This window comes from Anas platyrhynchos, chromosome 20 (assembly GCF_047663525.1).
Source record: "Anas platyrhynchos isolate ZD024472 breed Pekin duck chromosome 20, IASCAAS_PekinDuck_T2T, whole genome shotgun sequence".
Classification (NCBI taxonomy): domain Eukaryota; kingdom Metazoa; phylum Chordata; class Aves; order Anseriformes; family Anatidae; genus Anas; species Anas platyrhynchos.
In genome coordinates, this window is record NC_092606.1 from 5,380,835 (window position 1) to 5,439,238 (window position 58,404).

Below are 58,404 nucleotides of genomic sequence, written 5' to 3' on the forward strand. Positions count from 1 at the left end.
TTTTTTTTTTTTTATTTTTTTTTTTATTTTGGGGGGGGGTCGTGGCAGCGTGCGGCCCTGCGCAGCGGCGGCTGCTGCTGTCAATGACAACGCCGCTGTTGCCGTGGCGACCGCTATGATGCTCCGCCAGAGCACAGTGAGGTCAGAAGGCTCCGGCAGGAATCGGGGGGGGGGCAGGGGGACGGGATAAAGAAGGGGGGGGCCCCGTCCTGGGGAGCCACCGGGGAAAAGTCCTACACACCCCAAAACCGCCCCACCGTGTCCCCACCCGGCTGTAGGCTCAGCCTGGGGGAAGTTTAGGACGTGTGTGGGGTGTGTGGGGGGGTGGAATTGGGGATGTGAAGCCCCAGCCTGTCCAATCGTGGCCCCCCCCTCAAAAAATAAAATGTTTTTGGGGTGTTCAGCCCCGTTGGGAACGTGCACCGTGCTCCCTGCGAGGCTGGTGAAGGGGGGGGTCAGGGTAACAGCGTGCTGCAGTGGGGCAGCTTTTGGGGGGGTAGGGAAATCTAAACGACCCCCCCCAAAAAAAAACAAACCACAAACACTTTGTGCTGCCCCAGCCTCCTGCAGGGCATGGGACTGGCACCCATGGGTGCTCACAGCCCCCCCCCCCAGGCCCTGCGGGGGGCTCACGGTGGGGGCAGCCGGGACAGTGGGGTGGGTGCTGCCAGGGCTTTATTTTGGGTGGGTTTGGGCACCCCCCTCCAAGACCCTCCGGGGGGGGGTGGGCACCCCTGGGCCTTGTGCACCCCCCCTTTACCCCAAACGGCAGCCCCACACATCGCCAGCAGCAGGGCTGGGGGGGGGGCACCATTGGAGGGGGGGGGCTGAGAGATGGGGTCGGGGAGGGGGGGGTGACACCCATTGGGGTGCTGGACCCCCCCGGAGGGGCGCACAGCCCCCCCCAGGCTGCAGGAGGAGGGATGGGGAAGATGGATGGGGGGGGTCCCTATAGGACCCAATCCCCCCCCTTCTCCCCAAACCCACCTGCGGGCTGCTACCTTCCTCCTCCTCCTCCTCCTCCTCGCCCCCCCCAGCCCCCTGCCCCCCCCCCTGCCCCCCCCGGGCCGATATAAATAGTAGCGTCTTCCCGTTCCCTAAATTTCCTCGCTGACGTAGCGCTCACGTCATTGTGTAGGTTGCTGCTTTTCTATGAATGAGCCCGAGATCCCCGTTACTACGAGCCCGACCCTATAAAAGCCCCGCGCTCTGCGGACAGCGCAGCACCGCCACCGCCACCGGGCCGGGATGCTCCGGGACCAGGGGGGGGGGTTTTAGGGAGGGGGGGGGGGTGAGGTAAGGAAGAGGCAGGGATGGACCCCCCCAAACCCCCCCCAACACCCTCCAGGTAAGCAGGGACCGAGCCCGGGGGGGGTTTGGGGGGGGGAGCGCAGGGAAAAGGGGGGCGCAGGGAGCTGCACCTGCCCGTCGGGGGGTTGTGGGGTGGGGATGGGGGGGGTAAAAGGGATAAGGGGGGTGTAGGGGGGGTGTCAGGGTCCTGGGGGGGGGGTGTCCGGTGCTGGGGGGGGGCTCTGCGGCTGGCGGGGGGGGGCGCGGGGCCGCCTGGCGCAGCCCCACGTGCGGCGGGGGCGGGGCGCGGGGGCGGGCGCTGTGCGCGGAGCCGCCCCGGGGGGGCGCACGGAGAGGAGGAGGGGAGGGAGGGGGGGGGACCCGGCCGCTTCTTTCCCCCCCCCTCCATTAAACCCCCGTCCAGCTTTGCAGTGTGTGTGTGTGTGTGTGTGTGTGTGTGTCCTCCCCCCCCCGCCTCGTGCTGCGGGTGCCCCCCCATTTTTTCCCCACCCCCTCCCCCTCTCTCCGCAGCGCGCCCCGACGGGGCCCCCTCCAAACCCCACTCCCCATCCCCTTTTTCCACCCCTCCCCACGGCCTTATCCCCCGTTTAACCCCCTCCCCAGCGGGTCGTTCGGCTTCCCCCCCCCACAAACAGCTCGGGCGCTTTCACCCCGGCCGTCGGAGGAGCCTGGAGACCCCCCCCCGTCGAGGAAAGCCCGAGTCAGCGCATCGGCACCTTGGCTCTAGACTGCTTACTGCTGCGTACGGCCGGGCCAGTAACAGTCTACAGTCATGGCTACTGAAGCATGACCCTCGGCACCGCCACCGTCGGGGCACGGGGGGGGGGGGGGGACACACGGGGGAGACACGGAGAGACCCCCCCGGGGGGGTTTCTTTAGGGTTGGGGGCAGCCGGGAGCTGTCCCGAGTGCTGAGCCGTCGGGGCGGCCCTTGGAGCTCCGCGCCGCCGAGGGATGGGGTTGGTTAATTTATTGTTAATTATTATTGTTATTAATTATTTTTTTAAGGGGGGGTGGCACCGGCTGGGAGGGGGTGTCCCGGTGCCCGTTTGACCCCCACTTTCTCTTTCCCCCCTCCGCAGACACCGAGCTCCCCCCCCAAACCCCCCAAACACAGGCGGACGCCCCCCGCTGCAGCCCAGGTAGGGGTGGGCCCGACCCCACGAGCGGGGCGGACACGCGTGGGGCCGGCGGGAGGGCGCTGGGAATTTGGGGCGGGGGTCTTGGGGGGGGGAAGGATGCTACCCAGGACCCCCCCACACTTTTTTTTCCTCCCCACCCCGCGGCGTGGGCCGGGCGCGCTCGCCTGGTCGGCGTCTCCAAGGCACCGGCTGAATCCCCCTCCCTCCCCGACCCTATAACCCCTCCCACGACCCTATAACCCCCCCCCACGACCCTATAACCGCCCCCCCCCGACCCCACAACGCCCCCCGACGTCGCTCGGGCGACCGTGGCTTTAGATTGTTACTGTGCTGCTGGGGGGGTAACAGTCTACAGCCATGGTCGCCGGGCCCGGCGCACTCGCAGCGCGGCAGCAGCGGCCCCCCAAAACCCCCCTCCCGACCCCATAACCCAGCCCCCGACCCCATAACTCCCCCCCCTGCCGACCTCCCGGGGCTCGGGGGTCCCGTGGGGGCTGTGTGGGGGGGGTCCCGTCGGGCACAGCCCGCCCCCCGCGGCAGTAGGAGCTCACATGCAGGGTGCAGCTCGCCGCACATCAACTCTTACTGTTCGGGGGGGCGGGCGCGGAGCGGCTCCTCCTGGGCACCGGGAACGGCGGAGACCCCCCCCCCAAAAAAAAAAATCCCCCCAACCCCTTCCCCAAACCCCCCAAATTCCCTTTTTCCCCCCCTCACCTGTCCGGCCGCCGCGGGGAGATCGGGGATCCCCCCCCCGCCATCCAGCGTCCCCCCCGACGGCACCGGGAGATGGAGCCGGGGGGGGAAAGGGGATGGAGAGGGGGTCTTGAAGGGGGGGGGGGGGGCGGAGGTTTGGGGGGGTCCTGGAGGTTTTTTGGGGTCCAGGAGTTGTGGGGGGGGTCCCCAGGAGTGGAGTGTGGCCCAGTACTGCGGGGACTGAGCGTGGCCGGGGATAAGGGGGGGGGGGTTCCAGGGGGGGGAATTGGGGACGCGCCCCCCTCCCCATACAGGGGCTCTGCAGGTTGAGGTTCCCCAATGGCATCCCAAAAAAAAGAAACCCCAAAAGGGGAAGGTGGTGGTGAGGGGGGGACCCTGCGCTTCCACCCTGATTGGGGTTTGGGGGGGTTTGGGGGGGTTTGCCCCCCCCCCCCAGCCCGCAGCGGGGTGCCCCGTGTCCCCAAAAACCTCCCCTGGCCACTGCGGGATCCCTCCTTGCGGGTGCTGGGGGTGGGGGCACCGCCACGTCCATGGCCCCATAGAATTTGGGGCCCAAAACCCAAAGCAGGACCCCAGGTGAGGGGGCAGAGGGCTGGGACCATGGCCCCCTTGGTCCCCTCTGTCCCTTTTGTCCCCCGGTGCTGCTGTCACCCCCCAGGCCGAGGTCCCCCCTCACCCCTCGGCCTCAGATTTTCTTCCAGAGCACGTCCCAAACACCGCGGAGCTCCGCCGTCACCCCGCAGCACGGCCCCGAGCTGTCCCTACATCGGGACGGCGCCGTGGACCCCACAGAAATCCCACCCTACGGCGGCTGGGGGCACGGCCTGCACGGGGTAAGGCCGACCCCAAGGAACCCACGGCCGAGGATTTGGGATTTTTCTGCCTCCGCGCTGCAGGTGGGATCCTTGCCGGGCTGGGATTTCTCCACGGAGAGCGCGCGGCCCTAAAAAAAAACAGCTTTAGGGTTGACGGCCGTGCCGTGACCCGCTCCCGGCTGGGTGTGGGGGCGCATAGGGGGGGTGCTGCCCCCAAAAAGCAGCGTGGTGGCCGCTGTCCCCCCCCCTCGGCTGTGATTCAGCCGCGTTTCTCCCGGCCCGGCGTGGGTTTCCATGGAAAACTTCCACCGAAAACAAGCGGGGAAGGAGCTGCAGCAGCAGTGACTCAGCCACAACTGGAAGCTTCTGCGGGTGAGGTGGGGAGGGATTGGGGTGGGGGGGATCTTCCCACCCCCCCCGCGTCCCGTTTGGGTAACAGGGTCCTTGGGGGGAGCCATGGGGAACTCGCTCAGGGGGTGGCAGTGTTGTGGTGGCACCGGGAGAAGCTCAAAGGGACATTAGGGGGGGGAAATGTCCCCCTGCTGAGACCCCGGTGTCCCCAGAGCCACCTCGTGCCCCAGGGCGGTGTCACCACCCGCCCCAAACGCGGTTTTGGGGGAAAAAATGCTCAACTCGCCGTTTGTTTCCTTCCCCGCAGGGCCCAGGAACCGCAGCGGGACACGAAAGGTGCACGGAGGGGGCTGGGGGCTGAGCTGCGTGGAGAAAAAGCGGCCCCCACCCCGCAGGGAGCCGCTGCCCTCCCTCAGCGCCCGCACGCACCTCGGCTCTCCCCGGGGTTATTTTTTTCTCCAAGCTCCGGCAGAGGACACCTGAAAAAACGACGTTTGTCAAGCCCCGGGAGCAGGGGGCCGGTGCTGCAGCCCCCCAAAAAGCCTCCCCCATCCCTCCGAGCCCACCTCAACGTCCCCGTGGGAGCTGCCCGAAAGCCACGGGCCCCTTGCTGCCCGCTCGCCGCGCACCCTCGGGTCCTTCCCCGGCCCTAAACGGCCCCAAATTGCAGCGCTGCCTCCTCGGGGGAGGCGCAGGGCGAGCGGCTGCGGGGCCGCAGTGCGGGCAGCAACCGCTGCAGCGCCTCCTCCTCCGCACCGTGCCGCCCCGGAGAGCTCTGCAATAATTAAAGCCGCTCACGGCGGGGTTGGCCGGGCACAGTAGGGCCGGGGGATGAAGGCCCCGCTGCTTCCATCGCTCAGGAAGGGGCTAAAAGGGCAGCAGGGAGAGATCTGCCTCTCCCCGCAGCCGTTTGCCCGCTCCTTCAGTCCCTGCGGGGCAAAAAGCTGCGAAATCCTGCCCTAAACAGGCCCTGAGGCGGTGGATGTGGGGTGAGGGGCACCCCAAAGCCTCGCACCACCCCTGCAGAGCTCCGTGAGGCAGCAACGGAGCCCCCCCTGCACCTTTCAGGTCTCCTGATGCCATCTGTGGTGCGTGAAGTGGCGGCAAACCAGAAAGCAAACCCCACACGAGCTCAAGCTGCTCGCTTCTGCTTGGTTGGCTTTACCCCGCAGCGGTTCCCAGGGCTGTTTGCAGCTGGCTGAGCACTGGGACAGTTTCTGTCGCCTCATCCGCACCCCACAGCCAGCCCCGGGGAGCACCAGGAGCACACGGAGCCGAGCAGGAACCTCCTGCCCCAGCCAGCACCGCCGTGCCCACACCATTCTGCACAAAAAAAAGGGAAAACAGCCCCAAAACAGCAACCCTGAGGGCAAATGAAGCTGTTTCATCAGCTGCCTCTCTTTTATCAAGCAGGTTGCGGGGCACCACGGAGGAAAGGAGCCGGCAGCGAGGCCCTGCTGTGGGCACGGGCTCAGGAGAGCCAAGCAGGACGCCTACAAACAGAGCAATAACAGCAGATTTCGGTGTGAAAACAGCAAAGCCAGAAACGTAGCAATGGCGTTTTTTTTTTCCTCCTTCGAGGCATTCTGCATAGAAGATATGACAGAGCTCTCAGTTCACACCAGCTGAACCAGCACTGAACTTTAATTCCAACGAGGCAAACGCTCACCAGCCCCTGCGCTGCCAGAGAGGAGCTTTATCCACACCCAGCCCACCCGAAAGCTGCTTTAATATCTTTTGCACGGGACGTTCAGAACACAAATGCTTGGAATATAAAGCCACCAGGGCCGCGTGCTCTGCAGCCGCTCGATTCCTTTGGCTGAGCTGAGGCTGGGTTTCGGAGCAGCCGTTCCCAACCCGGAGAGCCCCCGGTACACACCCATACCCCCTCGTGTCCTCAACCCCCGTGTCACCATAGCCAAGAGTGACAAAAGGGGGTAACGAAGAGCTGACACCGCGCTCCTTTGCGATATGAGCACGGAGAGGTGGCGAGGACCCCTCTAACCCCAATGGAGCGTGGGGAAATACAGCGAGCTGCGTGCACCCGGCTGCAGCCCCGTTTATTCCCAGGCGCTGCCATCACACAGCTCCAGCCCCCGGCATCTCAGTCTCCCCCTGCCCCGCACGGAATCGCCCCAAGAAGTCCAGGTAGGCTTTCTTCTGCGGCGCACCCACGGGGACGAAGTGTCCGCCGGGGTGTGTGAGGACGACGGGCTCCACGAAGCTCCGCGCCAGCTCCATGCTGAGAGGGGCGGCGATGACGGCGTCGGCCTCTCCCACCACGTGCAGCGTGGGCAGGGCGATGGGCTCCCGGTAGAAGTGGCCGTGGGCCGGGGAGCGGCTGACGAAGCCGGCCACCAGCACGGCGAAAGCCACGGGGAAGCGGGGGTCGCCCCGGGCCCTCAAGGCGCACACCATAGCGGCCAGCGCCGCGCCTTGGCTGAAGCCCAGCAGCCCGTCGAAAGGCCCCAGCTTCACCATCGCTTCCTCCACGGCTCTCAGCGCCTCAGCCAGCCCCGCGGGCTCCTCAGCCGCCTCAGCCGCCTCAAAGGCGCCGGGCCTGGAGAACCACCAGCCGCGGGGGGGGTCGCCGCCATCACCGTCGTCTTCCTCGCCGCCTCCCGGCACCAGGTGAGGGGCGTCGAAGGTCACGAGCTCGGCGCGGCCCCTCAGGGCTTTGCGTAGAGCCCCGGTGCGCTGGTGGAAGCGGCGCCCGCTCTGGCGGTAGCCGTGCAGCGCCAGCAGCCGCAGCGGCCGCTCCGCCTCCAACATGGCGCCCGGCCGCCCGCCGGAAGAGGAGAGCCGAACTTCCGGCCGCTCCGTGCTTCCCGCCGAAAAGCCGCCAGCTGATTGGCTGAGCCTCCCCCCTGCTCCCTCCCCCCCCACACCACCGCCGCCTTCCTCCCGCCCGCGGGCGCCCCCTAGCGGGGGGAGGCCGCGGAGACAAAATGGCGGCGGGAGGGCGGGCATGGAGTGGGGGGGCCTCGACGGCCGCTCCACGGAGACACCCCGCGGGGGGGCGAGGGCCGCGCTCGGCTCCATCCCCGTCCATCACGGGGCTGCCCCCGGGGATGTTCCCCACGAGCCGGTGCAGCCCTGCTGGCGTTCAGTCCCTTTGGGGCTGTGTCCCCGCCACGTCCCCATAAGCATCAGTGGGGCCAGTGGGGTCCTGCGTCCCCTCAGCGCCATCCGTGGGGGCGAGGGGCGTGGGGGGCTTCACCTGGGGGAGAGAAATGGGGTGAGGAGGGGATGGAGCCAGCGGGTGGCGCCTGTGGCACACGGTGTCCCCTCCGTCCCATAGGGGGACACGGGGGGGACACCACCGCCACCCGTGGGGGTCCCACCTGGGGTTTGCGGCCGGGGGGCTGCGGGGTGCCGTGGTTCGCCGTCCACGGCCCCAAGGACTGGCTGGCGTAGAAGTCCATGGGGTACGTCGGCTGCCACTCCACGTCCCCAAGAGCCACCGCCGCCTGCGAGGGGACACGGGGCTGAGCGTGGTGGTGGGGAGGGGGGTGAGGGGGTGACAGGGGGTGTTTGGGGGGTGTCTGATCCCACCCCAAAATGGGCTGGGGGTCGCTCACCTCGTAGGGAGTCAGCAGCGGCTTGCTGAAGGCTTCCCCCCAGTCGATGGAGAGCCGGGGACAGGCTATCTGCACCCACCTGCACGGCAAACGGGGGAAAAAACGTGACATTTTGGGGAAAATAACCCAAAAAAAGCCCCAGGTGGGGACACATCGAGAGCTGCCCCCCTCCATCCTCTTGCCCCACAGCCAAGAGATGCCGCGGGGTTTGGGGGCACCAGGAGGAGCCCTCGGGGACACTAAACGAGGGCCAGGGGCTAAATTCAGCCCCGTGCCATGCTCCTGAGGCAGTTTCGGGGCTTTCTGAAGGGAACAAACAGGGCCCGGCCGGGCTGGGGACACCCCTTGAGGCCGGCAGCACTCACGCGTCCACGCTGGGGAAGAGCTGCAGCTTGCTGGGGAAGATCTCGGACAGCAGCACCCGCACGAAGGGGCGGCCCAGGGCACGCAGACGAGACTCCAGGTGCTGCAGGAGGGGGGAAAAAAAAAGCACCGGGGGGGAGATTTAAAGGATCAGGAGAGCCTCGTCCGACCCCAAATCCCCAGCACGTCAGGAAAGCACCAGGCAAGCCCCAAAGCTCTGCCCCGTGGGGCCCGGCTGCGTGTGACGAGGCCGCGGCTCCTTCTCGCTCTCCCCGGCGCGTGCCTCAGCCTAATGAAGTAATTAGCGCTCAATGACAACAATCTGTTCTCGTTAGCGGCCACCGGCCCCGGGACGCCCGCCTGCTGCAAGGCTGGAGGCTGCGGGTGGATGTGAAGCCCCCCGTACCCCCCCCACCCCATTACCTGTGGGCACTTTGCCCCCCCCGACCCCCCCAACTCCAGCTTCAACATTTTGATTTTTTGCTCTCCTGGCCCGGCCAAGCGAAGCCGCTCAGGAGTTCATCCAATTAACAGCAAAGCAGGGAATTAATTGCCCAGCCGCTCCTCCAGGGGGGTCTCCGCGGCCGGCTCCCCCCCCCCGACGAGGGGCACGGTTAACGAGCCCTGGGTCAACCTCCCTCGTCTGCTGCTAATTGCCCTGCTTCGGGGCGGATCGATGGCAGCGAGGGAGGTCGAGGTGGCCCGACTGTGCCCGTGTGTCCCCAGGGTGCTGGAGCAGCAAGGAGGGGACCCCGTGGGTACCTGCAGGATGCGGGGGGAGCCCTGGCGCCCCAGGGTGCCCAGGATGAGCCCCCAGCAGCGGGCGCGGGCGGCGGCGCGGACGGCGTCCTGCCGGGCGCTGCGCATGCGCTCGTGGCCGTAGTGCTCCTGCGAGAAGACCTTGCTGTAGGGATCGTACCTGCGGAGCACACCCGGGCTCAGCCCCAACTGGACGGGTTGATGTGCAGCCCGGCTGCCCCTCCTAATTAGTGCTAATTAGCTCCCGAAACCACGCAGGGCCCGGATGGTTCGTTAGGGTGCGGCGATGGGGCGCAACGGGGTTGGGGCCACGCTCCCATCGCAGCCCCCAGCGCACGGTCCGGGCTCTGCTCCCTTTTTCCCCCAAACCTGGCTCATCAATTATGAAGATATCTTTGATTTGTCGCTTTGTTTGACGAGGAGAATTTTAATCAAAATCCCACTCGGGGTTCGGCAGCTTCCCCAGCGCCATAAACCTGACGCGCGCCTCCCGTCAGTAACAAACGACCTGCTCAGAAATTCAGATCCCGCCAAATGGGCCCAGCCTTGCGCTCTTGATATTTCATCTGCTTTTCAGCAGCCTCATCATCACGCTTTATGGCCTCTGCCTGCAGCAGCCGGGGAGTTTAATGGCTGCGCCTCCAAGAGCTTTCACAGGTACTTGTCAAAATGTTTATATTCAGCCCGAGTAAATGGCTGGCGTTCATCTCACCCAGCGTGGCTCCCCTCTGCCCCACGGGGACCTCTCCGGGGAGGGCGGTGGGGACGGCACCCACCCCTCGCCCACCCGTGGGTGCTGGGGGGGTCCCCACGGGTGCCCCTACCTGTACGCGGGTATCCCCGGGTTGGCGATCATGACGGACTCCAGGTGGAAGCGGCCGTCACCCAAATACCTGCAGGAGAGGAGGGGGAGCTGCAGGAGGTGCGAGACGGCAGCACCGGGACACCCATTCCCCAGTCTGTGGGGTGTGGGGGTGCTGGGCGGGCAGGGACGGCCGCTTACGGGGCGAAAAGGGGCACCCACGGAGAGGCAGAAGCAGAGCCCGGGTGCTGCTCCGTCTCTCCGGCTGGTTACAGACATTGCTGCTTCCATTTCTAATCGGATTTCGAGTCAGCAATTACATTTCAAAGCCTTTCATTCAGCTGCCCTAATGGAGTGAGGGCTCGGAAAATGAATTCAGACGTAAAACTTGACTAGATTTTGCCCTTAATTGGAGAATGACATTTTGGAAGATCAAAGCTAATTTGTCTGCAAAAGTTAGCCCCAGAGACGGGCTGAAGAAGAAAATAATAAATGTGGGGAGGACGCAGGTACGCCGGCCACCGGCACCTGGAACCCGGCGCAGCTCCACCGCAGCAGGACGGACCCCGTCTGATGCCAGCCCCGTGTCCCAGCCCGCTCGTGTCCCCCTTGGGGACAGCAGCCAGGCCCTGCCTGGCCCCCAGGTCCCCGCACGGGGCGAAGCCGGAGCCCTGCAGCCGCTGGGTGAGATGGGGCTCGCCCCCCGCAGCCGGGCTCCCCCCAAGGGTGGGGTCCTGGTATTTATTTATTCCGCGGCGCGCGGTATTCACAGTACATTAAGCATTTCCATTACCTAAAATAATTAGGTGATAGGAAGCGAAGTGCTCCCTCTAATTTGCTGTCCTTAAATAAAATTAATGTTGCCGTGATGTTGGGCCCCGGCCATTTGTCTTTTCCAATTATCCGCCCGCCCTTCCATCTATTATCTATTCTGATATACGACTCAATTATTTCGGCCGCGCTGCGAGCAGACACCGCTCGGAGCAGCGCTGGGAGAGCCGGAGGGGCACGGCCCAGCCCACGAGCACCCACCCTGGCCAAGCTCTCCCCAAAAATACCGAGCCTGGGGAGAGCACCCCTGGTTTTGGGGAAGGTGTAGGGATGGGACTGGGGACGGGGGTGCTGTGCGCGGTTCCTGGAGCTGTGCCATGCTGCAGGGTCCTTGGGGACCATCAGTGACGGTGTCCTTGGGGACCCCGGGTACTCACACGATGGCATCCGTGTCCTGTGGCAGCCGGGGCGAGGTGCAGCCCAGGATCTCTCCGGGGGACAGCGGCTTGCACTGGGGCACGCACACCCGGTACTGCGGGCGCAGCTCCTGCGCGGCCGCCTGTGGAGACATGGGGTCAGCAAGCGGGGACCAGCCGGGTGACAGACCCCAAATTCACACCGAGTGTGCTCAAAGCTGGTGGTCCCCATGTTTCTGGGGACCCTCGGGGCACCCCAACCCCAACGTGCCAGCCCGAAAGGTTTGGGCACACGGCAGCGGCGGAGGGGAGCCGGTCAGCTCCGAGAGGGCACCGGCCTCGCGGAGTGGAGCTGCTCGGAGGGGCTCAGCCAACATATCAATTAGAAACCGAGGGAAAAAGCTTAACGCTTCAACGGCCCCGTGTTTGGATAGACGTGGCTCAAGAGGCTCATTCATCTCCGGCTGCCCTGCCCAGCCGAGGAGCAGGCAGCCGGAGCTGCCGGAGCTTCCCCCGCCGCTGCCGGCACTGCATCAAAATGCCAAGCGCTCCGCCGCCTGCCCTGACATTTACAGAGCAGCTCCCGGGGGAGCCGGGGAGGGGGGTGCCGCCATGAAACATTGATCAGAGTTATTATAAAGTACTCGATCCGGGCTGCGGAGGCAGCTCGGAGCCGGCCGGCGGCTCACCTGCACGGCCGACACGAATTGGATGGTGCTGACGAGGGCCAGGGAGGCGCCCGGGGCGAAGTTGAAGCGCAGGGTCTCGAGGAAATGGGACGTGTCGATCTTGATGTCCACGAAGACGTAGAGCATCTTCAGGCCCTGCGTGGCGTCGATGGGAACTGGGAAAAGATGGAAATGATGGAAAAGATGGAAAAGATGGAAAAGGGGAGGGTGAGGAGGGGCCGGGTGGGCTCCCCAGCCCCCTGCGCCGCTGGCACCCCGGGCTGGGGGGGGAGCACCCAGCTCGTTTCTCTCCGGATAACGGCAGCCCGGGGGGATCAATGAGCACAAATCTAATTACCCCCGGTGCTAAGAAGCCTGTGTCACCGCGATTAAGTGAATAATTAAAGTACACAGAGTCCGCATCGATCCGCAGCTCCGCGCTCACTTCCCATTTGGGTGCTCTTCACCTGATCACAATTAAGTGCAAATTACTCCCTCCTGCGGGGGCCCGGGGGGGGGGGACGGGGAAGGCGGCTCCGTGCCACCGGGACGTGGCCCCACGAAGACCCGCGGGGCTCCCTCGGGGGTGGCTGCACCGAGAGCATTGTGGGCAGCCCGACAGGGGCCCCTCAGCGTGGTTAATTCCCTGCCAGCAGGCTGCAAATTGGACCCTTTAAATTCCCCATTCCAGTGGTGGTAAAGCACCTAGTGCTGATATTTATCACCGACGTGGCTTTCGGGCCACAGTTCTCAACCGGGCAGTCAGTATTTCACAGGGAGCCCGGAGCCATCCTTCAAACCCTTTTACACAGCCCCATAAAACCTCCCCCTGCCCCTGCCTGCGCTCGGAGGGCCGCGAGGTGCCGGCAGCGCGGCGGCGGAGCCCAGCCCGACGCTCTGCACGGCAATTCCGCCGATCCACCTTAAAACCCGGAGCGTCTTATTGTTATTTTTGGGCTGATTCCATCCTGGGTGGACTTCAAAGTTAGCAGCATCTGGGACAGCAGCGCAGTTTCCATGGCAACTGGATCCAGAGTACCGTCCGCCTGGGGAGCACGCAGCCTCCTCCTCCTCCCTTCCCCTTCCAGCCAGCGCTGCACCCGCGAAGCCGCCTTCCCCGGCCCCTTCCCCGGCCCCTTCCCTGCCCCTTTCCCAGCCCCGGCCCCATTTGTGGCTCCTGGTTGAGCCTGGGGCACGGGGCTGCGATTTGGGCACCGCTGCAGCCAAGCAGGATGGAGCCGGGCGCTGCGGCACGGCGGGAGGGAAGTGGCTGCGCACTCTGTGCCGCTCCCAAAATCCTGCCTGCGGGCACAGACCCAGCGTGCCCAGCCCTGGCCAACGCAGGCAGAGGAGCTGGAGGACAAAAATCCCTTTGGAGAGGGGTCAGAGCCCCAGGCTGAGTCTCCAAGCCTGGTGTTTAGCATGGCCGGGCACCAGCTCGGCGTGGCCATGCGCTTTCACCCAGGCGCGATGCCACCGGTGGTGGCACAGCCTCACTGTCCCCACTGCCTCGACCACGAGCGGGCACAGCCCCCGCGCTCCCCGGGGCCAAACGTCACCTACTGAGGCAGCTGTGGCCGTAGTGCACCAAGAAGTCAGCGCCCAGGGCCCGCGCCGTGTAGTCGTCCACGCAGCAGGCGCCGTAGGTCACGTCGCCCATCACCACCGCCTCCGCCTCCGTGAACCTGCGGGGAGGCACAGCGGTGAGGGTGGCACCCCGATGGCACCGGCACGGCCCGCGTCCTCCCCTCCCCGTGCCAGGGTCCCCGTCCCCAGCCCGGCTCGGTCCCCGCGGTGCCACGTGGCAGCACCCGGGGGTCCCCGCGCTGCCGCGGAGCCCCTCGCCGTGCTCCGATGAGGACGAGCGCTTGGCTACTCTCCGAGATGTCAACATGATTAAACTGGAGAGCGGTAATCCGCCTCTTCAATTGGGTAAAGCTGTTTGCAATTCAGCGGATTATCCGCTCGTCAAATAAGACGCTGCCAGCTTCCTAATGCGGCGAGAGGGGAAGGAGCAGGGGGAGACCCGGCGCGGCGCAGTGTCACCGCTCCGGGGACCGGAGCCACCAGGATGGGCTTGGAGCCACCCCGGCACCCCGAGCTGTGCCAGCACCACGGGAGAGGTGGCAGAGGTGGCATCCCGTGCCCGGCTGCATCCCCAGTGGGTGCCAGCTCGGAAAAGACGGGTGCCGGGTGCGCTCGGGGAGCAGCTGGTGCTTGGGTGGCACTTGGAGAGGGGTGGCAGGGAGCGAGCTGGCACCGTCACCCGTCACCCGTGCCTGGCATCGCCGCCCCAGCCACCCGCGTGCCGAGAGAGAAAGCTGGGGGCTCTCGCGTGATTTAAAGAAGCCACCTCCGTGGGTAGTTTATGGCACCGTTTCGGGGGATTATTAGCTTGGCCGCGTGCCCGGGGAGCCGCCGCGGTGGTTTAATTATGAAAGCAGGTATCACAGTGACAAAGCCCCGCGCCTGGAGGGGCGGCTTAAACCCGATGCTAATTCCTTATTTACACCGACGGCCGGGCTCTAGCTTGGTCCTGGGCACCCCCTGCTCCTGCTCGGTGGCTTCTTACGAGGGCGACCCCGGTGCCAACAGGGGCTCGGGGCCGGCAGAGGTGGGGGCCCCAGCGCAGCGTCACCCCCCTGTCGGTGCTGGCTGGGGGCCAGGGTCCCGCGCGCGCTCCTCCCCGAGCGCCAGGCAGGGAGCGTTACGTCGGCGGCAAGAATAGAAATGGTGGGCAGAGCTGGGCAGATGGCAGAAGGTGGGGAAATGGCGCAGCGTGCTGGATATTAACAGCTCCGGCCCCTCGTCAGCCCCCCGGCGAGGGGGACAGGGCAGCCGGAGCAACCCCACCGAGGGGACGGAGCCGCTGTCACCCCTCAAATCCTGCAGGAATCGGGCGCCACCAGCACTCCCTCCAGCACCCCAGGGGCTGGGGACAGCGGGAGGATGGACCTGAGCCCGTCAGCACCCGAAATCCCTCCCCAAAACGGCTGGGAGGACGACGGCTGCACTGCCCCTACGGCGGTGCCACGGGGCTGGGGGCTGCCGGCGAAGCATCGAGAAAGCTCTCCCCCACCCCACCCCACCCCACCCCATCCCATCCCATCCCCCCCCCGAGCCCCCAGCCCCCTTCTCTAATGAGAGGTGATGAGACGTACGTGAATCAGACTCCACACATCTCAGCAAAAGTGGAAAATTATTCAGCTCCTTAAGATTCAGGACGGGGAGGTCTGACTCAGAGCGGCAGCCAGCGCCGCTTAATTTTTTATAGATTAAAATGTATGCAAATTGGCCCGAACCCCAGAGAAAGTCCCTGGGGGTGAAGAGCGAGAAAGTGAAATAGCAACAGCGGAGGGAGGGGACGGGGGACGGGGGGGGGCAGAGCCTGGCGGAGGCGCCCGGTGCCCCTGCCCGGTGCGCTGGGCTCGGCACGCGGCTCCTCGGGGAGGGGGCTGAGCCCCTCGCGACGCAGGGAGATGTCCTGCTCCAGGAGCTTGGATAGGGACGTGGGACGGACCCAGGATGATGCTGGGGAGGTGGGAAGGGTGCAGGGAGCCCCAGGGTGCTGGGGGGGGGACATGGGGACAGCACGTGCCGGGGTGACCCGCGCCGGCTGGGCTGGAGCGGAGCGGCTGCGATCTCTGGAGACGAATCAAAGGCGAGCGCGGGGGCCTCCCCTTGATGTTTTAATCAGTTCGGTGTCGCCGGAGCCTTTCATCAAACTACAGAGGAAGGGAACGGCAATTAGCAGCCACCTGCCTGTCACGGGGGCCGGCAAGCCACTCGCCCACCGGCCCCGGACCCGGGTGGCTGCGTCCTCGTGGGTGCCCTCGTGGCCCCTGGCGGGGTCCCGGTGGTGCGTCAGGACGCGGTGACAGGGGCTGTCCCCAGCCAGCACCGAGCCGCTGGCTCCAGCTGGGAGCTCATGAATATTGAAGACTAGGGGAGGTTATTCATCTTTTCCGTCCCGCAAACCCCCGTTCATTCTGAAAAACAGCCCGGCCTTAGCATTTTTCTCATCTCCCCTAATTCATTATCTCCTCCTTTAAACAGATGGCGCCCGAAATCCCATTTATAAAGTGCCACGCTCAGCACTGGCAGGATGCGTGCCCGAGGCTGGGTCCCGGCTCCTGGCAATGGGAGTGCACCCGGCCCCCTGACCCTGCTCTCCCACAGCCAGCACAGGACGGAGGTGACAACAACCCAGGGACAAGCGTGGGGACCCCGTCCCCTCCGCCACCAGCCTCGGCTTCATCCCGCCTCATTTTACCAGCAAAACTTTCCCACCTCCAGGGCCAGCAGCCCCCAGCACGGGGCAGGCGGTCCCCAGCATCCCCTGATGGTTCCCAGCCCCCCCAGCAGATAAATTAGGATGTTTGCTGCCGGCGGCAGCGCGGGGCCCCTGGCACCTTGTGAGCGATGCCGCGCTGACCCGCAGCCCATCAATCTGGGAGGGGACCCGGCCACGGCGCATCCATCTCGCCCAGCCACGCTCCAGCAGCCCCGGGTGGAAAAGAAACCGAGAGGACCAGGCTGGGAGCCCCCCGTCCTGGCATTTCGGGGTTTATAGGGACGCTGCAGCACCCATGGGTGCCCGTGTCCTGCAGGGGATGGGGACGCGGGCTCCCATCCCAGCTCTCCGCTGTCCCGGGGCACGGAGCGCAGCCCCGGCCCTGAACAAAGCGTTTAATTAGCGGAGAAGCCCATCACCGAGCCACATTACCGGGCTCCCAACTTCATTAGCGCGGGAAGGCTGCGCATAATTAAAATAATGAGTTTGCAATTTTACTGCAAACGGCTCTGGAAGAGCACCGCTGCAGCTGGGCAATTACCAACCGCCCGCGCACGCGGCCCCGCCGAGCGCCCAAAGTGGGTCAGGCCGGCGAGGTGTGCGTGTCCCCGGGGTCCCCAACAGCCAGGTCCCCCTCCCGGTCCCATCCCACATAGGGACGTGGCTGGTCCCTGCCCTACCAGGGAGCCTGCGTCCCGAGGAGCACCCCAGCTTCATGTTTTGGTGGCCTGGAGGCTGGGAAAACCCCAAAATGAGACAAAGCAAGGTCCCCGAGCAGGGTGGTGGCAAGGCCACCGTGGTTTCCTGCGCCCCGTTGGTGCCTGTCCGCACTGTGGCAGCTTCCCCGTGGCCGTGCCATGCGGGTACCCCTCTGTGCCAGCTCCATGGGGACTTGGGGACACGGGACAGGCACCACAGCGGGGTGACATTGGCACAGCCCGGCCCCGAGGAGGTGGCAGCCCCGTGCGCAGCCCCTGCCCCATCCTCCCTACCGCCTGGGCGAGGCTTTAAACGTCTCCACTCAAGTGCAAACCTCATTCTCCCTAATGATGCCGCCGTGCACTTAATGAGGGTGATTAAACCCCCCTGCGCACCGCGGCTCCTGCCGAAAGGACGAAGGGAGAGGAGAGGGCAATGAGACGGCGGCCGTGGCTGGATTCTGCGCTGCGCTGACACCCCCGGAGGCTCCTTTTGGGGCTTTTTGGCGATGCCACCAGCTTTGTCACCTTGCTCGGTGCCACGCCGCAGAGCCGCCTGGCCGGGGCACCCGGTGCCCCCGTGCTGGCACCCGCCGGGAGGGGACAGCACGTGCAGCACCCAGGGGCTCCTCCGTCCTCGCTATCTCCGCCGCCGGCTGCAGCGGGGCTTTTCAAGCCGTGCCAGCGCTGCCGGCTGCTCCGGGCACCCCGACCAGGATAAGGCCCCAGGGTTTGGGATTGGGGGAATGGGGGGGGGGCAGAACCGTGCCAAGAGCGCTCGCCCGGCCCCGCGCCACCCCTGATTAGCAGGAGCTGCTCGCCCTGCCGCCGGGCGGGGAGACAGAGGGATTAGCAGCTGCGGAACCTGACAGCCGACTTTATTAACAAGGAATCAAAAGCCCAGCTGAGAGCCCAGCTGATCCGCCTGCTCCAGCCCCGGCAGGGCGGGGGGGTGGTGGAAATAAGGGGTCTGCTCCCACAGACCCCCCCCACATCAATCCTAAGCCCTCGGTGCACGGTGCACCGCTGCCGCCTCCCCGGCACGGTGGGCTGGGGGCTGCCCCCAACTCCCCAGCTGCTGTCCAGGCTCTCCCCACGCGCATCTCCCCCTCCTGCCGCCCCCCACGTGTGTGTGTGTCCCCCCCCTTTTGGCACGAGCTCCCCTCCGCCGAATTGCATCAGCTGCCAGAAACGGAGCCAATTTGGACGTCGCCGCCGGAGCGTCGTGATGTGGCTCCGGCAGCCCACGGGCAGCAGCGAGACCCCCGCCCCGCTGCCCCCCCCCCCAAATCCCACTCGGAGATAACGCCAACCCTATTAACGCTAATTAACGGGCCCTCACGCCGCTCGATGCTGTCAGTGTCTCTATTTCAAAGGCTCCACGCCAAGCACCCGACGCCTTTCCATGACGCTCCGGCTTCAGCCACGCGCACCGGTGCTGGGGTGTGTGGGGTGGGCACGGAGTGGGGACCCCAACCCCCAGCCCCCTGCCCTTATCCCCAGCATCCTCCTCAAAAGGGAGAGGACGGACCCATAGGGCGCCTGCCCGAGACACCCGTGCTCTGGCAGAGCCAGGCTACACCCTTGCTCTCATCCCTCCCCGAATATTTGCGCATTGTGCCAAAAGCAGCTCCAGCAGCAGGGAGAAATATTCGGGGGAGCGGCATCCAGGAACGGCTCCGGCTGGGCAGCGGCGCTGCGGGATGGGCACCGCTGTCCCCACGCTGTGCTAGATGCCACCTGGGGCCAGCAGCACCCGGAGCCTGTTGTCCCCAGCCTCGCCGATTCCCATCACGTCGCTCCTGGGCGCGCGGGGCCACCGGGCGCAGCGGCCGTGATTCCACATTAATGCCCGCGATGAATAGCAACAGCAGGAGGAGGCAGGCTCTAACGAGGCCACCCGCCTCACCCACAGCAATTTAACCCCGTCCCAAGAGCGTGGGGACATGGGGACGGGGCTGGGCTCGCCCCCGACCCCGCACCCTCCGGCACCACGCTGTCACCCGCTGTCCCCAACGCGGAGACCCCGGGCGCTGGGACATCCCTGGGTGCCTCAGGGCAGAGGCAAGGGCAGGATCCGAGCACCCCGAGCAGGGAAGGCGAGGCGAGGAGGAGGCCGTTGGGGATGCTGCACCCCGGGAAGTGGGGCTTAAGGTTTCATTCAGATGAAAGAGCCCCTTAATCCGCCGCCTTTGAAGTCGGAGACATGAAAGCGGCTGGGTGCCAAAGCTGGAGAGGAGGCAGCGCCGCTTAAAGGGACAGGCCCACGCGGTGCCGCCCGCCCCCCCGCGTCCCTTCGGTCCCCCCGCAATCACCCCCCCGCATCCCACGTCCCTCCCGTCCCCCGCACCCGTCCCCTGCGCCCCACGCTCGCCTCCTGCCCGCTCCCACCGTAACGTGGGGCTGTGGCAGCTCTCCATCCCCCCCCGGGGGACGTGGTGACAAAGCTGGGACACGTCCCATGACAAAGCCAAAGCCGGGACATGTGTCCTGTGACAGCCACAGTGGGGTGAGGGGTGGGACAAGGCAGGTGACAAGATTTCGGACCGTTTCTGCTCAGTTCCTGAACCCACAACGCCGAGCGCCTCGGACCGCCTTTATTCTCACCTCCTGCTTTATTCTCACCTCCCAGGGAAAAAAAAAAAATCAGGAGGTCCCCTCCTGCGGGGACACGGCCTCCGGGCTGTCACCTCTGCACCAGCACCGCATGGAGCTGAGATCCTGGGGGACAGGGACAGGTCCCTGCCACCCACAGCCAGGGGACATCACCAAAAGGGCACCGAGGGCACCCTGCCGTGCTCGTGCCGGAGAGGTCACGGCCACCCCGAGGCTCCCCATGCACACAGCAGGGATGTGTGAAGCCAGAAGGGACCTCGGGGCGCAGGGAGGGTGGCGTGGCCGCGCCGTCCCTGTCCCCAAAGATTCGGGAGGCTGCGGCGGAGGTGGGAGCCCCCGCGCCCTCCCCGGGGCACGCAGCTGGCTCTTACCGCTCGATGATGTCTGCGATGGTGCAGGCGAACATCAGGAGCCCCTCCGGCATCTGCAGGGCCACTGGAAAAGAAAAAACACCAGCAGGGATCAGCCCCCGGCAGGACCTCACCCCTGTGGGCTCCCCAAAAAAAACAGAGAAATTGGGCAAAAGGGCGGTGGAGTGGCACAGACCCCCGAGGCCCCGCGCCCACCCTGAGCTCGCTTCTCGCCCCTTTTTGAACCCGCTGACACCTCCGGTCCGCCCGGCTTCCCGCGGTAACAAGCTCGAGGTTTTAATTACGTGCCGCGCGGGGAAAAGGCGCTTTCCTTCTGTTTATTTTAAACCCGCTCCTCATCATGCCAACGTGCGGCCCCGCTGCAAGGAAGAGGGAATAATCATCCCCTAGGCAGCCTCCCCGCAGCCCTCACAACTCCGCAGCCCTCTCTCACGTCCCCCCCTTTTGGTCGGCTCTTTTCCAGCTAAAGGCTCTGACTCCGTTTCATCTCCCGTCGTACCGAAAGCTCTTCGAAACCTTTGATCGTCCTGGCGGCCCTTCCCCACCCCTCCCTTCCCCTCGCTGCCTCGCTCCCCGTTTTGAGAGGGTGGCCGGCGACGCAGGCGGCTTTGTGCGTAGCAGGCGTTTATTCCTAGCCGGGCGATGTTTCCCGTTTTTGTTCTCTCCGAACAATCCCTCTGCCTCGTGCACAGCCGGCCAGGAACTCAGCCTCTCGCTTGGGTGCCCGGCCCTATTAATCCCCTTGGCATTTCGCCCCCCGAGCCGTTTGATATCCCGGTCATTTTTACCCAAACGGCCTCTGCAAATCCCTTGCCGACAGAGATCCCCAGGCTGCCGAGCCCAAACCCGGTGGCAAACGCGGAGCTATTTAAAGCCCTGCCCCAAATCGGGTTAATCTCACCCCAGTTCCAACCCGTGGGGCACTGGGAAAGCTCCGGGGGGGGGCTCTGCCAGTCGGAGGCTGGTGCCCCCAGTATCCCCAGCCCACCCAGGACCATTTAGGGCTGCCTCCCACCAGCTTTTGGAGGGCACAGCCTTACGGGGCAGTGCTGGAGGTCCAAAATCAGTAGGGTCAGGGGACGGTGATGCTGTTGGGGTGCCAAAACCGGGCATGACCCCACTACAGGGCCCCCCACCCATCACCTCCCTGCACCCCAGGATGCTCCCAGCTCCTCCAACAGCTTCGCCCTCGCCGGAGAGGGAGCTGGGCGGCTTCCCAGGGGCACGGCGAGGACAGGGATGGGGACAAGGGGGTGACACGGTGGCTCCCAGCCCCGCGCAGGGCAGGGCTGGCACCAACCCCGCGTTCCCCCAGCAACGCGGCCCCGGTTGGGCTCAGCACAGGCGGCTTTTGAAAATCCCAGCATGGCTGGCTGGCTGATGGGCTCCGCTCCCAGCTCCGCGGACTAAATCCCAACCGCATATTTACATTTAATTAGGAGGTGCCAACAAGCAGCAAAACGCGGCAGCGGGAGCCGCGGGAGCTGTGGCAACGAGGCCGGGAAGCCCGGCCCTATACCCAGAGCTGTGGGGACGGCCACCGTGCCACGAGGGACATGGGGACACGGTGACACCCAGCAGCTTTTTGGCAGCTGGCGAGGCTCCCCAGAGGACGCGGTGCTTGAAAAAAGCAAGGATGAAGGTGGCACGGGGTGAGGGAGGACCCCCAGCACCCCTTCGGGGGCCACCACGGAGTGTCCCCACCCACCGTGGGCCACGGCCACCCCCTGGGATTTGGGAGCGAGGATGAGGCCGGGGCTCAGCGCCGTGCCGGGGAGGCGTGGGGAGAGCATCGCAGAGCTGGCCGGCGGCCCAGCCACGTCTGCGGAGCTGACAGCTCTGCGCAGCTCCACCTGTCCTGTCCGATGTGATTACAGCGCGGCCATACAGGTCAATTAACCCGGCACACGGCACGGGCGGCCCCACCAAGCACCAGCACGAGGGGCTGCCCCGGCACCGTGGGTCCCCAGGGGGTGTCCTGTCCTGTCCCGTCTTCTCCAATCTATCCCAGCCCATCCATCCTGTTCTGTCCCATCCTGTCCCATCCCATCCCATCTCATCCGTCCCATCCCATCCCATCCATCCTGTTCTGTTCCATCCCGTCCCATCCCAACCTGGTCCCATCCATCCCAACCTAACCCATCCCGTCCCATTCATCCCATCCCATCTCACCCCATCCATCCTGTCCTGCCCCAAACCATCTCATCCATCCCATCTATCCCATCCCATCCATCCCACCCTGTTCCATCCTATCCCATCCCATCTATCCCATCCTATCCATCTTGTCCCGTCCCATCCCATCCATCCTGTCCTGTCCCAACCCATCCCATCCATCCTGTCCTGTCTTGTTCCAACCCATCCCATCCATCCTGTTCTGTCCTGTTCCATCCCATCCATCCTGTTGTCCCAACCCATCTCATCCATCCCATCTCATCCATCCCGCCCCATCCCATCCATCTTGTCCTGTTCCACCCCATCCCATCCTTCCTGTCCTATTACATCCCATCGCATCTCATCCATCCTGCCCTGTTCCAACCCATCCCATCCATCCCATCCCATCTCATTTCATCCATCCTGCCCTGTTCCATCTTGACCCATCCCATTCCATCCGTCCTGTCCCAACCTGTCCATCCCAACCCATCCGATCCCATCCCACCCCACCCCATCCCCGCTCACCCTTCTTGGCCCCCGCCTGCCGGATCCTCCAGACAGTTTTGGGGATCTCGAAGTTGTAGTTGGCGGGCAGGGCCCCCGCCGCCTCCCGCAGCTCGGGGTCACCCAGCAGCTCCTCAGGGACCTGCGTCGCTGCCCGCCGCGCTCTGCCTGCGGGAAGGGAACGGGGGCTGGCACCACATCCCGGGGGGGGGGGACACCGGGACACCCCCGGGGCTGTGTCCAAGCTCCCGTTAGTGCCCAGCTTCCAGCCTAACTCACCCATTTAATTATTTTTTTTTTATTTTTTGGGGGGGGCACCTTTACACCCCCAAAGCTCCCCCGTACCCGGTACCGCCCACCCGACGGCAACCCAACCGAGCCCATCCCGTACCGGGGAGCCCCCTTCTCACCCTTTTTTCCCCCCCAACCCCCCCGGTACCGGCAGCAGCCGCCGCCCCCGCAGCTCGACGGAGTCAGAGCGCGGCGGGGGAGTGACAGCACGGGATTATTCACCGCAAACAGCCCCGGCGAGCGTCACCCGGCACCGGCACCGTGAGCCACCGACCCCTCCGCACTGCCCACGGCACAGCCGGGTGTGTGTGCGTGTAGGGGGGGTGGGGGGGGGTACCGGCACCCCAAAAATACCCCAAAAACACCCGGAGAGCGGCAGCACCGGGGGGGGGGGTCCCGATTTTAGCGACCCCACGTGCGCGCCCTCGGGGCTCTGCGCCCCGGAGCCGAGCCCGGGGGCGGCTGCCGGGACCGGGACGGCTGCGCCCGGTCCCCCCCCGGTCCCCCCCGTCCAGTTCAGCCCCGTTTGGTCCAGTTCAGCCCCGTTTGACCCCGTTTGACCCCGTTTGACCCCGTCCCGCCCCGTCCCACCTGCGCCAGCCGCCGGCCGCGTGGCCGCGCACCGGAGGCGCCCCGGGGCCGCCATGGACGGGGGGGGGGGCGGAGGAGGAGGAGGAGGAGGAGGAGGAGGAAAAGGAGGGGGGAGGAAGGCGGTGGCAGGCAAAGGCAGCCGAGCCCCGAGCGGGCCAGGCCAGAGCAGCCGCCGGCCGCCGCATCGAGCCCGGCAGAGCGCACGGCCGGGCCCCGACGGGGCGGGATGGGACGGGAGGAAAAAAAGGGAGACGGCGACCCCCCCCCGTGCCCAGAACCGTCCCCTTTCCTCCTCCTCTTTCTCCTCTTCCTCCTCTTTCTTCTTCTTCTCCGGGCTGGCCCCGTGGTTCCGCCGTTTTGCCGGGGTTTCTCGCCCCCCCGGGGTACCGGGTGTCCGCTCCCGGGACCGGGGTGGGATCGCGGAGGGGGTGCCACGGGGACGGCACTAGGGACCCCCCCCCCGGGATGCGAGATGTGGGATGAGAAGGGCCGGGGGTTCCCGGCGGTGGCAGGGGGCTCGGGGGGGTGACAGCGACCCCCGAGGGGCAGCGGGGACAGCGGGGTCCCCGTGGGGTAACGGGGGCTGCTATGGGGCCGGAGGGATGCCCCGAGGGGCAGCAGGGATCTCCAGGGGGCACGGCGGGGGCAGCGGGACCCCCGTGAGGTATCGGGACCCCGATGGGGTGGGGGGGGACAGAGGGGTCGGCAGGGTCCCGGGGGGCAAAGAGCAGGGGAAGGACCCCGTGGGGCGGCACGGACGGGGCGGGGGGGACAGCGGGGACCTGGGGGGGGGGGCAGCGGGGACAGCTCCCGATGGGGTGGCCGCGACCCCATGAGGATACCGGGCACGCTATTAGGGCGGGGGGGCGACGCTAAGGGGCTGCGGGCCCCGTTGGAGGGGGGGGGTTAGGATGGGGCGGGGGGGGCCAGCGGGGTCCCGGCGGGGACGCGATGTGACACCCGGCGGGGAGCGCAGGGGGGCAGCGGGGACCCGATGGGGACCTCGGGGGGGGGGGCACCGGGGGGGCGGCGCGGGGCCCGGGAGCAGCGGCACTTTCACGAACTGTCCACGGGAGGCGGGAGAGGCGGCGGAGGAGGAGGAGGAGGAGGAGAAGGAGGAAGGGGGGGCCCCGGCCGGGTTCGCCCAGCCCAGCCCAGCCCAGCCCAGCCCGGCCCAGCCCAGCCCAGCCCAGCCCGCCCCGTCGCTGCCCCGCCCCGCCCTGCCCAGCCCCGCTCCGCCGCTGCAGGCACCGCGGCACCGGCACCGGGCTCCCCTTTATAGGCTCGGTCCGAGGGGGTGGGGGGCGGCGGCGGCCCCAGCCCCGAGGGGGCGGCTCCCCCCCTAAAAAACCGGCGGCGGGACGCGCGGCGGGCAGAAAGCGCGGCCGGGGGGGGGGATTCCCGGTGGACCGGCGGGGACCGGGACTCGGTGTTCCCGGTGCTCCCGGGGTTCCCGGGGCCGCTGCGGGTTCGGCTCGCCCCGCCATGCCCCCCCGGGGGCCGTTCTCCCGAGCCCCGGCTCCGCGCTCCCGGTGCAGCCGCTGCCGCCGCCGCCGCTGCTGCCACCGCCGCCGCCGTTCGCCGCCGCCGCCGCCGCCGTGCCCGCGGCTCTGAGCAACGCCGCCGCCGCCGTTACCCGCCGCGCCGGGAGAACCGCGCCCCGCACCGGCACCAAGATGCTCCGCCAAGGTGAGCGCCGCACCGGGAGGGCACCGGGGGCACCGGGGCCGTTCCCGAAGTTTGCCTCCCCGACGAAGTTGGGGCCGCGCCGCCGGGCGCCCCCCCCCCCCTTCCCTCCCTTCCCTCTACCCTCCCCGTTATTCTACTCGCCGCTACCGGCACCCCCGGGTCCCCGGGGAGAGGCACCGGAGGGAGTGCGGGGAACCGGGGGGGCGCACGGAGCCGGCACCGGGAGCGAGGCGGGTCCCGAAGGCACCGGGGTACGGCGGGCACCGGGAGCGCATGGGGGGGCTCGGGGGCAACGCGGCTGTACCGGGGAAAAGGGGGGGGGGCGCACGGCGGGGACCGGAGCGCTGAGGAGGGGGCGTCCCGGGGGGGGGGTCGGTGTCCGGTGTAAGCCCGGCTCCGTTCCTCGGGAGGGGGACGCCGGGCTCGGCGGGGACACCGGGGGGTTCGGTGGGGAAGTTGGGGCGCGTTCTTTTGTGCCCCCCCCCACCCCGAGGAGATTCGTGACATCACGCCATTGCCATGGCAACCGCCTGGGACATCATAGGGGAGCTTTTTGACATCATAACCGGGGAGATGCCGACCCTCCGGGGGGGTCGGGGGGGTCCCTGTTCTTCGGCACCGCCGCGCTTGGGCCAGCCCCGGGGAGGTTGGGGAGGGGAGGGGGCAACGCAGCCGTATGGGGGAACCCCCCCGGACCCCCGGTCACCGTCCTGCACCCTGGGGGGGCACAGCACCGTGCCCACCCTATGGCACTGCCATATATCCAGCGAGGCTCCGGTGCGGTGGCACGGGGTGCGAGCTCCCCACAGCCCCCCCATACCCAAAGGCACCGACCCCAGGAGGGGCTCAGCCCCCGTTGCCCCCCCGGGGAGCCCTTTCCCCATCGGGGTAATGTCACCTTGCGGCTGCGGGGCCTCACGCTCCAAGGCTCTCCTCTCCTGCTCCGGCTTTGTTCGGCTCCTAAACCCAACTGGGTGGGCTTGGAGAGCCCCCCAAACCCCCTGAGCCCCCCGAGCATCCCGCTCGGAGCACTGGGGGGGAGGCGAAACAGCAACCGTGGTTTTGGGGCCGGGGAGCAGGAGCCCGAGGTGGAGCCCAGCCCTGCGCAGGCTGGCGGCGGGGCTGCTGGAAGGTTTCATCCCACCAGGGGTAGCCTGTTAAGGTCAAGATCTATGGCTTTCATTTCTGGAGCTAGAAAAACAAAATGCAAATGAAGAGCCTCTGGGCTGATCCAAACCCTATTCTTAAAGTTTTTTGTCTTGTTAAGCAAGGAAATAGAGTGCCAAATAGGCTTTGTTAAGTGGCAGTCTAATTAATAATTTAAAATCTTGTAGCTGTCTTTCATTAGAATTTATCTGTACATCAACCACAAAATCAGTCAAACACACTCATTTATAAGTTAATGCCAGTCCTGAATAATTCAACAGGCAGTTAGAGGAAGGCCTCCATCCCGCCCAGAGGCTCTCCCTTCCCTGCCCACCACGGCTGGTGGGCTCTGGGTGGGGGTCCCGGACCCCCCGTTCACGCCAAGGAAGGGGACACCATGGGGACAAGGGGACGGCAGCCGCTCGGGAGCGCGGGCACGTGTGGGATTTGGGCACGGGGTTGTGGCCAGACCCCCTTGATGGGGCTCGGAGGTGTCTGGTTTGTGGTGTTGGAGGAGGTGGCACTGCCCCTGCCACCCTCATCCTGCTCCCGAGGACCGGGGTTTGTTTTAGGGGCTGGGGACGTGGCACAGCTGGGGGCTGCGGGAGCCCTGTGCGGGTGACATCCTCGGGAGAAGCAGATCTGTGTGAGTGCCCATGGGGTGCCACCCCCTCTGCCCCCTCCTGCGTTTTGGGGACGCTCGGGGACCTCGATGTGGCCCAGCAGGGTGCCCCGGTGTGCACCGAGCTGCCCGGGTGTGCTTTGCAGAGGGGCTGATGGAGCACAGCCAGGGCAGGGCTGCGATGCCCGGGGATATTTTGGGTTTCCTGCCCCACGTGAGCTCCATCCCGGAGGTGCTGGGCATGGCAGGGTGCAAAAAACACCGCCCGGTGTCACCGCCGGTGGGCTTTGGGATGAGTTTTGGCACCGGGACCTCGCGGGTGTCTGGGGGTGGGAGCGTGGGATGCAGCACCAGCATGAGCTGGGGTGGCAGCGGGGACGGAGCTGCGCCCCAGCACCCTGCCAGGGGTGGCAACGGCCAGGAGCACCCCGTGGGAGATGCAGGAGGAGATTTCCAGGTCAAGGATGACACCAAGGTCACGGACAGCCGCGTCTCAGCCCCGGGGCTGGGGCCCTTCAGCTCCCGTCCTGCTGGGCTGCTGCTGCTCCACGGCCAAAAAACCTCCCCTGGGTGGGAGCGAAGGGGCTGGGGGGGCACAGGGCAGGGCTGTGCGGTGCCTTCCTGCAGCAGCTCCCACCCCTGAGACCCTGGTGAGGAGCGGGGGGCAAGGGAGATGTTTTTTTTTTATCCCCCCCCCCCCAGGCACAGGGAGGCTTTGCCCAGGAGCAGCCGCCCTGCGGGGCCGGGCACGGCGCAGGCTGGGCTGCGGTTGCTGCGCCGAGGAGCTGAGAGCCCAGAAACCTTTCTGCTCATAAAAGTTTAATTTCATAAAGAGCTGGGAGGAAGCCACAAGCTCTCTGTGCCCGGCGGAGCGGGGGGCGGCCGGGGGAAGAGCTCAGGACGCGGCCCTGCCTGTCCCTGCGGTGAGGATGGGGGGGGCCAGGGGGGCTTGGGAGGGCGAAGCCGGGCACTGCTGCGGTGCTCGTGGCTCCTCGAGACCTGCCTGGGTGGCAAAAGAGCCCTGGGTGCTGGGTGACCTGTGCTGATGGAGCCCCAAAGGGTCCCCGTGGCCCCATCTGCCGTGTCCCTGTGTCCCCATGCTCGCTCCCGGGGTGCCCGAGGCCGTGGGTAACGCTCCAGGTGGCCTCAAAAGTGCTGCCCTAGAAACAGCAGCAAACCTGGCGAGGCAATGTAAAAATAGGCATTTCGGGGTGTGATTTCACACCCGCCTCTCCCCAAGGCACCTGGCGGGAGCTGGAGCTGGCGGCACGACCCCGCGGTGCGCTCGGGGCTGCGTCCCTGTGGTTTATAGGGTGGGGATGGGAGCAGGACGTGGTCACCCCGGGGCCGGGCAGGGAACGGGGCTGCTGGTGACAGGATCTGGCAGCAGGAGGCAAAGCCCCATCTGGAGGTGAAAACCAGGCAGGGAAACGCAGGGACCCGGGCACGCGGTGGCTGGATGTGGCCGGGGATCCTCCAGGAGCAAACCCCAGGAATTAAACAGAGCCACGTGGCCGCCACCGCGCGTCCCCATGCTCGGAGCACCCATGGGTGATGCCGCCGGGTCCTGCATCTCCTGTTTGCCCCGAGGAGGCTCGAGGAGCCGCCGCCAGGCAGCCCCAAACACGGGCTTTGTTTGCGAAGCGCGATCCCGGGGCTTAGCGGCGCTCGGTACAAACTGTGGTTATTAACTGCAGATTATGTCTTTAAAAGTGCTTTGGCGGAGCAGCAGGCGAGCAGCGGGCTGGCGAGGCGCCGGCAGCGGAGCGATTGTCACGATCGCTCCCCGTCCCGGCGCGGTGGCGAGGTGGGACACACGAGGTGCCACCCCAGCGCCTCCCCTGGCCCCCGCCCGAGGAGGCTGGCATCTAATTTGGGAGCCGAGGCAACGAGTCGGGGGGCGGCGGGGGAGAGCTGCGGGCGCGAGGGATGGGGGCACCGCTGGGACGCCGGAGAGTCCTCGTCCTCTCCAGCACCGCTGCTCCTCCTCCCCTGCTGCTTTGGGGGACGCAGCCCTAGGGAGGGGACAGAGGGGACGTCCCTCTGCCAGCAGCACCCCTGGTGCCGTCCCCGCTCCGGCTGCCGACGCCGGGTCCGATTTCCCAAATTCAGGCGGCGACTATCCCCCGTACCATCCCCGCTCAACGGCATCTCCATGGAAACCCGCAGCCCTGCGCCTGCCGCCCTGCAATCAGAGGGGACACTTTTAGGAATATTATTTTTTGCCGATGACAAATGATGGAGGCTCGGCGCTGACGGAGGAACGCCCGCGCCTGGCATCGCTCTGCCCTCCCGAGCAGCCGCCCTTTCCCTTCCGGAGCCGAGGGCTTTGGCACGTGCCACGCGCCGATCCGGCGCCTGCGGCGGCGCTGCCGGGGGCAGATGCAGGCCAGGCAGATACAGGGGGGAATCTTCTTTGCTCAGATTAGGATTGCGGGGTTCTTAAGCCGAAAAAGCTCCATTTGGTGCAGAAAGCTCCTTTTCCTTTTTAATAGCACACGTGCCCGGCTGCTGCTTCCCTCCCCGCACCGGCAGAGCGTTTCGGAGCCAGCCTGGCTTTGGCAAGCGGCGTTTTGTGATGTGTCCCACTAGGGCTGTGGCCACTCTGGAGCCTCCAAGCACCGAAAGCTGCTTGTGTTCCTCCTCTGCTCGTGGCTGGTGGCATGGGATGGTGGCGGATTTTGGCCCTGGAGAGCCGAGGGCACAACGGGCTCGAGTTGCTCCCATCCCGGTGGTGCCACGGGGTGGGCGCAGAGCCAGAGGGCGTCGAGGATGCTCCGCGTGCACCCAGCTCCCGGCACCGCTGCTGTGCACGGGGAGGGTGGCAGGGGACACCCATGGGTGGCCGGATCCCGGTCTCTGCCGCGGTTGTTTACCAGGGAGGAGAGGCAGGAGCGAGTTTGGCTGCTGAGCTGTCAGCACTCCGTACGGAGGCAGCCCTGCAAGCGGAGGGGAGGTGCCAGCGCGGCTCCGCCAGCCCCGTGCCACACTTGGGAGCTGCTTTTATTTCCAGCTGCCTTTGCACCGGGGCTGCTCCCCACTGCTTCGCTCCCCCAAGCTGCTTCCCGGCGGCTGGCACTGCCCGAGGGGTGCGGAGCCCTTTTCCCATCCCCTTCCCGGTGCTTTTTTGGCTCTGCAGGGAGCCCGCCGTGGCCCAGATGAGCTCTCATCCGCGAGACCTTCGTGCAGCCAGCTGCAAATCCATGGCACGGCTGGAGGATGCGCTGGCACAGGGACAGATCCCGCTGTGAGCCCCGGCGCAAACCCAGAGGGAGGCAAACACCATCAGCATCCCCACGCCTGGCCCAGCCGCTGCCACCAGCTCCTCTCCACCGGCTCCTGCCCCCGGAGCCGCCCTGCTTCCCAATCCCACAGCCAGCAGGGTGCTGGATACGGCCCCGCACAGCCCCTCTGCCTGGAGCTGGAGAGGGGCTGGGGCGCTTCCCCCTCGGCGGGGATGCGCCGGGGTGTTTTTGCTAACAAGCCCGGCGTATTATAATTTCAATGGAATTTAAAAAACAAAATAGTCCTCGCACAAATGACTCCGCAGTGCCTCTGCCAGGGCCTAAGATCTGCTGCTATCTATTTTTTAATAATTGAGGGTAATAAATATGTATTTCTTTCTCCTTTTTCTCCGTACTCCGCAGCTTGTCAGCTCCCTGCGTCTCTCCTCTGATCAGACCGCATCTTTGCCGAGCGGGGAGAGAGGAAAAAAAAAAAAAAAAAGAAAGAAAGGGGGAAAAAAAAAAAAGATCCTTTAAGCAAAAAGGATTAAAGCCTTGAAAGTAGGTCTGCCCGAGCCGGCTCCGCTTTCCCCTGCTCCCAGCTGCAGCATCCAGGGCGCGGGAGGGCTGGGGCGAGAGGAGCCTGGCTGCAGCCCCACGGGGTGGCCATGGGTGCAGAGCCTGGGTGGGGAGCGGTACTGAGCCGGGCAACTTGGGCAAAGCCAGGTTCGAGCCGATTCTGCTTCGGCGGCACATCTTCCCCGGCGCTTTATTCCCTCGGGATTCCTTTTTTTTTTTTTTTTTTTTTTATCCAGGGGCTGTTTGCACGAGGCCGGGCGCGTTGCGCCTCGCAGGCGTGCGTGGGCCGGGGGCTGCGGGGACCCCCCCGGTGCCATCCCGAAGCTGCGGCCCCGAAGGCTGCTGCGGGCGCGGGGCGGAGGAGGCGAGCTGGTGTGAAGGAGGCGGCTATTTATAGCTTCCCCTCCGCTTTTGTTCCTTTTCCAGCAGAGCTCCTCTCGAAATAGAAACAGCGCCGGCTCCACGGCCGCTGGACCCAGCCTGGTCGCAGGGGACCCGGACCAAGGGGGGCACCCCCATGGAGCCGAGCATCCCCCCCCTTGAGATGGGGCTGGGGTGTGCTGGGGTGGGGGGAGCCGCCCCATTGCAGCCCCTCCTCGTGCTGGTGGCGGCCTCGAACCAAGCTGGGGGGTGTTTGGGGGTGCTTTGGGTGGGGATGGGGGGCAGCACCCGTGGGTGCGGTGTGCCCGCAGGGTCCGTCCCCGTCTGGCAGCCCAGCCGCTGCCTCTGTTCTTCCCCTCCCAGCATCCGAGCGCACCCCCCTTCCCCATCTCTGATCAATATAGCTGGGAAAAAAACAAAACAAAACAAAGTAAATATTTAATACGATCCAGGGAGCCACGGAGAGCGCTCCCCCCCCCCCCCCCTTCCTCGTCTGTCTCCTCCACCAGCCGCTCGCAGCAGCTCCCCGGCCGTAATGAGCCTGAGTGCAGCAGGGATCGATGGCGAAAGCAACCTCGGCGGAGGGGTCAGGCCTCCACGTCCTCCTCCCGCGCTGCACCGGAGCTGGGGCTCGCCCCCCCCTGCGCCCCCCGCCCCAGCTCGCCCTCCTCTTGCCCTGCTTTTCCTCTCCTGTTTGTCCTCTCGGGCTCCCTAGAGCGAGGAAGGCACCGCTGCTCCGGCGGAGACGTCCCTCGCCCTCCTGCCCTGGGGGGTGTTGAGTGGTGCTGGGCATTGGGCATGGGTTGGGGGCTTTTTTGGGGTGCAGGATGAGGCCGGGGTTGGTGCTGGAAGCTGGTGGCAGTGCCAGCTCCTAGGGAGCAGCTCCCTGGGGATGGGGGCATGGAGCTGGGGGAACTGTGGGCACCCCCAGAGCTGGCTCCGGGTTCCTAAATGGTGCCGAGGCGCTGTGCTGCTGGTGGGTGAGTGGACCTGCTGCCTCCTCCTCATCATCCTCATCCTCACTGCCACCTGCCCTGTGGGAGCTTGTCCCCAAGCAGCAACGCTTTGCCCGTCCCATCCCATCCCGTCCCAGGGACGCCCCTTTGGGTTCCTCCAGGCTCCCCCCCCCGTGCTCCTCTCCATCCCCTGAGCCCCAAAACCTCAGAGGAGGGGAAGCAGCCCTCCAGGAGGGGCACAGAGCAGCCCCATTACCCTCACCCAGGTGCCCCAGTGTCCCTCATCCCCTGACACCCCAAGGGACCCAGCAGTGACCGATGTGCCTCGTCCCGCTGCGCTCTCTGCTCACGTACCCGCTGCCGCTCCAGTGCCAAAGCCAATTGAGGGCCATTTGCTAACGGGCTCCTGCCAAGCTGCCAAGCTGCTGCTGGGGGCAGGCTCAGCGTGTGATTTACACCCAGCACCACGCTCCCCTTGCCCCTGGGCCACACATCTGGAGCTGCAGGGTGAAGGAGCGGCGGTTCCCAGCCGTGCACCGCCCGTCCCTGGCTGGGCACCCCCAAATCTGTGCCACGGTGTGGCTCCGTCCCTCGTCCCTCTGCTCCTCTCCTGCTCCCCGCCACGCTCACGGCTCTGCGCTCCCCCGCTGAATCCTTAAGTGGTTTCGAAGCCCGGCCGTGCGCGGCGGAGCGGGGACCTGTTCGGATTATTAACGCGCGGGGCGGGGGCTTGGGCTGCCTGGCACAGCCCACACCTGCTCCAGCTGGGGCTGCGGTCCCGCAGGGGCGCAAACGTGCCTCACTGGAGGCAAAGCCCGTGCAAGGAGCATTTGTCTGCCCTCCCCTTCGCTGTGCAAATTGTTTTTTTGTTTGTTTTATTTTTTTTTTTTCCCCTGGAAAAGCCAATCGTGCTCGGTGATGCAGCCAGGGTGCCGTGGCGGGGAGCCCACCTCGCCGGGCTCATCCTCCTGGATGAGGAGCATCGTCCCCAGGGACACCCGGCTGGGGGACAATGATTGGATTTCAAAGCGGCCAGAGGTGGAAAACAAGCTGGCAGGTGCTCCCCTGGGGACCTCGTCATCTCTCCGAGGTGATGCTCAGCATCTCCTCCCCGCCGGGGCTCCCAGGGCAGGCGAAGGGGCGCAGAGGCACCAAGGGGGGGGGGACACAGGGGCCGTGGCCAGGCCGGTGGCATGGGCCCTGCGTCACAGCTGCGGGCTTGTGGCAAGGTGCCGAGGAAGTTTTGCAGCAGCATTAGAAAATGTTGACATGTTTTTTGAAACAATTTCAGATCTGATATCTGCGCCAGATTGAGTTTGTAACCAGCTTTATTGTTTAAGCCTGCTGGGATTTCATCAAAGGCGTCTGCTGTTTACCCAGAACCATTTCATTGGAGAAAACAGCAAACAGACCTGCATTTCTATCTGATTTCACTTTTTCCTTTTCCTCCTGAATTTAAGTGCTTGTGAAAAGCATGGCTGATAAGGCAGAGCAATGTGGATAAATCCCGGGGACTGGCTCGGCAGAGGCTCCAGCAGCTGCTCCGTGTTTATTACCAGACCGCAGGCAGTCGTGGCAGCGGCTCCCAGCCTGGACGAGGCGGTGGCCACGCGGGGACCCTGCTGTCCCCAGGCAGTTTTGGGTCCTGGCTCCTCGGGGTGCGCTGGCTGAGGATCCCTGCTGGTGGCTTTGCTGCCACTCTCAGATTTAAACAACTTTCGATTTAAGCTACAAAAGAAGTGAACATCCAGCCCTGCGCAGGGAGCGGCAGGGACCCAGGCAGGAGATGCGCTCGGTGATAGTACCACGAGCCAAAGCAAAGGCAGCCGTGGGAAGCAGATAAAGATGAAGGAAAAGCGAAACTAGAAAGGGGCCCGGTGTAAATCACATTCATCCTCCCTGTGACCGGGTCCTGGGGCTGCTGGGGACACCTGCCCCACTCTGTGCTGTGCGCGGCCGTGCCAGGGGGCTCCAGGGATGTGATGGGGAGGAGGTGGAGCCCAGAAAGAGGGGGCACCCTTCCCAGTGCTGGTATCTGAGTGTTCCTCGTGGCCGCCCATCACCAGCATCACTTTTCCCCAGGGTCTGGGCATCTTCCCCACTTGGGAATGGTTTGGGTGGCTGTGACACCTTCCCCTGGCCTTTGGGGACGGGATGAGATGGGTACGGGCTCGGTGCCAAGGACTGGCTCCCTTGGCACCACGCAGCAGCCAGGATGGATGTGATTTTGGGTGATGACGTGCTCCCTGCCAAGTCCCCCGGGTCCCATCAGCATCTCCCGGCCGTCCTGGGGCCGGCAGCTCCCCGCACCGACACACCGAGGGCTTGTCCATGACATCCATCACACCTGCATGGTGACAATGTAATTTTTATCTGAGGTTGTTTATTTCTCAGACAGAACTACTTGTAAATTCCGAGAAGAATATATATCCCCGCGTGTGACAGATCCAGCACATGGCGATTAATCTGCCCTCTTAAGACCGGAATGCAAAAGTGTCCCAATGTCACTCCTCCGTGGGGCTGGAGGCCGTGCGCCCACCCTCCCTTGGCACAGGGTCCCAAGAGCACGTTGAGTTCTCCTCTTCCTCCTCTTCCTCCTCTTCCTCCCTTCACCCCGGGTGCTACCTGTGGTCTCCCCTCATCAGGGCAGGGCTGGCTCCAGCTCCTCTTTCCCGAGGTTTATGCAAATACATCTTGTTATTATTATTTTTTAATTCCTCGCCGCTGCTGCTCTGTGGCGCCCCAGATACCAAAAGTGCTGAGGCCAGGCGTTTGCACCAGGGCCTGCAGCGCCCGCGCCCCCGCCGGCTGCACGGGGAGGATGGAGACAGCGAGGGGACACCGGGGATGTCCTGGGGTGGGGGGGACAGGGGACAGAAAGCAGCCAGAGGAGCCAGGGACAGCAGGTGGCAACGTCCCTTAATGCCACCAGCACCTCCGTGACATGCTGATGAGAAGGGGACCGGTGGGCACAGGTCTGTTGGTGCTCCAGTGGCACGATCCCGTTGGCAGCTTAGGGACAGGATGGGGAACGGGACATAAATCTTCTCCCCCAGCCCCACCGGCAACACCCCCCGTGCCATAAAGCTGCTTATTTACAGCCGCCTGCTCCGGAGCATCTGGGAAGCGAAGCGCGTCATTTTCCAGAGAGAGCAAAAAATGCTGCATATTTCAGTGTCTTTTGAATTTTTTAGGTTTCCCTGAACTGTGCTAATGGGTTGGCGGTGGAAAAGGGGGGAGGCGGGGGGCCCAGCCCAGCTCCCGGCCTGCCTTGCTGCTCCGCCGCGCGCGGCCATGACTGCATTGCTGCTCTTAAAATATTCAGTGCTGTTGGCCACAATTTCACAGCGGGTCAAAGCGCGCCGAGTTAGCGAGAGGAGGGAAGGTGTGACAACGAGATTAACCCCGGCCCCGCAGCCCCGCCGCGCTCGGCAGGCTGAGCACGCCGCGCTGCGGCCGCCTCCTCCTGGGGGGCACCGCCAGAGCCCTTGGGGAGGGGGGATGAGCACCCGAAATGCCTCGAGTCCTCCAGTGGACGCGGTGCCACCCAAAATGCTGCAAAGGAGCAGCGGGAGCATCCTTGCTCCGGGATGGTGCAAAGTTGGAGCTGGCAGTGCCCCAAGGCGCTGGGCGCACGGCTGAGGATGGCCCCCGGGCAGCCCAGAGGTGGGTGCTGCTGCACCCCGAGGTGCCACGCGCTGCACAAGCCGTGGTTCATGCTAACGCCGTGCGAAAGAGCAGCAGTGGGGATCCGGAGGGGATTGCGAGCGGGGATTTAATAATTCCGACATCAGCCATGAGCTTGTTCTGCAGTCGCTGGCTTGTCTGCGAGGGCTTAAAGGCGCTCTTGGAGGCAGCTGGGTCTGTGCCACGTGTTACAGAGCGGGGCGAGGAGGGAGGGAGCTTGTGGGGTCCAGAGGGCGAAGAGGAGCGCACCACGTCCAATTACCATGAGTGTAACACCCAAGGGGAGCAGATCCAGCGTCCCAGCCCAAGCCAGGTGGATAAAACTCCGTATTTAGCAGTGGAGACCTCCAGGAGCAGCCCCTCACGTGGGCAGTGCAGCCTGGAGCTGGGCAAACGCTGCACCAGCAGCTCTGCCAAGGCTTGGTGCCGTCTCCTGCCACCGTCCTTGGTCCGTGCTCGCGTGCCACACCTCAGATCGTTGAAGCTCTTCGTGTGCATGAGCGGGGTTCTGCTTGTGGGATGGTGCTGCGGGAGGTGGATGCTCACTTGGATCTCAAGGAGCAGCTGGGAGCACTCAGGGAGCTCATGGGGTGTCCTCCAAAATTGGGGACAGCTCTAGGGGCACAACTGATCCCTGTTTTCAAGGGATTCCCATCCTGCACCCGCAGGCGTTGGAGCTTGGGGCCGGCACCCCGGCACAGCAGGCTGCGAGCCCTAAATCTGCCTTATCCCCACTAACGGCGTGGCAGATGCTCTCATTATCCATTTAAACATATAATCCTCCCCCGAATCCCGCTAAGCTCCTGGCCTCGCTGATACCTCGTGGCAGTGCGTTCCACAGGTTAATTACGCATTTTTAATTAACCACCCAGCGGAGAGTGACCCGGGAATAAGGGACCTGGAGGTGAGCAGTCTCCAGGCGGAGCAGCACGGCACCTTTCTCCCCCAGAATACGAAATTCCCAGGTCGCCAGCCCCACTTTGGGTGCGGATAATTCCCAAATGGAGCAGCCCGGCCCCAAATCGAGCCCTGCCAGGGTCCGGTGCTGCCCTGCAAATGCTCTCCATCATCTCCAAACGGAGAGCGACCGCCTCGCTCCTACCTGGCTGAGCACGAGCCAAGGGGGAGGAGGAGTGAGGCAGAGAGGGAAAATCACACGTTGTTTTTAAAAGGCGTTTTTGAGTGAATGCTGAATGGGGTTTGGGAAAATTGCCTTAAAGGCCTGTTCTCTGCAGGGACGGAGCTTTTCATGGAGCACAAGTATTTTGAAACTTAATTGCGCATTTGCACGGGCTAGTGTTTTTATTTCTCTCAGGTCTCTGAGGTGGTCTTTGAAGATTGCTGTCTCTCTGTAATGGTTTTCTTTATCTCAAATAAATTCCACACACCTGCGAGGTGGAGCTGCTTGAAAGAAATGATGTCGAAATTGGCTCTCGATTTAATAAATCTGCAAATGAAGCTGGAATGCAGGGAGACGATGCGACCGGCTGCGCGTCCCCCCGCTCCCCACCTCCCCTCTCCCTTCCTCCCTCGCCCCGTCTCATCAGCTCCTTTCAAGCCCCTGGGGGAGCCAGGAGGGAGCACAGGGATGCTCCGTGCGCTCGGGGATGCTCTGGCAGCTGCCTCTCTGTGACAATTCCCCCCCAGAACCGGGGCAGATCCCTCAGCCCCAGTCCATCCTTGCTGTCCACAGCACGTGCAGCCTTCGGGCGAGCTCTCCAAGCCCCAAAACGAGCAGCCAGCTCTGCTCTCCATCAGCTCCTGCCTCTGCCCTGGCACCAGGAGCCTCATGCCAAGGACCCAACCTCTCCTTTGGGTGCCCTCCTCCACGACACCCCCAAAACCCTGATAGCATTTTCTTTTCTGGCCTCGTGTTTTGGGTTTTGGGGATGCTTCGGGGCTAGAAGGCAGCGGGGTGGTGGGAGCTTCGTCCTGCCATGCTGAGCCACGCCGTGGCTCCCCGGCTGGCCGGGCTGGAGATGATCTTGCGCTCCGCTTTGGGAGCAGGGCAGAGCACCGGGGAAGCGCCTGCGGCACAGTTTGTCGGCTCCTCGCTGTGCCACTGCAGCACGGAGAAACAAATCCCTTTACGGTCCGGGCAGAGCGCGCTCCGGGCAGTCCCGGCTGTCAGCGGAGAGAAATGGACAGCCGCAGAAGTACACAGACAGGTTAATGGCAGCCGCAGATGCGCTATAGTGCACAATTGGATTTCGCCTCCTCGTTTCTCAAGGAATCAGCATCTCTTTCTTGCTCAGAAACCCGCAGCGGGACTCTCGCCGAGTCGGGCGGGTTCAAGGCTGGAACCGCAAGAAGGAGCCGAAGCCCCCCGGGCGCCTGTGGGTCTGCGAGGAGCCCCGGCCCCTCAGAGCAGCGGCAGCGGGGTGAGGGATGGAGAAGGGGAAAGCAGCGAGCCCTGGCCAGGCAGCTCCTTGCAAGGCTGCTCCCTGAAGCCCCTAATCGGGCAGCAAAGGCCTCCAGACGTGAGGCTGCTTGGAGAGACCACACTGCAAAGCCCAGCTCTGGGGGAGAGCTCGGTGATTTCACTGCATCGCGGCGTTTCCTCGCGCTGATATTCGGCACCACCAAATTTACTCCCGTGGAGGCAGAAAGCAGCACAGCCACACCGCCCTGAGCTGCTGCCGATGGATCTGGTGCTGGGCTCGGGACCTAACCCAGCCCTTGGGGCTGGAGCTGGAGCCTCACGCTCGCTCCTGTCCCCACCAGCATCCCCAGCAGCTCCTGGGCCACCCTCGCTTCCCCAGCCCAAACCTGGCGGCGGCGCACGCTTAATTGTTGACCTTGTAAATGCATTCACGCACAGCAAGCGCCTTCCCATTTCTCTTCTCTCTTCTTTCTCAATTGATTGTGTCCCTCCACACTTATCTCCCTGAGTGTCTGTCAAAGTTTTTATGCTGCGCGCATCACCATGGTACCTGAACACCTTGGCAGAGCAGAAAAGTGCGTCCCCATTATGCAAACCCTCCCCAAGTTTTAGTCACGCTCGCTGGTTCACGGTGTCAGTTGGGAAGCGGCACTCCATCTCCTCCCTCCTTGCTTCTCGGACTTACGTAAAATCACCTTGGGCTCTTCTTAAACTGTAGCTTCCTGGCCCGTTTTCTCTTTGTGCTGGGAAATCTGGGCTGGGAGACAATGGGGCACCTGCTCCCTCTCCTGCTCCAGCAGCAAAGCACAAGGGCCAGAAGCATCTTCCCTTCCCTTCCCTTCCCTTCCCTTCCCTTCCCTTCCCTTCCCTTCCCTTCCCTTCCCTTCCCTTCCCTTCCCTTCCCTTCCCTTCCCTTCCCTTCCCTTCCCTTCCCTTCCCTTCCCTTCCCTTCCCTTCCCTTCCCTTCCCTTCCCTTCCTTTTCCCCGTTTCCCTTTCCCTTCCCCTTCCCCTTTCCCTCTTCCCCTTCCCCATCCCATCCCACCCATCCCTACAGGTTCCCTCTGCCCCCACACCCCACTCCCTGCACCCCCACATCTGCACCCGCCCCAAACCCCACACCAACACCAACTTCATCCCATCCCAACGCCCTAACGGGGCCACACGGCGCTTTAGGAAACCCAGTCCCCGTGAAGTTGTCTCCATTCGGGAGCCGCCAGGGCAGGCTGCCGAGGGCTCGGTATTGATAGCGACAGCTCTTCTCGCCGCCTGCGACATCGGCTGTGCCCCGTGATTGAATTACGGGGCTGTAATCCGCCTCTCTGCCGGTTGCGGTCCGTGCTGCGCGAGGCTCAGATGGTGAACTTGAGCACCATAATTTAATAAGGAGCAGGCAGGCAGCGCGCTCGGATAGCCGTCGGGATCGCTCGCCTTCTCCCCACCTCGCCATGTGCTGATTTGTGCCTGGGCGATGCCCGGATCCTGCCTGGTTGTTCTGCTCCCTACAAAGGGTCTGATGGAGCACAGTGTTTTTTTTTTTTTTTTTTTTTTTTTTTTTTTTTCCTAGAGCAGGAATTCAGCGTTTTCAGCTCTTGGAGAGACCTCGGCGCAGCATCAGGGCCATAGGGGCGATGATGGGTTTGGTGCTTGTTGCAGCTGGTACCACCCATCAGTGCTCTGCGCCTTCGTTTCGGTCGGGATGCGTCGATGGGGAGCGGGGGGACCCCGTCCTGGGGCGCATGAGACTGGAGTTTGCTCCCCAGCAATGAGTTAAAAGTCACAATTTGCAAATTTTGGGAGCATCGCAGGGGCAAATCCTGCAGCCCCTGGTGCTGCTTGCGGGGGGATGCCACGCTCTCCGTGCTCACACAAGGAGGGATTTTGGGGAGCAGCTCAAGGTGGAGGTGCAGACCGAAGGCTCTGAGCAACGCTGCACCTGGAAAACCTGAATTTCATAGAATTGCTCGGAAATACGGCAAATATTTCAGCGGGAGGTGGGGGCAGCGTGGCGGGGCCGGGCAGGGGGACCCATCGGTCCTCGCTCCCCCCCGCCTGCCTTCCGAGCAGGGGTGTTTAAACGCCTTTTATGTTGTGCCTCGACTGATGAAAGGCCCGAAAATGGGACTAACAAAGACGAGTTGTACTTCAGAACAAAAGAGCATGAAAGCAGCAGATGCTGTCACAGGAATAAATTGTATCAACAGCGATCAGATGGGAAAGCGAGGAGTCAGAATGGAGGTGCTCCCTCTTTCCCGTTTCCAGCGCAAATGTCTGGGTCCATGAATTTAGCCGGAATCAGGTAGGATGAAAGGCTGTGCCTGACAAGGCATTTCAAAGCTTCCGGGAGCCTCTGGAGAAGATGTGGCCACTTGGACGGGGAATTGGAGCCCCTCAGTTTTAATGAGCATCTCAGTCGCCTTCCTTTATCCTCGTGCCAAGATCTTCCCTTTCTTTCCTTATTTTTTTTCTTTTTCTTTATTTTTTTTTTTAAGAGCACAAAAACCATTTCTGCTGCTTGCAATTTGTTTTAACTTCGCAAAACGTGCATTTAAGCAACACGACGGGAGGAAGCTGAGGGTAAAAGGCTCGCTAAATCCCGGCGTGCCGCTTGCTGCCGCAAATTCCTCCCCGTGGCGCTGGGGAAGGCTCAGCACCGCCAGCCCTCAGCCGGGTGTGACGGTGGCACCGGCGTGGCTGCAGCCCTCCAGCCCTCCCCGACAGCCCTGGGAGCGCAGCAAGGCTCCTTTGGGGGCAGGGCTGTGTATTTTGGGAAAGCTGTGACTGAGCGTCAGCGAGCAGCGCTGATTTCCCAAAGGCTGACCTCCCCCCCAGACCAGTCCCAGGAGGATGCTGGCAAACTGGGAGGGGGAGGAAGGGACGTTTGCTCGTCTCGTGGGGAGCAGGATTGCTTCTGGAGGCTGTCGGCAGCGTGCAGAGCAAACCCTTTCAGCAGCACACGAGGCCACCCCACATCCTCGCCGCTGCTGCTCCTGCTGACTCAGCACCTCCAAAAACCGGGCATCTCTGCGCCCACAGCACCCCCACCCAGCCCCAGCTGCTTCCCCGGCACAGACAGGGTGCACGCTCTTGCCGCCCGGCTGTGCCCCCTTGTCTCCAGACGGGGATATTTCTCCCCAGCGGTCCTCCTAATGCGAGCTTTCGGCTGTCTGCCTCAGCCTGCCCGTCTCCAGCAGGCACAGCTGCTCCTGGAGAGGCTCCGGTATCACCGGCACCACGGTGCACGCGTGCCAATGCACATGTTCACCCCTCCCCGCCGCTTCCTTCTTGGGCTGCAGCTACGTTTTTTTTTCATTACATCCCCAATACATCCACCTGCTCTTTGGGGAAAAGGATTGCAGAGGCTCCAACGCCCGGCTGGCACACGATGCCCTATTGCTAGCGCCGCCACGTGCCGCCGCGGATGGCTTTGTGCCGATCCCAGGTCTCTGTACCACTCACAGTAACCGTTATTACCTAGCAAAGAAGGGATCGTAGTGGGATTTATAATGGCTTTATGAGGAACAGGCTCTGATTAGCTTGAAGGGAAGGGGCTAAAGTCACGTGTGGGGCATGTGGGGCCCCCGAGCCACAGCAGCAGCCACTGCCCGGCCAGCAGGGTCCTGCCATGCATCCACCGGGAGCCCCACCAGGCTCAGGGGACGCTGAGCCATCAGCTTTGCTTTTCCATTTGGTCCTAAGGATGTACAAAATCACCAGAGCCAGCGCTCCCCGGTGCACATTTAGGGAACTTTGGTTTCAAAGCCGCCAAATGGCCCCATTTGGTTCCCTGCCCCAGCCCCAAAGCGCGCACCGCCTCTCAGCAGCCTTCAGCGGCTGCAGTTTCTCTCCTATTTCCTACGAGGACCGACTGTCACCCCAGTCCCTCCTCCCCGCTGTGGCAGGATCGCATGCGGGCTCTAATTAATAGAAATTAGAGCGCCGAGACCTTGCAGCCCCTACCCCGTAATTGCTCGGCCTCGCTGTGTTCGAGGGGCAGAGATCGGCAGCGATCTCGCCAGCCGCCGGCGATGGCAACGCATCCCGTGAACAAGTTCATTTTATGAAGCTTTTAACGCGGCACCGGCGGGCGCTCCCGTGGCGCTGGGGGTGCTCAGCACCTCCAAGGAGCCCGCTCCCGGGGGGTGACGTGTGCTGGGGGAACGGCGAGGCCGGGATCCGGCCCCGATGCTGGGCAGAGGCGCAGCGGGGCTATTCACACCGCCGTGCTTTTATCGCTCTGCTTTTCGCGAGCTTTCTGTGTGCTGGGAAAAAGTTGAGTGCGAAGCGGGAGGGGGCTCAGCCTGCACGGCCACGCACGTCCCTTGGGGACGGCTTCGGTGTCACGTACCTCGCCCCCTGACCGGGAGGGACCAAAGGCCCGGGAATGGAGCTGTTGTGCCCCTTTAGGGGTTGGGAGAGAGAGCCCTGAGGCTGGCCAGCTCCAAATGACGCAATGGCTTTATTTTTGTGGGAAGAAAATGTGACAGAGCTGGCCGCTTTGATGCCCGCCTGCCAGTCTCCTTCCCCCCTGCTGCAGGCAGGATTATGTGCCGCTGAATGGGGAAGAAGGCGCATCGCGGGCTCCAATTTGCCCTCTTCTCCACAAAACGCAAGGACACGCAGTAAATGTGCAATGCAGAAAAGGCTGAAAAGGGATGAAAGGCAGCGGCCGCGACGCGGTGCGTAATTGGCTCGCGGAGCTCGGTGGCACAGGACGCGGCTGAGGTCAGGACCTCGGCAGGATCACGCGTTTGTAGGGACGATGCTCACCCTATTAGCTATGCCAGCATAAAAAACCCCGCAGAAGGGCTGCTCGCCTCTTCGTGCCTCCATTTGGCGACGTCCAGGTGAGGCTCTGCCCTGCGGAAAATCCAGCACATCCCCAAGGCACCGCAGCCTGGGGTGGGGAGCATGCAGTGGGCAGCAGAGAGAGGGCCTGGAAGCGGGGCAGCTGTCACTTTGCTCCTAGATCTCATGTTTGCTCTCTTCTGGCTGCGTTTCCAGTCCTAAAGAAAGCCTTCGGGGGCCCTAGCCAGCTGCTGGCAAGGGGAAGGAGCGGGTGAATCTGCTTTCTCCCCGCATTAGGTTGTTGGGTGTTTGATACTGAGCTGGCTCGTGCTAATCTTGGGTGGCTTTTGTCATTTCATCTGCAATTGTTTCACTGTAAAGCACCTCAGAGATCTTGGTAGCCGCTGTTTTACAAAGGATAGCGTCCTTATTATGCCTGTGAATGAACTATTTTGCATTTCTGTGAATGGGAAAGAAAACTTGTCACCTCAGGACAAAAAGGGAGTGGAAGCATCTGATGATCCCTGGAGAGCCTCAGACAATCCACGAAGCTTAAGTCATCCTCCTCTATTTCTCTCTCCTCGGGGGCAATTGGAATTATCAGTCCCTTCTCAAGGACCTGGAGAGCTCCCTGGCCTCTGCCAATTCCCGTCCCAGCTCTTGGCTGCTGGCGCTGCCGCCGGGGCCCGATCCTACAGGGTGTCGGGGTGGCAGCTCCGGGGCCAAAGATCCTGCAGGCACAGTTCCTGCAGGATCCCCGTGGCATCCTCCGTGCTGTCCAGGCCTGGAGGAGCAGAAGTGTCATGGTTTTTAGGGACATCTCCCATCACAGCAGCACCCAACAGCTCCATCACCCACCAACAAACCCAAAAATGCCGCTTAACTCCCATGCATCAGCTCCAGGAAGATCCAAGCAGGACCTTTACGCCCAATGGGACAAGGCACAGGAGCACAAAAAGATCTCCAGCAGTAGGATTTCGATCACCCTCCCACAAATGTGGTGGTTTTCCCTCTGTGCCGAGGCACCGGAGGCACCAGAGCCTCAAACCAAATCCGCTCCCTGTGCTCGGGGGGCATCGCCGCAGCGGGAGGAGCACAGCAAAATGGGGTTAAGTCGGGCGGATTACATGGGGGAAACACACTCTACATTCCCTCTGCTTCTGCACAGATCCGTCCTGAAGTGAGCATTTAAATTAAACAAGTTTTTCTATCCGAGCTTCCAATCCCACAGCCGCTCCCACCGCTGGCTTCTGCTCTTCCCCCTTGCCTTCAGCCCGAGCAGAGCGGGGAGGAGATGCGGCCGCCAAGAGGAGCGCTAATTAAACAGGGACTTCCATATTAGGGTACAAATCCTCTGGACCTGCACAAACCCTGCCAATTTCTGTATTTATTTATTATTTTTTCACTACAATTGTAATTTCCAGCGGTGCCTCCAGCACTGGGAGAGAGTTCAGGGGCTGCTCTCGGAGAGGATTAGCGTGCTGGAAGCATTATTGCTTTCCTTCGCTGTGAATTCAGGAGCGATTCCCTGATGGCTGCACTCTATATAGAAGTGAATCGGTGCTAATTTGTTTTTGAGGATCACACATCCACCAACACGTGAAAGACAATCCTGCCTCTCGATGTATATTTCGAGTTGGTGCTACAGCAAACAACAGAAAATAAGAAAGCAAACGAAGCCAGACCTCCCTCGCCCGGAAAGCCGGAGCTGGAAAAGAGCGGACATTTGGGTTTGTTTTTTTTTTTTGAGCTCCTGCAGCCCCTGCCGGGAGCCTTGGTTTGGCTCCGCTGCCCATGGTGGATGGCAGAGGGAGCAGAGCAGCTCGAGCTGGAGCATCCCTGGCTGGCACAGCCCTTCTGCAGGCACGGAAAGCCTAAGGGACGCCGCGTCGGACAGGATGTCAAAGAGACTGAGCATAAAAGGCTCCCTTCTCAGCAACCAGCTTCTTTTTTTTTTTTTTTTTCCCTTTTAAATCATCCTCGGGTTTAACTGCGAGAGAGGAATAAATGAACTAATTGAATCTGCACAGCCCAGGGGCCGCACACCTGGCGGGCGAGCAGCCGCCCCGCCACCCTCGTCCCTCTCTTTGTCTGCGTGATTCAGAGGGACGCGGTCCGCAGGGAGGGATCAGCCCCGGCTGAAATGGAAGACAAAGCTATTGTTTCAAACAGAGTTATTGATTTTTACATTATTACACTATGAAATTTATGGTCTGGTTTCAAACTGCAATAGGAGTTAATGACCATGATCCAGAAACTTCCAGGTGACCTTGGCCTCGACTTTGGTGGAGGAAGGGGAATAGCTCCAGACACCGGGTCAGCAAATGTACAACGAGCCTGCGACGTCCTAAAGGACTTGATTTTGGGGTGCCTCTGCTCCCAGCTCTGCCCTGAGCTTCGGCTCACAGCATGCTCCAGCCTGGCTGACAGCAGTGATGGAGATGGCGATAGCTGGACCTCCTCAGCTCCAGACAACGCTTCTGCTCTTCGGCAACATCCTTCTCCTCCTGAACCCCCTGGCCAGAAGCACCGTGATGGTCTCATTGCTCCTGAGCTTCTCCATCCTCCACCACCCACCCAATGCAGCCAGGCTGATGAAGGCTTTGCTGTGCTCAGCCACCGCTGGAGAAATGCGAACCACGGGGCTCTGAGGTGGCCAAAAAGCACCAGGGATGGGAGGGAACACAGCATAGGGCAAGAGGAACCCCATCAGTGGGGGTCGGGGTGGCTAACAGAGGTTTACACCCACTAGCACAAGAGGTGCTGGTGTTACAGAGGGTGTGTATGGGCTGCAGCATCCCCACACTAAAACCTTTCCCTGGTTTTCCCTTTAAAAGACACCTCCCTGTGCATCTTCTGGCAGCAGCCCCTTCCCGAATTTTTCCCTAGCAATATTCCCTCCAAATTTTCCTGCATGCGTCTTCCCTCGGGAACAGCCTCTCCACTCCCCAGCACAAGGACGCAGTTTCCAGCTGCTGCGGGAGGTTTTCTTCTCGCCGTGCCTCCTCGTTGGAATATCCCCGACGCCGCACCCGCAGCTGAAGTCGTGTGAAGCTGGTAGCCTCCAAGCTCATCTTCTGCCTCGGAGGTCATAATTGCCATTAAATCACAGCTTGCCTAACCAAATTATGCAAAACCGAAATTATCTCCAATGATTTTTATGTTGCTGAAATGTTCCAGAACTGCCGGGGTGATGACTGGGGGATTGGGAGCAGCTGTCACTCCATCAGAAACCATAACTCCAAACAGCTGGGATCTGTCAGTTATTTATGACACCGTTTGGAAAAAAAAAATAAATAAAATGATGAAGGTGGATGGGTGGTTGCCGCTCGACAGGCAGCTCTCGTGCTGCAGGGAGCGGAGGCGCCGAGGATGCCCCAGCGGCGTGGGGCGCGAGGCGGGCACCGAGACGGCTTTGCACAGAAGCTGAAAGCAAACTGCTGCTCGCTGGGGAATTTGGCCTTCGTGACAGTCAGGGCAGGCTTGTTTATTTTAGCCTCTGTTTATTTTAGCAACGGGAGCGGGGGGGGGAGAGAGGGGAAAAAAAAAAAAAAATAGGCAGCTCCTAACCACGGGTCTGACACTGCTTTGTCAAACCGTCCCAGATCTGAAGTTGCGCTCTTGGCTTGCACCCAGTGGCTGTCTCTGCTCAGGCCTCGCCTTTCATCGTCCTTCAGCTGGAATATGAAATTGTGACCATTCGAGGCTCCTTTTCCTCCCTAAAACAACAGTTTCTCTCCGTCGTGGTGTGAACATCCCGTTCCAAGTTCGTTCCCGAGTTTCAAAGTGTATCTTCCCGCGGGGTCGCAGCTGTGCCTGTGTGCCCCAGTTCACTCGGGGCTGATTTAGAAAGGCTCCTTTGATAGGTACGGGGTGTGAATGGGGCAGGAAGATCTCTCCCTGCGGCTGGTTGACAGCTACGGGCGGTGTTGCACCAGGTGCGAATTTGGCCTCAGATGAGTGTGAGTGATGAGCAAGCTCCTGCCTTTTTGATAACACAGACTGCGAGCAGAAGCCAGATGCTTTGTCCCCACTTGTAGCTTGCTCTGGTTAAGTATTATTATTTATATTATGTAGCAGCTATACATAGTGTTTTATGGCAGTAAAGATCCATAAATCAGCAGCCAGAAGACGAGGGCTTTGCTCTAAAGAGCTTATAAATCTAACAGCCTGAGCAGAACCGGTAATGGACACAGCGAGCAGTCGGACAAGTCGCGTGTAGACAGGAGCTAAGATAGGGCTCCCCAAGCAGATGGCGTTTTAGGAGAGATTTGAGAGAGAAGCAACCTGCTCCATCCCAGAGACCAGATCCTGCTGGAGAACCAGGCGGGCCGTGACCCACATAGCTTGCCGGGTGGAGAGGCGAGAATGTGGTGCTGAGAAAAGCAGCGAACAAAGCCAGCGGGCGAGGGCTGCGCCTCGGGGGCTCCGTGTGCACCAGTGACCCCGCCGGGGCCAGAGCATCCCTTCTTCTCCTAGGTCCTAGCTGAGGACTCCTAAGGAAAATAACACAGCGTTGCATCTCTAAATAAACCCCTACAGCCCTGCGAGCCGCAGCAAAGCATTAAAACCCTTACAATGCAAGAAAACACCCGGCACAGGTACAGCCCTGCGGTGCGGTGGGGACAGGCTGTACGCGGCGCCGAGCCGCAGCCAGCATCCCCGTGGTGCCGAGGGATGTGCTGCAGCCACTGGAAGCTGCCCCCGTGATCCCAGGTACCAACCCAGCCTTTCTCCTCTCCTTTCTCCTCCTGTGCTGGCACCGGTGTGGGGAGGAAGGTGGGCAGGGCTGGGCGGCACGGGGAGGTTTGCTGCGTCTGGACGAGCGCGCTGTCTCCGGGCGTCTGCATTCTTCTGGCCGTTTCAGCTCCTGCACAAATTGAGGCTTCACGCTAAATGCATTACGCTGTATAACAATTAATCCCGCGCTGCATATAGAAAGTCCTTACTCATCAATAATGCATTCGGGAGGAGTGATTTTCACTCTCAGTAATAAGGCTAAGACAATGGAAACAAGCAGGTAATGGAGAACATTTATAATGATGTTAATCTAATAATGAGTATAATGCTGTTAAAAGTAAGACTGCGAACTGGACACATCCAAAGATAAATTATTTCAAGCATTCATTAACTAATGCCTAATTAATGCCCAATTAGAGAGATGCTGCATGGGAAATGGTTTGGACAGCTCGATGAATTCATTCCCATCACTAAAGCCTCAGCCAGGAGCAGGAGGATGCAGAAGGACACCGCGAGCCGGGTGACACAGCGCGTGGCAGTGGGAGAGCGCCAGGAGATAAACACCCCCGTGCTGGTTTTATCCGTGTCAGCAGTGCCTTGCTTCTATTCACTTGGCTGGCAGGTTTCTGCAGGATTTTTCCGTGCCGCTTTTGAAGCTCGCCCTCCCCGGTGAGCGCCGCCGCGCCTGCCGGTGCCCCTCCACCTGCCTCGCAACCTTTACAAGATGCAGTCAGGAGGTTTGCACCAGCAATAGCGAGCGTGGTGAGCCAGCCGGGATCGGACTCTGGGGGAGCAAAGCACAAAAAGGACATGGGCATTGTCCCCATGGGGATGCTCCCACCGGTGGTGGCTGCAGAGACCGAGGTGCCCCCAGCCACCTTGGCCATTGACCTCCTGGGGCCAGCTCAGCTGTTTGGTTCAAGGGGTCTCATCCCCACATCTAAACTTTGACCAAAACCCAGTCGTCTCGGAGCAGCTTCTCACGGCAGGAGACAATTGGCAGTTTTTATGGGCTGGGAGAGCCTCATCCTTGAAGAGACCACGTGCCCTGAGCGCATCCACCAAGGAGGTTTCCTTTCTTTGCCCACCTAATTATGACTTTTTCTGAGCATCCTTCCTTTTCCTGTTTCCACATTCTCTTTATCCCTGGGATGCAGTGTGTAGGCAGAACGAAACCCCTGCCTTTTCCTTTTTCTCCCCACCATCGTACTCTTGGGAAGAGCAGAACCAGCAGCACACCAGAAATGACCACCCCACTGCCACCACCAACAGCAGGAGTTGGCTCCTTTTCCAGATGAACTTCAGCCATTAACTCAGGATCATTAACACCAGATAACGAAAGAGATGGGCTCAGCGTCCTCTGACCTTCTCCTCCGGAGCCGTCGGGCGCTGAGAATCTCCACGCTCCCTTTTCAGCGGTGTTTTATACCCTGGCTCTTTGGTCCATCACCAGGCATCGCTACCAGCCGCCTGTCATCACCGCCTAGACGTGAAATTTGGGATGCTACGCGATCCCTGCCCGGCTCCTCCTCCCGCCGGTAATCCTGTTAGCCTGGCAACTATCGTGTCACGGAACAGCGCATAAAACCGGCGTTTGGAAGCAATATGTAATCTTCCAACCTGCTGCTCATAGCTGGGAGATGGTTTATTGATTCAGACCCTTGTGATTTGGTATTTGCAATAACAGACTCTGCATGTGGGAGATCGTCACCGTGCCTGTGCCTGGCAGGATTTTACTAATAAACATAAGAGCTACACCAGCCTTTGTAGTTCGGTGTCACCGAGGTGAAGCGGGGAATATAAAGCTGTCCCACCTCAGCAAAGCACCTCCGTGGGTAAAAAGAAGAAGAAAAAAAAAAAAAGACAAAAAAGTGTTTCTGCACCTATCTGCGAGTGTAGCTTTATCCTGATGATTGTTATCTGGGGATCGGGTAATCAGAACATCCCCGGGGGGCTGCTGTTCCCGAGGCTGTGTGCCAGGAGCTGCGGCGAGGGCTCCTGCTCGGCGGGGAGCGCGGGGCAGCCGCAGCCGGCACCCCGTGAGGAGCTGGCCCGAGCCACCAGCACGGCCCCTTTCTCATCGTGAACGCACGCCAGCGAAGCCAAAACGCCACGGCGGTGACTTGGAGAATGTTCCTTTCCCTACACAGCCGTAGGAGTTGTTGCGAATTAAGCGCTCCTGGCTCCAGCCCTGTGTTGGCAGCGGCGCAGGGATGAGCCATCCCTCCCGCAGCCGGCACTTCGTTGCTGCAGGGCAGAGCCTGCAGGAAGCCCCCGTCCCCATCCCAGCACAGGCTTGGTCCAACACTTTGGCTGCCGATGCCGTCTTCTTAGAAAAAAAAAATAATACAGCAGTATGGTCAGAGGCGACTGTCTCTCCCCGGTAATTTATGAGAGTCTGAATAACCCAGTTTTATCTAAAAACGTGACGGATTTGCATTGGAAGAATGGACCCAGATGGACAGGTCACCTGCTGTTAGCTACCCAGTAACAGATCTCCGTCCCAGGCAAAAGGCAACGCCAACGAGAGAGTTATATTTCAAACAACATTAATAAAAAACCAGTGAGGCTTTTTGCCTCCCACTCGTACTCAGCTGTAGGCGCTTGAAAAGAGGGACTGTGAAAGCCCAAGGGGTCCAGCACCACAGCCGATCTGGTGGTAACGACATGGAGTAATTAGAGGTGAACTCCACTTCCACTCTTGTTTTTCAGATTATTACAAGCAAATCGCAGTGCAGGGACTCTGGGGTAGGATGGCACTGGCAGCTGCACGCCGCTCTCGTTTTCCTCCTTTCTCCCGTGAAGTCCAGAGGCAGAATTCATTAGACATGAGCAAATTTTGTGTGTAAGAGGGAAAGCAGATCTAGGAGGAAATCTGAATGAGAAATGACAGGCTGGTGCAATGAGTCTGAAAAGCCACTCCGCGCAGAAGGAATAGCCTGAAAGCAGGCATGGTGCGAGGAGTGGGAGCGCGCCGGGAACTGGGCGGCGATGCCGGCGCTGCGAGCGGAGCCGAGGGAGGGGATGATCACTGCCTTGCTCGCTTCTCGTGCTCCGCAGCAAGCACGCCCTGGTCACGGGCACATCCTGCGTGTAGCATTAGGAGATGCAATCTGCTTTGCCACAGGACACCTATTTTTAAAAAATAGGCCTGAGCACCCGCTTGTAAACTGAGAGTTGCTCCTTGCTTGGGGCACGTCCTGGTGCCGAACAGGCCACGAGGGGCACGGCTGTGGCTACGGGAGGGCACGGAGGGCAGCCCCTCTCCTGCAGGAGGGCTGGGGCGTGCCGTGCAGGCGGCACGGATATATTTTGGGGTGAATCACTGGGGATTTCAACAGCTGTGTGCCAGAAGCATGGGTTATTTGAGAAAGGGGTCAGAGGAGCCCCCCTGGCTGCCCCACCTGCCTGCAGCCACGGGCTGCGCTGTGTGCATCGCCGGCGATGATTCCCCTGAGAAAGCGTCATCTGCCCGGCTCGGCCGGCAGTGTGACTCAGGCAGGCGGCGCGAGGAGGGAGGCAGCTTTCCATAGATCCCACCCAAAAAAGCACTGCGTGCCGTGAGCCCACTCGTCGCAGTCGCAGCCGTTTCCGCGGCTCAGTCGCGAGCGGCGTGAATCGGGCGCGGGTTTTGGCAGGAGGGATGCCCCCCCCCTGACGCCGCTCTCCCCTCTCTCCGAACAGGGGCCCTCGCGGAGCTGCTGCTGGTGCTGCTGGGGCTGAAGGTCCACGGGGCCGCGGGCTGCCCCACCGACTGCGTCTGCTACCCCTCGCCCATGACCGTCAGCTGCCAGGCCCACAACTTCGTCACCATCCCCGAGGGCATCCCCGAGGACAGCGAGAGGATCTTCCTGCAGAACAACCAGATCACCCTGCTGCTGCGGGGCCACTTCAGCCCCTCCATGGTCACCCTCTGGATCTACTCCAACAACATCACCTTCATCGACCCCAACACCTTCGAGGGCTTCGTCAACCTGGAGGAGCTGGACCTGGGGGATAACCGCTACCTAAGGGCTTTGGCGGCGGACACTTTCCAAGGGCTGGTGAAACTCCACGCCTTGTATCTGTACAAGTGCGGGCTGAGCTCTCTCCCCAGTGGGATATTCGGCGGCCTCCACAACCTGCAATACCTTTACTTGCAAGACAACCACATCGAGTTCCTTCAGGACGATATTTTTGTTGACTTGGTTAACCTCAGCCATCTTTTTCTCCATGGAAACAAGCTCTGGAGCCTCCATCAGAACACGTTCAGGGGACTAATCAACCTGGATAGGCTGCTCATCCATCAGAATCAGCTGCAGTGGGTTCACAGGCGGGCTTTCCACGACCTCCGGCGACTGACCACCCTGTTCCTCTTCAACAACAGCCTCTCGGAGCTGCAGGGGGACTGCCTGGCCCACCTGGCAGCCCTGGAGTTCCTCAGGCTGAACGGGAACCCCTGGAGCTGCGACTGCAAGGCCCGCTCGCTCTGGGAGTGGCTGCACCGCTTCAAGGGCTCCAGCTCCAGCGTCATCTGCGAGTCCCCCGAGCGGATGCACGGCAAGGACCTAAAGGTGCTGAGGGCCGAAGACTTTAGGAACTGTTCGGGCTCGGAGTCGCTCCACCAGATCAAAACACACACTTTCTCGGCAGCAGACAGAGGAGCCTCCAAAGCCCACCACCCCCACCACTCCTCCAAGGAGAAGGGCGGCGAGCGAGGGGCCGAGAAGGGTTTGCACAGCAGCCAGCCCGCGCCCCGGCCGGGCTCGCGCCGCCCCGGCAAGAACTGCACCAGCCACAAAGGCCGCAACCGAACCCTTAAGCCGGGGTCGCTGGGCCCGCGGAAAAGCGAGCACGAGGTCCACGACTACGTGCCCGACTATCAGCACAAATTCAGCTTCGGCGTGATGCCCACGGGCCCCCCGAGACGCAAGGGTAAGTGCACCCGGCGGACGCCCATCCGCGCCCCCAGCGGGGTGCAGCAGGCGGCCGGCAGCGCGGCCCTCGAGGCCTCGCGCCTGGTTTTTGTGCTGCTGCTCGCGGCCGTCATGCGCTGAGCCCGGCTGCGGCGGAGCGGATCTGCACTGCCACCCACCTACAACGGACCAGAGTTTCTTTTCTTCTTCTTTTTTTGGACGTGGAGAATCGGGGCCCCGCCGAGGGAAGGCCGGCGGCCTGCGGGCGCGGGCGGCAGCGGGCGCGGGCGGCAGGAGCGGGTTGAAAGGCGTTGTCGCGCGGTGGCACCATCAGCCGAGCCCTGCACCGGGAGAAAAATTAAAAAAAAAAAAAAAAAAAAGCCAACCTTACACAACCGGATAACGGGGACGGCGGCCAGCCTGCCGGCAACGTCAGCCGGACAACTGGAAACTTGTGAAATCCTGTTAATTTGAGAGTGCGCCGAGTGACCCCGCCAATTACCGCAAGGAACATAATTGCTGTAAAAAACGATCACCAATTAAGCCTACACTGTTTCTCTGAAAGTGAGTGCAAGGACACTTATTCTCCTGTAATAAGGACATTGGTTCTCCCACGTTTTAGCCCTTTTGGCTCCAAACCCACAGGCCAAAGTTGGCTGGAAATCTCTTAGAAGACAATCTCAAAACCCTGAATATCTCAGGCATTACAGCAGAACAGGGCTTGCCTGCTGGGCTTGGAGTAGCCAACTACCAAAGGAAAGACTGGTTAGAGGTGGAATAATTAAAAAAAAATAAAATAAAAAAAAACACACACACAAAGAAAACAAACTTAAAGAAACGAAGTACCTGCCAGGAGGTGCGTTTTTTTGTAACCGTGTTCACACATCTGAAAAGCAAACCCAACCAATGCACAGGCCCCCTTCCCCTCAATTATCCATATGTATGTCTTATAATGTTTATAAACTATATGGAAACTATATCTTCAGAACTAAGGATTGTATTGTTGAATTTATAGCAGAACAGTATATCCTTTTCTCAAGACCACAAACGGCAGCAGTGCCTACAGATGCTGAAAGCCATCCGGCAGCCTCAGTGCGCGCGGGGGACCAATGTTCTTAGCAATTTAGAGCACTAAACTCTGGGAGGGGTCTGGGGGGGTAGTATGCAATGCAACAAAGTCCATATACAGAGAGCCAAAGCTCACCCTTAACGTCCTAATTTGTAAGAGGGGGGAGAGGGAGGTGGATTAGCGGCGCCTGGTCCCGATGCACGCAACCACGGAGCTCTGCCTCGGGAAAGCGCCGCGAGCCCCGGGGCGGCGAGGGGCTGGGGGCTTCCAGAGGTGTCGGTCGTGTGAGGACCTTTATAGCTGGCCTAAGGTTTTCACTCGGGCAGCAGGTTTGTGGGCTGCAGGTGGCCCTGACAGCATCAGGAGCAGGGATTTTTTTTTTCTTAAAAGGGATGGGTCAGGCCATGGGGAGAGCCAAGAGAAGTGGGGAAGCGCAAGGAGCGCGGGACCTGCGAGAAGCACGGTGCCCAGCGTTTCTGGTCTGCAGTGGGCAAGAGGAAGGCCCAAGAAAGCCATGGGAAGGGGTCGTGGCCAGCTGAAGGATGGGAAGAAGGGCTGCGCATTCCTCTTGTCCTGAGTGAAGCCCCGCAGCCGATGCCAGGTCGAGATGTTCTCGGTGTTCGGAACGCGCTCGGTGTTCGGGATGCGGTCGGTAGTCGGGATGCACTTGGTGTTCGGGATGTGCTCGGTGTTTGGGATGTGCTTGGTGGTCAGAATGTGCTCGGTGGTCGGGATGTGCTCGGTGGTCGGGATGCTCTCGCTGGCCTGCTTCGTGGCCACGGCAGAGCCGCCGGCGGCACCCAGCGCAGCCCGCAAGTGCTGCCTGAATTCTGCAGTCGGTGTTAATTCCCTGTCGGCGTGGATATGCAAGACAAAACAGACACTGAGGTTAACGAAACAAGGGAAATAAAAGTGATCTTGGACAAGAAAAGGCTGCTTTTCATTTTGTTACAATATCCCAGCTGGGGAGGGGGCACTTTTCCAGCATGCAGCTCCCAGTGGCTCTGGGAACAAGTCCCATTCTATGGTGTGGGTGCCACATGGTTAAGCCCACATCTCCTTCCCTGTGCCCCTAAAATGGTCCCGAGTGGGGAGGGGGCATTTCCACAGCACCAGCTCTCCTGGGAGGGATCTGGAAATGCAGAGGGAAGCTCCCAAGCAGAAGAGGAATTTTCCCTGCCATGCTTCATTAGGAGCAGCTGGGTGCTTGGGGAGGAGCGGTGTCGCTGCCCCTCTCCTCGCACAGCACCCCACAAGCGGGGCCGGGCCGGGTGGGATGCTCCGGGTGGGAATACGGCTCCTGGGGAACAGCAGGAGGGACTTGGGGAGGAGGAAGGGAGGTTACTTCATCAAGCCCTCTCTATTCCAACTCCTATCCAAACTTCTCCGTCTACAGGGCTCTAAACCTCCACTAAAGGGATGTCCAATGCAGCCAGAACAAATAATCCGTGATCCGAAATAGCTCCCTCACGTCCTACTCTCTATAACCAATAGCAACTGAATGAGTCTGGCACTGTCCCTTAGAAGTGGAGAATGTTGTTATGTTGGTTATTTCGTTTCATACTCTGGAAATCAAAGCTCTCTGAGGGAGAATGAAGAGGAGAAGCACTTTATTAATTTTTTTTTAAGTCTCTGTATAACTCCTGTAATATAGGAGTGAAATGTCAGCACAGGAGATGCTAATGTTTTATAAATGATTTGGGTGCAGCAGGCACGATGGATAGTCTTTGAGATGAATTATATTAGAACAGACTACGCCTGGCTCAAAACCATAATTGTATTTTTAGTATCTTTTCCTTTAACATGTAGGAAAAATAAAGGCAACTCCACGGTGTATTACAAGCCTTGTCAATCAAGCACTCTAACTCCTAGCAATAAAGGCTACTGTTTAAAAACCAGAAGGGAGACGTGATACACCGCTAAATAGGAGGTGTCACTTGACACAGACTACAGGTTTCTGATGTTCCTCCTGCCTTCCCTTTGCCACCACCCCTCCCTGCGCCCGTTCTTCCTCGACAACTGCAGCTCTTTGAGGATAAACTAAATTTTTATGGCATGCTCTGACACTTTGCCTCAACAGCTACCTTCCCCTCCACGTGGTGCGGCTCCACCACGGCCCCGCTTGGCTCCCGTGCGTGCCTCACGATCCTTTCCTACAGCATGTCTTCATGCATTTTGAATGTTGCTCTGAGGCTGGAAGAAATCCCCTTTTCTCCCAAGCAGCACTCCTGCAACCCCAAAACGTGCGTCCCTTTGGACAAGGGGATAACCACGGAGCCAGAGCCGGGCTGAGGCTCTTGCAAGAGGCAGATGCGCTTCTCGTTGGGCACAAACCCAAATCCTCCCTGCTTGCAGCTCGCTCTGTGCTGCCCTGGACATAGCCCTTCATAGTGAGGGGGAAAGATGGGATTCCCTTGGCAAGCAAACCTTTGGCCAGGCCACGATTCCCCTCCCTGGGTCCGGGCAGACAGGCTGAGCTGTGGCCAGGCACTGCTTCCCTTTCTGTTGGCTGTGCTGGGGACAAGACGAGGCCCTTGCAGCGTGCCCACCTCCCCTTTTCTATTCGGTTGTGTCGGTGAGCTTTAACGCTCTAACTTTGGGCTGTTCATGCAAATCCTTTCCATAAAAAAAAAAATTAAAAATAAAATAAATGAAAGAGAACCCAGAAGAGACCCCACACTGTGCCTCTGGAAACTCGCTCACGGCTGCAGAATCCCGTTTCCTGAGTCAGAGCCAATTTTCTATCCATTGTACCACTTTTCCACAGTTTCATCCTGTAATTGCTAATACAGAGCTTTTCCTACATGCTTTGAAAACACAAAGCACATGACACTGCGTCTCTTGTCCTCCCAGGCAGGATGAAAACCAAGCACCTCTCGGATGCTGAGAATAAATGTTTGGTGCCCCAGGCTAAGCTGACATCACACCTCTGCAGCTTCTGGTACCTTCTCCACCGCTGCCCAGACAACACCTTCCCGTGTGCCCCCATGTCACCATTCCCAATTTGCTTCCTTTGCCCCAGAAAGTTGCTCTGAGACCCCCTCCCCCTTTCAGAGGGGCAGTGCAGAACAAAAACATCACATTTCTTTTAAGCCAACGTAACATTTTTTGTGGTCCATCAGGTGCAGCCTCCCCTCGGCTCTCCCTTTCCATCATGCTTTGCCTGTCTCAGTTTCAAGCCCAGCCCCACAAACAGTTCCCAAGATCATGTTTTCCATTGCACGACCAGGAATATTTCCCTTTTCCATAGCTTGCTGTCTCCTTGAGGTCTCATAGCCTGACACAATTCCTCTCTGCCTGCTCTCGTCCCCCCCCCAGCCATGCCCGAGCTCCCATCTGCTTTTCTCCCTGGTGAAACACGAGACTGCTGACACCAGGCTATGGATGGGAGCAGTGATCGGAGATGTGCTTGTCGTGTTGGGGGTATGGGGTGGGAGAGAAGAGCAACAAACATGAAAAAGAAAAAGACACAGATGACTGTGGGTTTGGGGAGGTGCCACACTAGCATCACTGGAGAGCCCAACCAGCTCCATAGCCATGTAAAAGATGTGCCATGAGCAGCACCCCTCTGTGTCCCCATCTGTCTGTCTGTCTGTCAATATTCCCCATCCTCCCCTCTCCCCGAGGAACAGCCTCCAAAGGCAGAAGGACTTTTCATCCCCAGGACCACCTCGGTCCCTGGCCTCTGCTCAAAAGCAGCCAGTTGGCACCAGGAGCCAGAGGACCAAAGCCAGCTCTGCACCACCAGCCCCTGGGCACCCAGCTCAGCACCAGTAAAAAAAAAAATCCAATTTTTTTCCCCCACCCTGTGAACGGGGGTGAAATTCTGCCTATGCCCACTGCAAACGCGCCTTTGTTTCTCCGCAGGCTCCTTGGCTTCTTCCCTGCCTCATCTGCACAGCCCGAGTCCTTTCCAGAGCTGCCCTCCATCCTCTTCCTCCTTTGTGAAAACAGAATCAAAATAACTGTTTAACAAATCAGCCATTACCTTCTCCCATGTCACCAATTCCCCGCTATCATGTCGTAATTGACCAATTTTCTCTTTTACCTTCTCTCTGCTCTGGATACGTCTCGGGAAGCTCTGATTGTGTGTTAAAATATCCTCTCTAATTCACTGCTCAATATCTCTTTCTGCTCTTCTAATTGCCCTTTTAACTTGCTTCTAATTTTTTATAAATCTCCTAATCCTCTTCCCGCGCAGGTTGTTTACATGCACCATAGAATGTATATGTATTAGCAGATGTTCCTGGGTAAATAATGCACAAAAGAATATTACTGCTTCACACAAGCTGCAATTACTGCCTTCCTTCTGAATAAGCCCTGGTTAACCCTCCTATTTAGGGCACACGCCCCTGATGTCGCACTGCACATCTCCAGGCTATTTCACTCCTGCTGCAGAACATTAACACCACCAGCTCCACCAGGGCACTCTCTGTATCTTCTGGGGGAAAAAAAAATATATATAAAAAAAATAATAAAATAAAAGGATAAAGGGATCTGTGCAGCTATGTTCCAACAAATCTTTTTTCGGGAACACAGCTAGAAGAAAGGAAACAAAACAGCTCCTCAACTTGAGCAGAGCGGCACAACCCCGAGTAATAAACAAATTTGATAGTCTCGGTGCTTTTGATTTATGAACAGCTTACTGCGCTCTCAGGAAGCTGGCTGTCAGAGCCCTCGTACCGCAGACAGGCAGAGGGTCAGGCACGCATTGTTTGCCATCCGCTTGGTGAAAGACTTCCTAAAATTACTCAGAATTTCCTTTCTCTTTTCCATCTCTTCTCTCCGCTTGTTTGCGGTCTCCTGCTCGCAAAGCCCTATCCAGCACAGCAGTACCTGCCAAAGGCTTTGACTTCTGTGTTTTCCATTTGAAGAACGAAGAGAAATCGTGGCTTTAAAGTGATGAATCTCATTTGGATGGGGAAACTCGGCCCCGGGAGGAGGCGGAAGGCAGCGTGGTGCTGGAGGGTGCCCGCACCCAGCATCTGCCTGGCTGCAGCCACTCGCCCTGTCCTGCCCAGGAGGCACAAAATTAGCAG

The 58,404-nt window shown here is 61.6% G+C and overlaps 3 protein-coding genes across 5 annotated transcripts; 1 reads left to right on the forward strand and 2 right to left on the reverse strand.

Moving 5' to 3' along the window:
* Positions 1–5,958: 5,958 nt before the first annotated feature.
* On the reverse strand, positions 5,959–7,421 carry OVCA2 (OVCA2 serine hydrolase domain containing). The gene has a single exon (XM_027472133.3). It carries the CDS (start codon positions 7,372–7,374, stop codon positions 6,412–6,414), a length of 963 nt encoding a protein of 320 aa, XP_027327934.3. The 5' UTR covers positions 7,375–7,421; the 3' UTR covers positions 5,959–6,411.
* On the reverse strand, positions 7,416–23,438 carry DPH1 (diphthamide biosynthesis 1). The gene is made up of 12 exons (XM_072025979.1): positions 23,209–23,438; positions 22,348–22,494; positions 19,672–19,735; positions 13,256–13,377; positions 11,714–11,868; positions 11,046–11,167; positions 9,860–9,928; positions 9,039–9,195; positions 8,279–8,379; positions 7,914–7,992; positions 7,677–7,802; positions 7,416–7,552 (listed from the first exon to the last, which is right to left on the reverse strand). Exons 1-12 carry the CDS (start codon positions 23,261–23,263, stop codon positions 7,439–7,441), a joined length of 1,311 nt encoding a protein of 436 aa, XP_071882080.1. The 5' UTR covers positions 23,264–23,438; the 3' UTR covers positions 7,416–7,438.
* A 674-nt stretch (positions 23,439–24,112) lies between these two features.
* On the forward strand, positions 24,113–54,296 carry RTN4RL1 (reticulon 4 receptor like 1). Of its 3 annotated transcripts, XM_072025977.1 has the most exons (3): positions 24,113–24,897; positions 47,819–50,083; positions 51,086–54,296. In XM_072025977.1, the coding sequence occupies exon 3, from the start codon at positions 51,178–51,180 to the stop codon at positions 52,435–52,437; it is 1,260 nt and encodes a 419-aa protein (XP_071882078.1). In that variant the 5' UTR covers positions 24,113–24,897; positions 47,819–50,083; positions 51,086–51,177; the 3' UTR covers positions 52,438–54,296. The 3 variants fall into 3 exon arrangements, with proteins under 3 accessions (XP_071882078.1, XP_038021700.1, XP_071882079.1); XM_038165772.2 differs by lacking the exon at positions 47,819–50,083; XM_072025978.1 differs by lacking the exons at positions 24,113–24,897; positions 47,819–50,083 and adding an exon at positions 46,202–47,377.
* Positions 54,297–58,404: the final 4,108 nt, after the last annotated feature.

Bases quoted from the DNA above. Each gene is read 5' to 3' on its own strand.
- OVCA2 (XM_027472133.3), bottom strand. From the start codon at position 7,374: ATGGAGCCGAGCGCGGCCCTCGCCCCCCCGCGGGGTGTCTCCGTGGAG.
- DPH1 (XM_072025979.1), bottom strand. From the start codon at position 23,263: ATGGCGGCCCCGGGGCGCCTCCGGTGCGCGGCCACGCGGCCGGCGGCT. The intron at 9,929-11,045 runs GTGAGTACCCGG...CCTCTCCTGCAG, and splicing joins CAGGACACGGATGCCATCGT to GTATTTGGGTGACGGCCGCT. The intron at 9,196-9,859 runs GTAGGGGCACCC...TGTGCTCCGCAG, and splicing joins CCGGGGATACCCGCGTACAG to GTACGATCCCTACAGCAAGG.